The 72,089-nt window shown below is 37.5% G+C and overlaps 3 protein-coding genes across 3 annotated transcripts in view; all 3 read left to right on the top strand.

Moving 5' to 3' along the window:
- LOC139718427 (photoreceptor-specific nuclear receptor-like) overlaps positions 1 to 1,105 on the top strand; it is a 10,382-nt gene extending 9,277 nt beyond the window's left edge. Inside the window, exons 6-7 of the mRNA XM_071629898.1 lie at positions 7 to 163; positions 1,021 to 1,105. Of these exons, the coding sequence (XP_071485999.1) occupies positions 7 to 163; positions 1,021 to 1,105 (242 nt within the window). The remainder of the gene's footprint in view (positions 1 to 6; positions 164 to 1,020) is intronic.
- Positions 1,106 to 12,915: 11,810 nt separating this feature from the next.
- LOC139718402 (superkiller complex protein 2-like) lies at positions 12,916 to 35,955 on the top strand. Its single transcript, XM_071629875.1, has 24 exons — positions 12,916 to 12,979; positions 15,572 to 15,675; positions 16,379 to 16,485; positions 17,151 to 17,268; positions 18,063 to 18,491; positions 18,840 to 18,899; positions 19,146 to 19,265; positions 19,694 to 19,839; positions 20,632 to 20,784; positions 21,389 to 21,473; positions 21,657 to 21,763; positions 22,808 to 22,954; positions 24,098 to 24,191; positions 24,529 to 24,741; positions 26,558 to 26,668; positions 27,116 to 27,346; positions 28,275 to 28,457; positions 30,092 to 30,181; positions 31,252 to 31,655; positions 32,122 to 32,332; positions 33,342 to 33,452; positions 34,195 to 34,413; positions 34,890 to 35,030; positions 35,661 to 35,955. The coding sequence occupies exons 1-24, from the start codon at positions 12,925 to 12,927 to the stop codon at positions 35,859 to 35,861; spliced, it is 3,840 nt and encodes a 1,279-aa protein (XP_071485976.1). The 5' UTR covers positions 12,916 to 12,924; the 3' UTR covers positions 35,862 to 35,955.
- Positions 35,956 to 43,244: 7,289 nt separating this feature from the next.
- Positions 43,245 to 69,823, top strand: LOC139718401 (whirlin-like). Its single transcript, XM_071629874.1, has 14 exons — positions 43,245 to 44,353; positions 55,045 to 55,260; positions 57,087 to 57,212; positions 59,104 to 59,388; positions 60,569 to 60,784; positions 62,521 to 62,616; positions 64,086 to 64,235; positions 64,405 to 64,494; positions 65,114 to 65,427; positions 65,998 to 66,268; positions 66,941 to 67,012; positions 67,729 to 68,316; positions 68,927 to 69,097; positions 69,632 to 69,823. Exons 1-14 carry the CDS (start codon positions 43,457 to 43,459, stop codon positions 69,821 to 69,823), a joined length of 3,684 nt encoding a protein of 1,227 aa, XP_071485975.1. The 5' UTR covers positions 43,245 to 43,456.
- Positions 69,824 to 72,089: the final 2,266 nt, after the last annotated feature.

Genomic DNA, 72,089 nt, shown 5'->3' with positions numbered 1-72,089 from the left:
TCACAGAGTCCCAAGGACTTCGGGAGGGTGCTGCTGTCGAGAGGATACAGGATGACACCCAGATGACCCTGGCAGAGTACAGCCAGACACGCCATCCTAGCCACAGGACAAGATTTGGACGACTTCTCCTCCTCCTACCATCCGTTCGCAGCATCCAGTCAAAGTATGATTCATGAGCAGCAATACCACTAGATGCCAATAAAACCGTGAATATTCATCTCCAGTACCAGTTTGAATGTTATACCCAATGTCTGTCAATATCATTACAATTCATATTTGTCGATGGCGTTACTTCATCGCAAGAGAGATGACGTTGTCATTATTACTACCCCGGCATTGCTACATGTATATTATAATAGTTCTCCATTCAGGCACCTGTGATGGCGAGGCACGTTGTGCGTAAAACCTCTTGTGACCCCTTGTCCATTAAGTTAGTATCCTATGCAATGGGCATGGTTCGAAATTGTGACCTTCTGTTTCTAGAGTCCATATAAATGAGAGAGTCCAATACATAGCCAGTACCGCCTCTACCTTACTATCACCCATGACCCATCACCTAGTATCGCCAAAGGCCCCTCCGAGTTCTTGCATCACGACGTCATCCATATAAACCTCTTCCCACTACAACAAGCACGCAACCGCTATATCACATAAACTCAGCCGTTATCCTGCCACAACCGCTGCCACCTCACACTTAAATCACTGTTACCATTTAATCCACAATCAACTTCAGCAAACTACCACAAGCACGATCGTTCCACACGGTCCTTTGTAAATATAACCATCACCATCACTTTCTCCATCCCTACATCATATTTTTTCCGTCATTGTCGTTACAATGGACATTAAATCTAATGGATTTAGGAGCAAATACAATATGTTTTTAATTATACAAAATGCATACCTTTCTTTGACCATTCAGAAGAGATGAATAAGCCACGCCTATTGGTAACTTGATTATTTGTAATATGCGTGTATCTATCTATATAAAAAAAAAATGTCTTTTTTTTTTTCATCCAGAACCATGGAGATACTCTACTTCCGGAACACCATTGGCAGCATACCAATACAGCGGCTTCTCTGTGACATGTTCAAGTCGTGCTAGCCTTTTCGTTTCAGTGTTTGCGTGTCATGGTATTTGGAACATAATCCGGCCACGACCGCCTCCGCGTAGGGCCAAAGCACATTATTGGTTAACCCCAGTAAGTGCCACACGTCCCCCTGCGATTGGTGCCCAACAACAGTTTGTATGTGAACTGGAAGTTGTGTCCTACAATCATTATTCTTGCAGCCAGAGTAGACAAGCTGGTAGGATACAATCGATCGCTTACCTCCTCCGCATGCAGTGAGGAAAAGTACCAGCAACTTGCCTCTGCTACATCTGTTGTGTTCTGAACTGCCAGTAACCTGGCGTGAAATTACAACCTTTGTCAAATATAGCGAAAACAGTGAGAAGCAATGTGCTACAAGTCTCTGCCAAACTTCGTATAATATGGTTTGTGCAATAACTTCGAGATCAATTGTATTTTAACCTGACCTGTGAATGTCACGTAGCGACGTGCTTTAGGATGACTGATCATCGCGTGTTGTTAACGATCGTAAACCATTTTTTTTTTTTTTTTGCGCTTTCTAAGATTCAATTAGATATCTAACGTCCCCGCGGAAGTATTTTCCCCAAGAAGCTATATTTTCCTGAGGGTAAGACATAAATCCCAAGGGCTGACAAGGGCTTCATGACAAGATTATAGACAAGACAATATATCGTATTTCATACATGATCTACATAACTACACATCATTTTCATCGTAGCCCCGTCGGCAGCTAGTCAAGCTCTTGAATCGTATCACTTGACGTGACGTCACTGCCTGCAGTATAACAATTTCGATCCTCGTGGTCACGTAAGTGTATTATGACCAATCACCGACAAGTATGTAGACCATGCATATAATCTCATACCAGTAGTACATGAAATATTTGCCTCGAGTCATTCATCTTCAATTTAGTCGTCCTTTCTCGCGTTGCTGGGGACTTCATATTATGCCCTCCTAACTTAACATTATGAAGATGTAAGCCAATAATTATGTCTGAAAAATATCATAGCGAATTATTCCACAAATATCATAGAATCTTCGTTTGTTTCTCAATACTTGAGACAGGCGGTGTTCATTTTGGGATGGCCTTCTCTTAACCAGCTCGAGGGACTTTGAATGTGGTATTGATTTAGTGAAATAAGCTGCTATTTCGTAGAACAAGCAGTTTCATGTCAATGTGAATATCCTTGAACGTACGTGGCCCAATACAACGCTTTGCAATTGACTTCATTTTTCGTTTAATAGTTTAAATTTACTTAATTTGACTTAGATTTACAACATAAAATCTGACGAACAAAATGATGGCAGTGAAATCGAAATTGGGCTTGCAGTAAGAGAGTTTGGAATATCAACGTTTTAAATCTTTTTACAGAATAATGACATCCGTCGAAGCCAGAGATATGCAATTTAGCTGAGGTGATACTGTTTTCAATTCTCAGATCTTCCATATGTCTTGCGCATGCACAGAGGTGATTACGTAGAAATTGCGTTGCATGTGGTTTCTTTGATAGTATAGCAGCTACAGCCTATCCTTAAAAAATCAGCATTGACTGATTATCAAATCTCAACGCAGGATTCTCTTTTAGATTTCATGCAGAAATCAAGGAGATTTTAACATTTTAGTGAAGAGTTAGAGTAAGTCAGTGAAAGACTTTTGAGGCCATGATCTCATCACTTTGTCCATATTGCATAGATAGTGTGGCTGTTACTGTTTTTATGATAAAACCTTGGCCGTATTTGCTTAATTAATTTTGTAATTTTTTTAAAAAACAAATCTACCACAAAAAAAGAGCAAAACGGCAAATGTTTGACAAAGCCAATTTGAACATGTGGAATCGCTCTTGAAATTTCAGGACTACATACTATATAGTACTCGTGATGCTGCACTGACAACACATCTCGTGACATAAAGTAAACTCGTTTATAAGTTTCAATTGTACTTGGTGGTATAATGTATACGCTAACCTTTGCCCTCTTTCGACCGAGTTTATCAATCCTACACTCTCTTCTTAATTTCATTGCTGATGTTACCATATATACATTTGGGTTGTTTATGAGTCTCTGTCACTCACCGTGTTTGTGCGTATGTATATGTTGGTATGTCAGACTGTGTATTCTTCTTAAATTTTACAATGTGGTGATAATGATAACATGAAGAGCTGAGGGTTGTATTCAATTAGAAGAAGAAATAACGGTGATGAATAAACCATATTTTGATTTACTGTATATATGTTTAATCATGAGTATTTTTCATAGTTGAGCTGAGTTGAGTTCATTTGATTTCACCAAGTTCATTCATTTCAGCCAATGACTGTTTTTTTCTGTGAGTCTGTGTAGTTAAAAATCATAAAATTATATAGTCGACAGTTAAGTTATGAAAGTATTTTTAATGTAGTGTTATCAAAACATAGAAGATTTCTCGGTTTTCATTTCGAGGTACAAGGGTGTAAACGCCAGCGATTTGAGATAATGTCGGGTAAAATGACCCTTGAAAAGTCGCTTGCTTCCTAGTGTCACCAAGAATAACGCAAACAGAAAAGCGAGACAATCTACTTGACCAGCATTGTGTATTGGGAGCAGTGATTAATTTTTTTTTTTCAAGCAATCACATTTGATAGATATGTGTAGGTCAGTTGTATCACAAAACATCCTACTTTATAAAAATTCCGCAGTAAAACCTAAAATATAAGGAGATGTCACCATTGTCACATTTTGTATATTTAACAATAATTAGCTTTGATTATACTAATACACATTTTTACATTGGTTGTTTCTATCCCTTACTCACAATTTAGAACTATTTTTCAGCACTAAAGCTTTGTTTTTGTTTCTTCTATAAATGGTAAATAACGTCTTTAAGGTGTATATATATATATATATATATTGTAATTGCTCCGCGTATTGGCAGTACTAGAAATAGCAATAACAATGTCACAATAGAGGAATGCATTAAATGCCAATTGCCTTGATTTTAATTCAAAATCCGAATTTTCGGGGGCCTCCCCCTTCATCAGGTTGTCAGGGATGACAGTGCGAATCACCGTTTCGCACTATCATCCCTGACGAAGGGGGAGGCCCCCGAAAATTCGGATTTTGAATTAAAATCAATTGCCATTTAATGCAATCCTCTATTGTGACAACACCCAACACCCAACACCTAACACCCAACACCCAACACCCAACACCCAGCATCCTGCACCCAACACCCCACACGTACCCTTCCGTATCCCATTACAAATTGTACCTCCTTTAATTGGTAGAACCAAGGAGTAATGTCTCTCCTTGGTAGAAGCGAGTCGGGAACCAGCTGTCCGCACCGAAGACGACAGAACCAATCTCGATGCCGTGCCAGAATATGGATGCTTATTGTGAACGAATTAGAGAATACAGTACATGTACCCCATTCAAAAAACTTAACTTGCATGATGTGGACATCCGAATCAGATGTTCCATTAAAGAAAAAATACTCAGAATGCCAATGAAATTATCAATTTGTTGTGTAGGAGGCAGCAGCACAGATATATATGGATGGCTCAATAAAAATTAAGATCCTGCCTGGAATTTCGCGTTGTGACATGCAACTGCTGTTCTTTTTACTCTCGGATTCAACGTTGGTCAAATCAGGCCGTCTGCAGATCGCGATTTAATAATTCATTGCATCTAAAAGACAAATTGCTTGTTGTTCTAAAAATTAAGAAATCACGGGGGAGGGGTGTCGGTAGTTCGCACGTGCTGGACCTTACCTTGGAATTAATTGCCTCAAGCTCTCTGTTATTATTTCGAATGCTGACTGTTTTAGCTCTCCGTTATAATTTCGAATGCAGACTGTTTTAAAACTGTCAAGACTCATACAGTGTATGTTTAAAACTGCTTAAAGTAGATCTGTATCTACATTATGTAATTTCCTATTTCTCATTATTGTTGTTCAATACACTTACTTCCATGTAGGCACTACATGTACTCGAATGATTTTTTTATAGATTTTATAGAGTAATTCTAGCATTCTTTCTCACTGCGCTTTGAGCGCATCAGTCATGTAGAATTGTGCTGACACACACTCACACACACACACAAACACACACACGTCTATGTCTGTACACGCAAGGAGCTGGGTACCTCATTGGTACACGACACTGAATAGACTTTCCACTGCCTGCGCATAAATATTTATGAGACAATACCTCGCTTGCCTACGAAAAATAGGCGCGTTCCGCGCACCCCCGCCCCTCCCCCAGTGCTCATTTAAACAAATTGAGATCCTATATCACCCTAGGGATGTTATCTGGCAAGTTTGGTATTGACAAACAAACAAACAAACAAACAAGTCTTGGAGTTTTCAAAAAGAAGCTAATAATATGAAAAATGCCACCTCCTAATTTCCCCCCTCCTTGGGAGCCCCTCATCCACCGTAGCTAACTTGAAACTACATTCATAAATGTATTACTAATATAGCATTGGATAGCTCTGTCACTTCTGGTTCTATGAGAATTAAAGATCTTTTAACAATCCCTTATATTGGGGCCTTTGCACCCTCCCCCCCCCCTCCCATGGTGCCCCTTCGAATATTTAAAAATAATATTCTACTACATTATAAAAATGATACCTGCCACGTTCAGAGAAAATCCATCATAGGGTTTTCACGAAGGAGTTGAAAATGTGAAAGGTTTACCCTAATCCCAGCCCGTGATGCACCATATTAACAAACTTGAAACCACAGTCTTTGATGTCCTCATCTTATAGCGTTCACTGTTACCTCTATCTTTTGATTCTAAAGAAGATTTTGTTTAAAATCCATAATTTTGGGACATTCAGGCTCCATCTCCCCTTTTTTTCGGGGGGGGGGGGGTGGGTGGTGCTTATTTATCAAAAATTGAGATCCTGTCACCTAGGAATGATACCTGTCAAGTTTAGAGAAAATCTGTATAGGGGTTTTCAAGAAAATGAAAATGGTAAAGGTTCCTCTATATCATCTATACGTATAATACACTATACTGTGAAGTATATTTATTCGCACAAATGCCTGAACCGTTTGTACATTTCCCGGCTCCACTACTTGCACATTTCCCTTTGATGAACTTTTATGGATTGACGCACTTCCCGGCCAGATGCATGGCCGGCGGAACCGCCCCCTCCCCCCCCCCCCCCACTTTTTTGCACCATACATAGGAATACATCCAGGGTGTCACCACTTTGCCCCCCCCCCCCCCCCCACACACACACACACTTTTTTTACCCCGGAAGGGGCACTAAAGATAGAATGAAACCTTGAAGTGTGAGCGCGGTAGGCCTGAGGCCTTTGTTTTTGAGCTGACGGCCTTTTTTGTTTGTTCGTTTGTTTGTTTGTTTTTTGTTTTTTTTTGTTTTTGTTTTTGTTTTTGTTTTTTTGCTTGTTAGCCGATGAAACCCGGAAGTGGGCCCTCCACTTTTGAAAACGTGGCGCCGGCGCGGCGGTGAGATGTTTGTGCGTTTCCCTGCTCTTCATCAGCGTCTGTTCAGCCGGAGTACGTTTTACCATGGACCTTACAACGATATTTTGCCAACAAGTCATGCAAATAGCATATGGATTATAGAGCATATTTTGCCCAACATGTGTACATCCTCTGTTCAGACGGAATATTTGTCTTAGAAACGAACCATTTAAGTGCGAACAAATAGTCAATGGCTAATGTAGTGAATTTAAAGACTGTAAATAAATGTGTTTCAGCATCAATGATAGTAATCTGTGTCGTTACTACAATTTGAACAGATCAGGAATCAGACGCTGTCCTCGCACACAGCGTATTCCTTTTAGACGTTCTTTTGTGACAGATTGATAATGACAAAATTATCAAATAAATTTAATGTGTACGTTATGTTGTATTTACATAATTATAACATCTTCCGGCAAATGGATTCATCTTGATACGCAATAACCAATACTCTTGTATTTGCTAACTCGGAAATTGGTTCATGATGCTTATCCTCGCTCCCTGTAGATTTACATGGTTTTATTTATTTATTTATTTATTTATTTGTTTGTTTGTTCATTCATTCATTTATTCATTTACTTATTTATTTATTTATTTATTTATTTATTTATTTATATATTTATCTATCTATCTATCTATCTATCTATCTATCTATTTATCCGTCTATTTATCTATTTGTTCATTCATTTATCATTTTCTTTTTCTTTTTGATGAAGAAACCAGTCGGAGAAAGTTAGGGTCGATCGAACATCTCTTGATTCTCGCACTGAGATAATTCGCATGCCCCCATGGATGTGTTTTGTTATGCCAGGGTATTTTAATTTTCGTTTCTTTGGGAATTTATCGCTGGAAAAGGTGAGTGTTTGATTATTATAATGAATGGATGATGCAGTGATTTCAGGGCATTCTACATTAAAAGAATGTGGATAGCTATGTTTCAGGAATTGATTGATTTGTCAAGTGGTGGGTCTTGCAGGCCCGTAGCCAGGATTTTTCAAGGGGGGTGCGGTCACTAAAAAAACGGACCTTCGGTACCAATACCAATGATGACACACACACACACACACACACACACACACACACACAATTATATATATATATATATATATATATATATATATATTCTTTGGACGACCGAACTACAAAAGTTGTATAAGAATTTGCGCGCAAAGCGCGCCGCAAATTGTGAATTTTGATTGTTTTAATGACGTTTTAAAGTCTCGAGGAAATTTGTATTTTTGTCAGTTGTATGCAATCGCGTTACGGTATTTCATCTAGGAAATAGTAAAAACTCATTTTGCCAGGAAGTTTCAAAGTTTAATTGTGTTCGAGACTCTGCGCGCGTAGCGCGCTGCAAAATTGAGAATAGTGATTTTCCTGGTGTTGTTTTAACTTTTATTTCTTCTATTGTATACCCGCGTTAGCAGGCCTAAAGCCAGGATTTTTAAAGGAAAGGGGGATTGCGTTAATTAACAAAACGGTCCTTTGATACTGTCCCTGGAGGGGTAGCGACAATTAAAAGGTGGACACCATGCTCATTCATGGACTTTCAAAATGGCCCCTAAACGAGTAATGATCATATGATTTTTTCGGGCCTTAAAAACAAGTATTTATGTTTCCTGCACCCTAAAGAAGTACTTCATCATGATTGAACAATATACCATTTTCCCAAATTTCGGCCTTTTTGATACCCTTTGATTATATACGCTCGTACATCACACTTTCCATCTAATCCGTGAGAAAAAACGACCCCTTCGATATTACGCGTTTTCTTTAGCGAGTATGGTCACGGTGTCCACCTTTCAGTTGGAGTTTTCCATCCCATTGGATGCTGTTTGGAAGATGAAACATTCACTTTACTATACAGTTTATCAGCCGTTGGTATGCGAGTTTGTCAAAAACGAAAATAAATAAGAAAATTTTTAAAACAAAATGAATTGTAAATGTGAACCATTTATATTTTGCCTCCTTGTGGTAGGATATTTCCAGCATTTCCGAACTTTCAAATAATCATTTTAGATTTAATGATATTAAAGGTAGTAGATCCGATTCGCAAACATCTCCAATATCAGTCAAATGTCATAATTATTAACCATCATGCTAAGAAGGTTTTCTTTGTGAAATTTGGAGGTCAGTGAAATTCAAAAATTAAACATCCGTTAGCCATTGGAAGAAGTTGAGTGCAAATTCAGACCTCAGGCTTAGTGCTCAGATGTTTTCCTATTTGATTTGATCTGTCTTACTGTGCACACTAAGATACATACTGGAATGGTTATTTCTTATTTATCAAATTATAGTAGCATATTTGGTTACTAGCTGTCTCTAGGCATTTTCGAATTTGGGCTGCAAAGATATCCACTACCTTTAAGTTAGAAGAGAGATAAGTAAATAATGATAAAATAAACAAACAAAAAAGAATGAGTTTCTGTTGTAATACTATCTGACAAACTTTTTACTTTACCATTTTACTTCGTAGCTCAGCACTTTCCATTCTTTACCCATTACATTTAAATGAAATACAACTAAAATGAGTTTGCGTGCCTGCATAATACTCTTTGGAAATTATAAGTGAAAATGTTCTTAGGTTTTGGCTCACTTTAAAATGAGAACCAATAGAACTGTCACAACATGAGAAAATGTATAAGTAATAATCAACACTACATTTCCGAATTTGGCCTGCAAAGAAATCCGCTACCTGTAAGTTAGAAAAGAGATTAGTAAATAATGATAAAATAAACAACATATATATATATATATATATATATATATATATATATATATATATATATAAGTGTGTGGTCCGCGTGTTGGTTCCGATACAGATGAGAATGTCAAGTCACACTTTTTCCAAGTTTTGGCAGATAAATGAACATAAACCCAGCCAACGATGTATTCAGTGAGAGTTTTCAATGCAGTCTTTCATTCATTAGCAAGAACTTGGAAGAATACAATTGGACATTGTTCTTTTCAAGAGCATTGTACTTAGCAATGCATGAAACCAGTGATGCAAATGAGGTATCGTTGGAAAAAGAGTTGTTCTTTATGATTAATATACTTATAAATCTCTATCATTTATGACTTATGGATACTTACTCTCTAAAAATGGATTACCTTTATTTTGATACGCACTGTATGTTGTTCTTCAATTTTTACTAGGTACCATTTTCAAAGTTTTAACCCCTGGGCCCAAGGTGACCTTGAGTAAAAAGTGGTATAACTAACCCGCCCTTCCACTACACTCAACAGCATGCAACACCAGAAATCGCTCCCTTCGCGCACATGAAATGCGCCTTTGTTCATTTTCGCACAGGCGTGACGGTCGGGTGAATTCTTTTGTTGGAACCGTAAGCAAATGCCAGCTGAAGGCGAGTAGGCAAGTGTGTTTAAAAGCATTTAATTAGATTATGCACGGAGATCGTACAGTTACTTGATAGATGATCTTTTCTCGAATGTTGGTACTAGCAAAAGGGCTAGAAAAAGCAGCTATTATAATTCGTTAGGCATGCATAATGGCCCAATGAGTGTTACAAGAGAACTGGAGTAAGACAGGCCTTTCATTTTGTTTTGTCTCTCCTGGTCGTTCGTAAGAAATGCTAATTCATTGCCACCTTTTCACAATTTGATTGGAGCATGCATTCATAATGGAAAATAGTTGACATAATAATCTATCCCCAGGCATTATCATGCCAACATGTACTTATATATACATGTACTATATCTTTGTGAGACGTAGATATAAAATGTCTCAGGTTTTCGATTATAGTAATTTCGAGGACATTTCTTTAATCTTTATCAAATATGTAAACTTGAGGCTATTAGATTTTCATCCACTTACCTCTGTTCCTGTGAAAAAATGCAAGTGTCAACCTCAATGTCATCCACGAATCGCACGTACTCGGGCGGCCAGTGGAAAAAAAAAAAAAAAACACCGGTCACACGCGCCAAGGGCCATGGCATGCAGTGCCAATAGCTCGCACAAATTGATACATAACATTTGTGTTTGTGTGCATGGGGACGATCCGATGGTTCATACAACAAAAGGGTTTCGTACAATTATTTTTAACATTGTTAAACGTACTCTTCCACATTTACGTAGCATATAATGTGTCTTTATATTTATTTGGATTGTTATCTTGAGAATTGCTAAAAAAGTGGACCTTTCAGAATTTTTTTTTTTTTTTTTTGGGGGGGGGGTGCGTACGCACCCGACGCACCCCCCCCCCCCCCCGGCTACGGGCCTGTCTTGCATTATTTTCATTTTAAACGGGAAGAAAATGAAAGAAAGTAATTGATTTCAGGAAAGTTTATGATTATGTACCATTTTTAATTCACGACATCCCCGCACACATAGATCGATAAGAATGCCTCGACCTCTTTATTCAGGACAGCCCAACACACCCTTCGTGCGGTTATTAGTAGGCCTATACAATTTGAACAGATTGGTATATGTATCTTCATTATTCAGTCTGTCCTCGCAAACAGCGTGCTTGTTTTAGATGTCTATTTCGTTTGTTTGTTTGTTTGTTTGTTTGTTTGTTTTTGTCCCGGATGTCATTCATATTTAGGCCTACATAGTAATGATCTCCGATCCCCCCTCCCAAAAAAAAGAAGATAATAATAATACTAATAATAATAATAATAATAATCAATGTGTATCTGGGGGTCAGATATCAGTCAATAGTGCATTTTTTTTTATTTTTTGTGATGGGGGTATTCACTTATATCCACTTATCTTTATATTTCAGGAAATAATGTTAATGAATACAGTAGGCCTAAATGAGCAGGGAAATTGTACCCAAGAATAACATGTTATAGTCATTGACGAGTTCATTGTTTCTTTATTTCGGATAACATAACGTTGTAAGAGGTATATAGATAATGTATTATACATCAATAATTTATGTTTCAGTTTATGTTGCAGTTTTTGTAATGTCTTTGAATTACCTTAATTACCTATAGGTACTTTGCAGGGGCCGCGGAACGTTTTTCAGTGTGGGGGGCTGCGGGACCGGGGGGAAGGGGGTTGGCAAGGTCAAGACCCCCCCCCCCCCCCCCCCCCCCCCCCCCCGCTTAGACGGGAAGAATTTAAAGGGAGGAATCTTTGGGAATTGAAATTCATGAGTGTTGTGATTTTTTTCCGATTTTTTTTTTCGATTTTTTTTTTTTTTTTGACGAACCAAAAGTGTGGGGGGGGGGGGCTGCAGCCCCCCCAGCCCCCACCCCCCCGCTTCCGCGGCCCCTGCTTTGGGTGCATTTTTATGCATTTTACGTAGTCTCTATGCGTTGGGGTATCCAATGTACGAAGAATTTCCATGGTGGACAATAACATATAAAATCAATCATGTTGTTGGAATCTTATTATGTATACAACCTGCAAACACGGTGGTCAGTGCGAAGCATACACTCCAACGCCCGCACTTCACAGTAGGAATCAAATCATTAGAAATGTTTAGGCCTCTTCTGATCAGGGCCCCGTCTTATAAAGCCTTCAAATCGATCACAAGTCCCCAAATCAATCGCAACTTGCATTGCAGCACACACAAAACTTGTGATTGATTTCTATCACAAGTCTTTATAAGACAGGCCCCAGGTTTTCAGGAAATGTGCTCCTTGAGCTGCTTTGTGTAGCTAGGCACCTTTATCTTGCGTCGTCGCGTCCCTCACTTGCGTCGTCGCGCCTGCCTTTGTGGTGACACGTTTAATGTAAAACCTCGAATAATAACTCGCTGCATAGCAAAGAGCGTACAGTTGTACGCCACTGTTGCCAGATGGTGATTTTGGGAACCAAAAAGAGTGAAATTTGGTGATTTTTGAAGTTGTTTGGTGACAAAATTTTAGCCTGGTAACCAAATCAAAATTTGGTGATTTTTGGTAACTTTTTGGTGATTTTTAGACCCATGAAAAATAATCACACTAATTGAAAACGAAAATGCATTTTGCCCAAAGTTTTCCCCTTATTTCCTGCAGAAACATAACATGTGCCCCCCCCCCCTCTTTTTTTTTTTTTGGTCACAGCGACACACACAAACACTCATAGTCAAATATCCATACACATCGTACACATTTTGCACTTAGTGTGTGTGACTACGGTGCGCCGAAAATTGCACCGAGACTGGCGCAGTGTTTGATAAAGGTTTATTGATATAATTTTGTCTTGAAATTGAAGCTTTACCTACGCTTTTCCAAATTTGGTGATTTTTGATGGCTTTTGGTGATTTTTTACAAGCCTTTTGGTGATTTTGCTCTGTTGGGACCTGGCAACGCTGTAATGTACGCTCTTTGATACTAGTAGTCCGCCGTGCGACGCGAACACTTGCGTGTACAGCGGCGGCGACGGTGCACCTGAAGCAACAAGTCTAAAAGATATGAATTCGGATGATCTTGCAGCCCTCGAAGGGAGCGTCTCAAAATTAGAGGAAGGCAAGTAATGCACCAATAATGTAATTTGACTACCTGGACAGTCTAGATAGTTTATAAAGTACCTGGCACATCTTTGATTTTGTTTAGCCCCAGGTGCTAGTTTTTGTGTAAGTAAAAGCTTTACATCAATCTTGCGGCAGTTGCGCTATTGACCGATTCTGTGACGCGCTATGTGTATTTTTGGCATGGGCAGCGCCATACTGGGTGTATCATCCGACCCCCCCTCCGCACTCCCCCACCCCTCTCCCTACATTAGCACGCGCGCAGAATGAAAAACTGCTTTAGCCAATGGGCGTCTCGTACTGAGTGCGCGAATGCTTGCTAGTGCGCGAACCTTTGTTACAAGTGCGTGATAAACATGTTGCCTGGGGGTGGGGGAGAGCAGGGGGGGGGGGGGTCGGCTGATACACACCGATACACCCACTATGGCTGCGCCCTGTGCCGTAAAATGTCTGCTGCCCTCAACGAACCCGAATTGGTCAATACCTATAATAGAACTATGTTAGAACCTAGCCGCTAACCTGGCCTGGCAAAGCAAAGAGTTGACCGAAAGATCGGTCTGTATCTGGTCGTCGGGGATATGTTCCGCGGAGATTGTGTCTGGCTTCATGGATCCCTTTAGGAGCGTGATAACGTCAAAAAAATAAAAGACTTCTCCGGACACAAGGGCGGATCCAGGAATTCCGTAAAGAGGGGGCATGTTTACAAAATTAAGGGGGGGCGCATGCGCCCCTCCCCCCATTTTTTTTCTTTTTATTTCTTTTGTTTCTACAAAAAAATAAAGGGGAGGGGGCATGCGCCGGTTGGGGTCCTCCCTGGATCTGCCACTCGGACAGACGGATGTTTCTGTCTAAGCAAAAAGGTAATTTACAGACACGGATGTGATACAGAACCTGTCCATCCCTAACCCCGGCGCGGGGTGCTATGATGGTAAATTTACGTGTTAGGGTCGCTGGTGTGGTTAGTCCGATCAGGGAGGTGGTCCCACCTCCCTGGTCTGTCCCATGTATGGTATAGTGAATGGAGGAAGTCTAATGGTAAAATACATTGTAGGTCTGTGTTGGTCCTCCAGTTCAATCTGAGGTTTGCAAACAATTTCCTTTCATAAACTGATATTCAAGATAAGGGGAGAAGGCCAAATCGTGATATCGGTCCCCTCTTGTTCTGCGTGTGCGTCTTCACTATGTGCAAAGTCTATAGAGGTTGAAAGCAGTCACCTGCTATGACGAAACGAATGGCGGTGAATGGAGTGGTGTACTATTTCACGATAATGCCGTGGAGAAACTATATTTGGTGGTGGTTGAGGCAGCTTTTTGCACTGATGTTAGCTAGAGTCTGTAGTGTAGAGATAGGCCTACATGCAGTCCAAAAACAGAGTAGCTAACAACAGTATAGGCCCTAACTAACGGCACTAAGTTATCAGGGAAAATGCATGGTTACTTCTAGACAGAAAATCGGTCTGTCCGGAGGAGTCCCTGACTACCAGATACAGACTGATCTTTTGGTCAAGGTTATGTTACTTCATTCAGGTAGTGCCAATCTATAGGGCAGTCTGTTACAGCATGCAGGTCTAGATCCTACAGGACGACCTACGATCACTCTATTTGTATTTTCAGTAGCACATTACTCCAACCAGTAGGGCCTATTGTAATTACCATTGGAATTACCATTTTATTACTATAGTCATCAATAAAAGGTAGTATTATGGTTTTAGCAGTAGTAACACTAACAGTAGTAGTTATTGTTGCAGTAGTACATGTACGTACTAATTGTTATCATGTTCATCATCATCATCTTCATATTTAGTGTTGGTGGTAGTGGTATGAGTAATATTTTAAATTGTAGGATTGGGTTGATTTCTTTTCAGGGTCAGTTGAAACTAGAAGTACTGATAACAAGACCAAATTAAAATGGTACCACATATTAACTTCGAGTGATATGCTCTTTAGTGATTAAGTGTAGGCCTTTCTGTGATAATGAAAATAAAAGAAAAGAAAATGGCATTGAAATGAAGCTTCCTCTTTCATAATTCTAAATTAGCAGAAAAAAATGGTTCTGAGACCATTAACCTTCAGTTGAAAAATGAATAACAGCCTTAAATTGTTTCTAATTACTTGCATGTCATATTGAACTGAAAGGCAATGATGAGTTTTGTTAATATCAGGGGCACCCTGTCAAAAAAGAAAATTCAATCATTTGTTTGGTATCATGTACACAGCCATCATGCTCCTTTTCTAATTTACACAAAACTTACATTCTTCTGTTACGTGTAGCAATCAGAATTGGCTTGCACTGGCATTCTTCATTTACAAAATCATCCTGTCAATGAACTTCCATAGCTTTGCAGTGCAATGACTGAATTTTCAATACAAACATGCACTATCTAAAAGGCCCAAACTTTCTTTCAATGAATCACAAAAAAAAACCCATAAATTTTCCTATTAATTTGTTATAGTTTCAATCATGATGTAGGATTATCTTGGTAAAGTTTAAATTAACATAGGAGAATTTATGACCATGAATTTGATTCCCTCTTCTTCTTCTTCTGCATATGTGTCAAGTTATATAATGATTTATTTGAAATGTTCTTAGATGAAGATGTTCCCTTTTCGGTTGTTGAGCTGGGAAACAGTGGGCAGTCTGCTGCATACCCCAGCAGTGAGAGGCGACAGGATGCTTGGCCGCATGTGTCCACAGTAAGTCTGAGGGCATCACTGTTTGATGTAGGTGACCGTATGAAGCAATGTTGTGAACATAGGCAGTGTAAATCCATTATTTACCTGGGATGTGATTTCATGCAACAAAATCTTGATACTAGATTGACAGGCTGGCCTGGTGTTTTTCTTTTTGTGTTTGTTTGTGTATATGGGTGTATGTGTGTTTGTATGCAGACATCACCTGGAGTTATCTTGCTACCTTGAGTAATTTTGCATTCTGTTCAATTCTGGAAACATCTGTGCTCTTTTAAAGCATTTTAACACCTTGCATTAAGACCTTGTATTAAGAAGTCATTAAGAACAGTCAGCATTAACATTGTACAAACCTGCCCCCCCCCCCCCCAAAAAAAAGATAATAATAATAAATAAATAAATAAATAAATAAATAAAAAAATAAAAAATGAATGGAAATGAGGTAGAAAATATACTTCATTGAAACACACTAAGTGTGGAGGGTAACAAGATAATTTGATTGCATCTATTGTTTACGGGAATTGGAGTAATTTTTACACCAAACACTATCATGTAGACTTGTAATTTCCCTGCCATGGCAGAAATCCAGTAGATTTGGTGTTCAGAATGATTGTATATGTATAAATGCTTTAAAGCAAATGACACTGCAATAACATTCTGTAATCAGTCAGGCATCTTGTACCATATGATTTTTTTTTCTTCCTTCCAGCTCCCATTTGGATTACCACCAATCTTCCAAGACCTGCCAGAAAGGGTCAATGCCTTTCTCAACTGTCCAGAGAAGCTATCTATCCACGATGTGTACTCTGCTCAAAGGTTAAAAAATCATCTTTTACTCAAAGGGATTTTTTTGAAAAGCTTTGGTATAATCAGAAATTCCCAACCCTTAGTCTAAATGTTCACTGCATTTTGATGCAGGCGGAATGCTTCCTCTATTAAACATCTTTCTCCTAGTTACAGAATTCATGGATCTGCCCCACTGTCTAGCACCTTGAAAAAGGAAAATAATAATATATTACTTATATTGCTCCAAATCCACTCTGTAGAGTGCTCAAGACATATATGCTGTTATTACTTGGTCATGGGATAGGCGTACATTATTTCAACAAGCACTGACAGTGCTTACTTCAGTACTCTGTATTGTAATATGTCCAGTAGTACTTTTAGTAGTAATTCTTATGACAGATGACACATTCATTTTACAGTGGAAAAAACAATTCAGGTTAACTACTGCTTGAGATAATCATTTCATTTTTGCTGATGAAACAACAGTCATTATCACTTCCAAGTTTTTCATCGTCAGTCTTACTTTATTTCATAAAATCTTTTCATTCACCTCCTTAAAAAACAACAACAACATAAAAACCATACCACAATGATTTTGACTTCATGTGTGCTAAAATCATGCCCATGTTTGAAGTATTATCCTATTTGCATGACTTCTGCAGAATTTTTACTGCTGAATTGCTTATTTCCTGCAGGAAACTGCCCAGAAAATCAACTCCAGCCAACCTGTACAATGTAAGTCTGTGTCCATTGCAGACAACACTGCAGGTGGAGAGGAACGCAGTGACAGGAGAACTGCTCGGTTACAAGGAGGTGAGCCCTGGCGATGTGAAGAAAAACTTGCCTTCCGAGCAATATTCCACACAAAACAGTAGAAGAATGCCTCCAAGTAGTATGTTCTTTGAGGGCAAATTCAATGTCGGTTCCTTCATGCCGCAATGTCTAAATTTATAAATGAACTATCATTAACGTCAGAGATGATCACGGATAACCAGTACAGCTATTGGTAACAGAGTAATTTTACAACTTATTTTTTGTTGTGTGTAATTGACGACAGATAAAAATTTCCCCACCATTAATTACATGAAAATAACTGTATATGAATGCTCAATACATACATTGTACTTGTGGGTCTGATTGTATGTCAAAAGGATTCCACAAACATGAATACTGAAAATGTACTGTCTATGGGGTCCCAATTAGTTGCCAACAATTTCTTTTACTTCAAATTGATGAAAGTCTTGCATCACGTTGTTATTATTGCAATTGTGGGCAAATTGCCCAACATTGATGTAAATAAGCACTGAATCGATCAGTGTTTTAGTTAGTGTTTCAGTGTTTTGTCAGTAAGTTGCAATATCTTTGACGGTAATTATAGTATGTCATTGAAAATGAGATATGTGACATAATTTTGCCTTTTCACTGTTCAGTAGCAATTGCTGTTGATGAAAATAGCACTGCAGTTCATAATCACACAATGAGGAAAAGTCATCAGATTTCAAACTCTCCCTGTGTTATGTTGTGGTAATTCATGTGAGGAAAAACTTTGGAACATATTTCAGTTTCGGCATTATGTAAAATTTATCAAATTTAATACATTCGTCAAGGTTCCCGTTGAAGACACCAGTGCCACGGCAAAAAACAGCCTATCCCTGACCAGGCAACCTGGCCCGTTGTCCGAGGCCGTCCGGGGAAGCACCACTAACTTTCCCTTCATGCCTGGTGGCCTCGATGAGGAATCCTTTCTTGATGATGAAGCAGTGCTGCTGACCGAGAAACTCCAGGGGGAAGACGACATCGACTTTGAGAACGACCTTCTGACCGCTCCCCCAGACTGGGAGTTTGGAATGGTCTTTGAGAAGCGGGCCAGGGAGGAGGAAGAGGATGTGAAGCAGGACCAGCCAGTGGCAGAGTTCAAGCCCTCAGCTGGCACTGTTGGACTCAATGACATCTTCGAGGCTGATGATCAGTTTGCTTTTCTGGATAAAAAGACTAGGGAAGACACAACAGCCAGTGATAATGTCATCAAACCAAAGGTGAGTGGAAAAGGTGTTTACTAGTCTTACACTCATTGACAATGAAGAGCATGACACATGTCACACTTGTTTCACTGGAAGCATACATATAGTCCTCATAACCCAGACAATCATACCTCATGAAGTTAAGTAGTCATTCATATTTGTACAACAGCATTCCAAGTGTGAATGTGACATGGTTTGGTGAGTGCTAGACCCACTGGTCTCTTATTTCTTTCAAGATGTTGTCAAAGTAGACTTTGATGTGTGGTGATAGCATGCTTTCATGTATTATTAGACTCACAATATAGTGGATATTGCCAATACATTTGAAATTGTCTGATTCATATTTTTCTTCACGCATCTCAGGTGGACAAGGAAGAACCAACCATGAAGAAGGATGAGGAGTTTGAGCAAATTGTTCCAGAGGTAGATGGACAAATCTATTACCCTTATTCAGATTTGTTTTATTTTTAAACAGTTTACCAAATTTTCTTTCACATAATTGCACCTTTGCATCTGATATTTATACTCTATCCTTGTTTTATTATAAATATTATGTTAGCACTGGGAAATGAAACATATTTTGTTTATCCTCAAAGGTGGTTGTAGGATATTGAAGTATTTAATGTTCTTATGTATTCTCCCCCTACATTTCCTCCACCAAACACCAAGACCAAGGAAAAACAGGAGGCCATAGAGGATCCCAAGAAGAAAAAGGCCTGGGCTATCAAAGTTGATGTGAGCTCACCAGTGGAAGACTTCTACAAGAAAATTCCTGTCATGGCACACAAGGTGAAGGTTTACTTGTTAATACCTTATTGTGAGATACATCCAGCCACAATGGCAACATGACTTGTCTATTCGACTGGTCAATTGTTTGTCAAAAACAATAACTTATCATTCCTGCCATGTCAACAAAATGTTACTGAGTGTATACCTTGTGTACTGATATTCCTTTAGAATAACTTGTCATTATTACATCATTAATTGTCATTGTACAGTCACAAAATTTTCTTTTGATTGAGTACACAATATGCAGGTTGAATCATCTGTGAGAAAATACCCAAATATTGCATTGAGTGATACTTTATAAAAGAAAGGGGAAAAAAATCAGTTGAAAACATGAATAAATGACAGTCCTGTATTGGCCTGTACCCCTTCCATGCCTTGCATCTGTACTATTCCGAAACCATAAATATCTTCTTCTTCTTTTTTTTCAGTATCCATTTGAGCTGGACATCTTCCAGAAGCAGGCTATTCTGAGGTTGGAAAATCACCAGAGTGTCTTTGTTGCTGCTCACACATCTGCTGGAAAGACTGTGGTGGCAGAATATGCGATTGCATTATCTATCAAACACTTCACAAGGTTTGTTGCCACTCGCAAAGTTTATCATATTACCAGTTTGCCCTTCTTAAAAGTTTATTATAGCATGTTGGTGTACAGTTATGAAAGATGGACTAGAGGAACTTTCTTTCATGCTGACAATTATAATAGGGTAGAGATGAAAGGCACTACCAATCAGTAAATTTCTATTCCATGTTACATGGTCATCATCAACTAGAATGATTAGGGACTGTGTCCAAATATTAAAATACAATTAATGTCAAATATCATGTACAATTAATGTCAAAAGCTGCTGTGCTATTGGAAACAGTACATTGGATGTCAATTGCAAATGCTGCTTATAGCTCCCTCATGATATAGCTTTGATAACAGTTGCCTTCCATCACTTAGCTGAGACTCAGGAAATTGAAAGTAATATGATTTTGCTTAACAACCTGTTGGTGCATATTATGCTAACCTAGTATTGGAAGGTATGATTCAATATTGAAATATTTATCAAGTTATCATATGTACATGTATCTCATAGATTTTGCCTCTTGTTCTTGAGCAGCTGAAAAAATATATATGCATGAAAGGAAATAAAACTCAAAATTTAAGAAATCTCCAGCCAGATTAAACTGAATGATACTGGCACAATGTTCTATGTACATATGAGTATTGAACTTATGATGGCAAGGCTTTTGAAGAGGGGTTAATTGCTAGCAAAAGAAGTGGGACATTGATGCACAGCTCTCTAGGAAACAATTCAATACTGTGATTTTGACTGACCCTAACCTCCAGCGCCATCAATTAATTTCATTGTTTGTATTGCAGGAGTGTGTATACTTCACCAATCAAGGCTCTATCTAATCAGAAGTTCAGAGACTTCAGAACCACATTCGGTGATGAGTCTGTTGGCCTCCTAACAGGAGATGTGCAGATAAGAACAGAGGCCCCCTGCCTCATTATGACAACTGAAATTCTAAGGTAAGGTTTCTGCTTTTCTCAAACCTATTCCATGTTATGTATTTTAAACTTAAATTTTAATCCAAGAATGATAAATTAATGTACTTTTTAAATGTCTAGTAATAGCAACAGACAGGTGATAACAATTCCTCTAGGAAGATACCTTCAGTTCTTTCATTAGGCACTCATTTTCACATGTGTTCCCTACTACACGTATTAAGTACGAGGTGTTAGGAGTGATGCTTTGAGTAGTGCCACCAAGCTCACAGATGGGAACATTGCATTTATGGCAAAACATGATTAGTCGTAGACAATGCACACAAATATATTCTGTTGATATGAATTGCTGAGTCTATCAAGAAATACACAAAGCTAAGTTGCTTGGCCATGTCCCATCGGGCAACAGATAGGGAAGTTTGGCGTGAGCTCATCAATATCACAGCAGCGCATATTTGTGCCAGTTGAAATGAGTGAGTGACCGAGGCGCTGTCATCCAACTAACAGTATGTCACATGTTTGTTGCATGTCATTGCCAAGACATCATACCAGGAATATCAGCATTGACTGGATACTCTTTAACACCATCTGTTTTGCCCATTAAATCTTATTCATTTGTACTATATAGGTCCATGCTCTACAATGGCTCAGAGATAATTCGTGATTTGGAGTGGGTCATCTTTGATGAGGTTCACTACATCAATGACTCAGAGGTAGGTGAAATGTATGAGATGCTATCCAAATATCCTCAGAATCACTGCATTAGAATCACTACTACTGTAGGTGGTTACTTAACCTAGATAAATTGGTTGATGAACCAGTCATGTTGTAGATGCAGATGAATTTCCTTACTGGTACCAAGTGCTCTAAAAGTGTTGAAAACTGTCTCATTTCAGCGAGGGGTGGTGTGGGAAGAGGTGCTCATAATGCTTCCGGACCATGTCAACATCATCCTCCTTAGCGCCACAGTGCCAAACACCATGGAATTTGCAGACTGGGTCGGGTGAGCAGTCACATTGTAATGTCAGCAGTATCTAAATTTAGTATAAGTACAACAGTATCTAATATAGGGATTTGTCCAGGGTGACTGTTTTGGGTTAGTTAGGTTTCCATATTTTAGTGTCTTTCATAATTCTGCTTCTTATGTACAACAGTACATCAGTCATGGGATTTATTGTATTACTTGTGTGTGAGAGTGTTGGGGGGGGGGGGGGAATGCACTCTACAAGCAATGCTTTTTAGCATTCCTCCCCATTTCCAGCATTGCCGTATAACTACGATATTCTGTAAACTTATATTTTATTATGTACTGTGATGTAATTTGTGTGTTCATTTGCTGTAAAATATTTATATGGTTCTGTTGGAAATGGAAAAAATGAATGAATGAATGAAGGAAGGAAGGAAGGAATAGTAATAGTGTAGTCAATGACACAACATTTGCTCCTGCGACAAAAGCTCTAGTCTTATTTCTCCAAGGAGTTAGGGTTAGGGTTTTGGTTGTGATAGAGATTTAGGTTTAGTTTGATGTGAGGATTAGGATTAGGGTTAGAGTTATGTTTGTGGGTTTGTGTGTTTTTTGTTTGTTATATACATTGCAAAGATAGGATTCCTTGTGTCCTCAAAATGAAGCTGTCGGTTACTCTTATATAGTTCAGATGTAAACTGTGGTTTAATAGGGTAATGGTACATATATTCCAACTCTTAGAAGTTCCTGTTATGTTAATTACATATTGCTAACCTTCTGCCTAACAATGAAAACCATGTCTTGATGATGATGTTGTTGATGGTTTTGGTTCTGTTCTTTTTTTTTTTTTTTTTTTTTTTTTTTGGGGGGGGGGAGGTTTGTTTGTTTGTTTGTCTGTTTGTTTTTTTTAGATCTAATAGTACATTGTACTTTGTCTTATGAATGTTAACACAGGTGAAGATAGAATGCTTCATTGATAATCTACTTGTGTGTGGAGTAATTGTCATACATGTTAATCATGTTAAATGTACGTGACCTTGATATTTTGGCATAATGATTTAATAATGATCTGGTTGTTTATAGGAGGATCAAGAGAAAAAGCATCTATGTGATCAGCACACTGAAGAGACCAGTTCCCCTGGAGCATTTCCTCTTCACTGGGAACAGTACTAAGACCAGTGATGAGCTCTTCCTCCTGGTGGACGCTGCTTCCTCTTTCCTCCAGCCAGGGTAGGATGCTAATCACAGTGTTAACCCTTTGAGGATGAGCTAATTTTTGCTGTTACACACATTTGCCATAGATACCTGCCTGAGTAAAATTAGGACCAGTGTTGAAAGGGTTAAGTATGAACATCATCCATAACTCTACTGAGTGCTGACATAGAATATGAATCATACACAACCATGCTTTAAATAAGCGGAGCTCAACTTCATAGACTGATGGACTAAGAATGGGATATTTCATTATCTTGTTTCATAATCCACTTTCCTCATCTTAACAAGACAAAGTGTACATGGAGATGTATTTGATATTTGGATGTTAGGATTTTCCTATTGCATGGCAGCAGACTTTCCTTTAAAGTAGTAAGTTTAGTGTGATTGATTATGGTATAGAAGAATATTGTACCAGCATTTTGTTATTTTATTTTTTTGTCTGTCACAGATATTTTTCAAGATAGCAAAAAAAAATGCTTCTCCTTCAGTCATGTCTTTGTCATGATCATATTTTTCATGAGAAATGGACTTTCTTTGACGTGGTATTGAGATATGTTTTGGCAAATCTAATTTGCCGTGCCTTTTTAAGGAGCTAAGTCAAATGCTCTTTCAACATTCAAGAGAATGGCTCTTTGCGAAACATAGATTTTTCTTATATCATCTATAGAGGGTAGCCCAAGCAACTACATGTGTAACTCAGACTTTCAATGTGTACAACTTTTGAATGCATTGACCAATTTTCCTAAAAGGTTTCACTGCATGTTTTTCTAATCTTTCTGCATTTGTATGATCCATATATATATAATATGAAGAGTTTGTTTGCAAAAACCGATAAGTCCATATTTGTCAAATGGAGATATTTGCGATTAAAGGTCAAGAAAAATAAAGAGAATAATAAGAAAATTTTTGCTTCTTTTGACCATAACTTCAAAAATATACCTTTATATGTAGTGACCAATATATCATTTGAAAGGTATTATTTTGTACTTTATGACAAAGACCATACTTCAAAATCTTCAGAAATGGACTTATCGGTTTTTGCAAACAAACTCTTCATATATATATTATATGATACACAAAACACCCCATTCAAGTTATATGTAAGTATATATGCTGTGGCAAGCATATCAGTAGTACAATGTTACCTACTGTTTCTAGGTACAAGAAAGCAGTGCAGGCAAAGAAGGACAGAGAAAAGAAGAGCAGTGCAGCTTTTGGTGCCAAGGGGTCAAGACAAGGTCACTCTAAAGGGGTCAGTTTTCACGGATCCAGCATATTTTGATAAGAACCAGTGAGAGATGAGAAAAAGTATGGCGCAGCATGATTATACACAGCAAATATTAATCATATATTTTTTGGTGTGCAATTGTACAAATTTTTTTTTTTTGTTGGAAGATTAGTGATGTGAGATAATCTTTTCACCTTCTCTAATGATTCCATTGGTAGTTAAAGTTTGTATCAAATAGATAATAATATTAGTACTGCCTGGTTTTGTACCACTTCAACTGCTAATACTAATATTTGATTCAAATTCAACAGTATACAAGAGAAGATTCTGCTTTAATATTTTCATCTTCTTTCCTCTTCAGGACAAGAATGTCTACATGTCTGTGGTGGAGATGCTGAGAAAGAAGGAGCAGCTTCCTGTCGTCTGCTTCACGTTCTCCAAGAAGCGCTGCAACGAGAACGCCGCCCAGCTGTCCAGCCTGGACCTAACGACGGGCAAGGAGAAGAGTGAGATCACTGTCTTCATCAAGAAGTCTGTGGACAGACTGAAAGGGTCGGATAAGAAACTCCCACAGGTACAGGTTGCATACACCTTTATCCTTTACTTATTTCAAATCCTGTGATCTAATTGATCAATAATCCACTAAATATTTCCCGTATTTCATGAATGAGGTCATTGCCCCGCTGTATTTTGTGTTTTGCATTGGTGCGCATATGATTGATCTTGTGCAGACCACAAACCTGGCTCACAGGCAGTGATGTCAACATCACCTGTGGAGAGAAATCAATGAGAAGAACTATAAAGATAAGTGATAAAAAGCGAATGCAATGGCAGCCCAGGCTCTAGGTCGAGATCTGCAAAATAAAAGATCAAATTATTACTGCCTGCTTGTTCTCACAAAATACTGAAAATATATATGTGACCCGCTACAACAAACTGGTCCTAAAGTCGCGCACGGTCGAAGCCGTGAAAATCGAGTTTGAAGTCAGAGCATCAAAATCGGTCAAAACTTACGATTTTTTGAATTTGACATATCATTAGAGTATGAAATGTCTTCTATCATCTGTCGAAATTTTGAAGCAAAATGATGAAAGGAAAGACCATAAAAACAGCGTTTTTCTGGGCCATGTTTTTTGGCGTTTCAACGAAGCAGAAACTGATTCGAACATTTGGATTGAGCGCCACACATAGGCTCCGCCCCTAACAACGACCAGCGTGATCTCATTGGTCAGTTTGCCGCTTGCCGCTAACCGAAGTGTGAAGCTCGCACACTGCCCAGTTGACTGGTGCATGCTATGCCCAGCCGGCCCAGTGGCTTCTCCTGGCATCCTGGTCACTGATTGGTCGGTGAGGAGACCGCCGACGCTGTGTTTGAATGAGCATTTTGGGGGTTGCCTAGGGCTTACCTTCTATTGTCTGGAGGTGAATACTGCCTTGCGTGTCCCGTGATCGTGATTGCGTCGCAAGGAGAACTTTTAGGGCGCTTTTCTCGAAACACTGATTTCCCAGACGTCTTGACATGCTCTCTTTTAAACATCGATATCTCAGCAGCCGATTATCTTTATAAGATGTGTTATATATCAATTTAAAGCAGAAAGATTAGGGGATTGTGTCATGCAATTTTCAAATAATCGACTTCGCCCGACTTTAGGATCATTTTGTTGTAGCGGGTCACATATGGTCTGGTACCACCCAGGGGGTAACTGCCGATTTATCAATGTCAGGAGATTTAGAGAGCATTGATGCTCAATCGCTCTGTGTATGTTTGTATGCAATAATTCATGTAGAGGCAGGATTTAACTGTAAAGATTACTCACTTTTAAGACAAATGTAATTTTCCCATGGTTCATCATATTCATGAAACAATTAGTGTACTGCAATATGGCATAATTTATTGTAATCTGTATAGATAAAATGCTGTTGTAGAGAAGCAATGGTCTCTCTAATACTGTCTGTTCATGTTCGACAATCCCCAAGCAAATGAAGCATTCTCTAGGCTAAGAAGTGGAGGTATACTTGAAGAAGATTTTTACACATTTATATCACATTTCCAAGTATAATCCAATCATAAAAGTTCATCCCAAACTGTTTTTTTCTGAACCACAGTGAAGTATAGAATGCAAATGTTTGGATTGTATTTTGGATCCAATTTAATGTAGCAAGTGTAATTTCATGTAGTATTTCAGTGTATATTTAGAATTCTGCCTGATAATTCTGCATAGCTCCGTTACTCTTCCATGATGTGTGCAGTCTTGTTGGATGTTTTTGTGCTTGCATTCACTGTAAAAAGTCCAACAACATTGTATCTTGATGTCCTGAGGAAAGAGGATATGGGAGGACAACAAGGCATAGCTTTGATCACAAGACACTGTATCTTCATTGCCTGACAGGTGGTGCATCTCACAGAGCTCTTGAAACGTGGACTCGCCGTTCACCACAGTGGCATTCTACCCATCCTCAAAGAAGTCGTAGAAATGCTGTTCCAGAGAGGTCTTGTCAAGGTCAGTGACAAAGGGTCAGTGACACTTTCTAGGCAGTCAAGAAATTACAGTTTAATTTTTATTTTTTTCTTGTGATCGTATTTCAGTATCCTTTGTTGAGAACTAGAATTATGAGATAATAAATAGATTGAATTGTAGGAATGTAACGTCACTGGGGCGAAAAGACTTCGCATCTGAAATTTTGGTGAAAATTGCTTTTTTAGATTAATGGTTAGATAATCAGATAAGTGATGTCCTGTCCAAATCCTAGTTGTCTTACCCCCAAAAATGATGCCACCATGGCATGTCAAAGGAAAGACTCTCCCATTTGATATAGTGCTTTGGCTGTTATGTTCTTTTGCTCTCCTGAACATTTGACATTTTGCAGATGCGAGGTCTTGTCGCGACAATAAACGGTATGCTAATGAAAGTGCCTTCTCTTCTTTAAATATTGTCTATGTGACGCAGCTCCTCTTTGCCACGGAGACCTTTGCTATGGGAGTCAACATGCCAGCACGTACCGTCCTCTTTGATTCCATCAAGAAGCATGATGGCACCAGCCTGCGCCACCTCCTCCCAGGGGAGTACATCCAGATGGCTGGCAGGGCGGGGCGCAGAGGACTGGACAGTACCGGGATGGTCATCCTACTCTGCAAGGGGGACGTTCCCGAGATGTCCGATCTGCACTACATGATGAAGGTAGGGCTCCGGATCTCCTTCCTTGGTCAGTCTTGTCACCAAGGACTTAAAACAAAGACTCTAACCCCAAGCATTTCTCAAATGGGAGATACTCCCACCTTGACCCCTTAGCAAAGTGAAGACACTGATTTGCGCGAACATGAGAAAAATATTATACATATCCGCATGCACATACCACATGCTGAAAGTGAGATGTCCCTTGCAGCCGGGGTCCAGGTACATTAAGTGGGCCTTGGAGGCTCTAGGATCATAGATACTCTGGTGCTGTCTTAGCCTTATTTTTGAACATGTATGACAAAACTTCAGTTGAGTGGAAGAAAGCTATGTTTTAGGGGATACGCACACAGCTACAATTTGTAGAGCAGGAGAAATTGAAACTCATGCAGGAGAGCAGGACATTTTGAGAAAATGGCCTCAAAGCGCGAGATCTCCTTCCCGAAGCAACTTCAAGTGCTAGAGAGTATTATGATGCCAAGCTTCATCTGTCAGTATCATGATGTCAAATTGAATTTGTCACTATGTTGTATAAAGTATCTTTGAGTCCAACAGTGAAGTTGCTGTTCATAAGTTCAACTAATTATTACTTTTTTGACTGTGTTCATTCACAATTTTGATTTGTATGTCATTTCATTTTCATATTTGTGCTTATATATTTGAGAAAAAACATGCAGAAATATTATAAAGAAGCAATGGAGCTTCAGGAAAACAATAATGGGTGCATGACATGTAGATAAATCAAAGTTGTCATAAGTCAGCGAATGTTTGTGCTGTAAGGTTATTGTGTCAGAACATAAACCGACATTCTTGAGTATGTTTTGTTGTTTTGATTGGCTTATTTGATATAAGCAGTGTACATGTGCAACAGAAAATGTATTTTACCACCACTGTATGCACCAGCTTGAGGATGTTTGTCTTGTGCCTGTGACAGGGTCGTCCCACCAAGCTGGAGTCCCAGTTCCGCCTGACCTACGGGATGATCCTGAACCTGCTGCGAGTGGAGGAGCTGAGGGTGGAGGACATGATGAGGAGGAGCTTCTCTGAGTTTGCCACCAGGAAGGACACGGCCAAGTACCGCCAGCAGTGCAGAGATCTCAGCCAGCAGGCAAAGCAGGTGTGCAGCTGTTTGACCCCCTTTCTGTGACTTTTCACATGGGCTCATCATCTTTTGTCATTATCTTTTGTAGATTGCTGCTTCTTTCATTTGCTGAAATAAAAGAGAGGAGTGAATGTGATCCTACTTGATCTTAGGTGGAATTACTCATAAACAAGTCTCTCCCATTCATTAGTAGGCCTTACTCATCTCCTTTTTCCTATCAAATACATTTGGAAAATATGAAGTGGAAAATTGAAGGTAAACCATTGAATTTAAAATCCATGTGCTTGTAGTATAAGAACAATGTTTGAGTTATCAACACCCTGGGCAAGAATATTGCACGAGGCGTGAGATAAGCCAGGTCAAAAGGTTAAAATGATGCTGAACAAGTAGAATTGTATAATAGGAAATGTAAAATATTGTTCAAGTCAATAATAGTTGAAATAGTTGAATTCTTAACTTGAAAGCACATGAGGTCAACATATGTACAAAAAGTTCCTTTCAGAAAGTAAGCTTTGTTGATGAAATCCACTGGTCCAGTGATATGAAAGTGCTGGACAGTATTCTTGCCAATTTTGGTGGTCAACGAAGATGAGGATTGAATATTCATGTTGGACTGAATCAGTTCTTGGGATAGTGTCAAGTGTCTTTCGCCGTCAGCATCAGCAGCACCTTCGATCTGGTTTTGGATTTGCTGTAGATCTAACACAGCCCAAAAGACCATTTCATGTGACACAACATCCCCTGGTACTGGACCCGGTTCTGGCTCTGCTTTCTTGTTTTTGTTCTCACACTCTACAAAGCCCTTTGCTTTATAGGTGCTTATTTCTGTCTTCCTGAGTGCAGTGGTCTTTGCGTAGTGCTTTAGTGAAGATTTGGGCTTATGTCCAGTCACGGTCATGATTTCCCTGCTTTAGAAACCAGTGTCGATCAGAGAAGTTGGTTGTTGCTCTCAAGCTGTGGTTAGTATTCTTGGTGATACATCCAGCTCCTGTGATTTTGTTCATCTTAGTTCCGATTGTATTGATTCCAAGGGGAAAGTTGTCATACCACGGACCCAATTCTGCCTGCTTAGATTTGGGCCTTTGTCAAGATGCGGTACAGGATGGGTTGAATGATTCTTTGTACTTGATCAGACTATTGACTGGGCATCGAGGAGAACTTTTGAGTTCATACATCCAACCTCCAAACTCTTCATTTCACCCTCTCTCCTCAATTCTGTGAAAGTGTGGCACTGCTCAAAATAGCAATTACGTAGTTCATCTGTGTCCAAGATGTAGTCATCAGGAACTCTCTTCCTCTTTGTCCAGAGTAGACTATGACATTGATAAACACTTTGTTCTGTCGCCCCAAGTGGTGTTTTAATATCCAATTGTCCACTTTCAACTATTTTTTGTCATGTCTTCCATGATTCCCCGTCATTGCATGAATATGCCGATATGTGATCACAGGTTTTATTTCATTTTGTAGTTGTTATTGTAGGTGAGACACTTATGGGACATGAACTATCTCACACCGTGACATGCATTATTTCATGCCGAAGCACACAATTCCAATATATACAGGATTCACACAGGGAGAAAAACTCTTCATTTTCACCGAAATGCATGCATGCAAATCTTACCATGGACTGTATCTGTATCCTCCCTTAGGCACGGGATGTGGATTGCTATATGTGCACAGACTTGGAGAAGTACTACAGGACATGCAAGCTCCTCCATGAGCTGAGGCAAGAAACCCAGGTATGTTTCCAGTTGTTCCGTTAATAGGTTCAAATCACCTACATGTATTGTTTTGTAGCACTAGGGTCACCAGGGATCAATGCTCTAATTACTCTTTACAAAAATATTCTGTCACACTGATAGGTCAGTTTTTTACACAAGGTACCCTGTAATATTGCTGCAAGGTCATACATTGATTTAAGTGGTTATACATTGTACAGTGATCCAATCAATTAAGAGAGCAATGGATGAGAACAACCATTTCCACTAGTGCTTTTTATGAGTCTCCTTTTTAAAGGTATGTCAAAAATACATTCCATGGTTTAATTCTGATTGGTCAGAGATTCTTGTATTGAGGGATTGGGGTCATTGACTTGTTTTGGTCCTATAAGAGAGGGACTGATGTTGTTTATGGTAAACTTTGATCAGGGTGGAGGGGGTTAGGATGAGGTTCTGGGTAGAGAGTTGTGTATACTGATGGCACTGATGCCATCTCTGGAGAGGTAGACATACTGTGGCTTGAGAGTGAGGGGCTTGATATAGGGTTTTCTGAAAAGGAAAATGTCTGTCTTTTCATCTGCAAATGGATGTTATCAGAGACTCCAACCCTAAGCACCTTCTGATCTGGAGATTCTCCCGCCTGAATCCCCTAGCAAACGGGAGACTCCAACTTGATGTGTGCTTCGCGCACATCAAGAGCACGAAGTTCCTTGCGGTCTAGGGTTCTAGACGCTCTCTCGTGCTATCTAAGGCTTATTTTTCAACATACACATCTGTACAGTGAAATTAAGTAAGAAATCATTTCAAGCAGGAGAAATTAAGTCTCAAGCGGGAGGACGGGAGATTCTGCAAAAATGGGCTCTTGGCTGGAGATCTCCCGTCGAAAGCGGGAGAGTTGGAGTCTCTGTGTTATACTGTCTTTTGACTTGTGCCACATGGTAGTCCAGATATAAAGCAGTGAGCTTTAATAATTTCATTGTCTTTGACCCATGAGACATTCCTCTGAACTGTCTTTTCACCGTTTTCAGTTGACATATCATGTTGTGATATGTGTATACTGTATGTTTTTGACATCTCTTGTCTACTCATAGAGGATAGTGTTGTCACGCCCTGCTGGAGTAAAGGCCCTTTGCCCAGGTCGAATCCTGATAGTCAAAAGCAAGAGCCATGGTAACGTCCTGGGTGCTGTGCTGAGTACCTCTGGGGCGTCGAAAGAGAGAAAAGTGAAGACGCTCATTTTGTGCAATCCCTCGGACAGTGCAAAGCCAGAGGCAAATCAGAAAACTGCATCTGGCGGTGAAAGTAGCAAGGGAGACGTAGAGCTTCATGTACCGCCACTTTTGAAGGAGGACCTCTGGAGGCCGGAGGGCCAGTGCAGTCATGTTGTGGAGGACCTTGTAGCAGACAATATAGCAGGAGTCACCACACACACCATCAGGCTTGAAAACAACAAGATCATTGATAATTTCGACAAGAGACGGATACCAAGATTTAGGTGGGTGTCACTGTTCAACATTTTTTTTTGAAGTATACGATTGCAAATAGATTTCACTGTTATTTCTAAGTTCAGCAAGACATTGAAGCAGATGGGAGGAGGTAGATTGTGTGTGTGTGACAAAATTTTGAAGGATTTTGTGATCATTGATGGAATTCATGAGCATATTATCTTTACTTCAAATGCACAGAAAAGAAATTTTGTTGAAAAATAAATGATACATCAATGATAAAAGGAAAGCTCAACAACAATCATAATAATTCCATGACAGATTCTGATATAGATTCAAATCCAGAAGTCCAGCACAAAGTGTAGAGTGCTCTTTATGGTTTTAATCAAGCACTTGAGTTTCATCCATTTTTTTGAAACCATGTGTGAATTTATTAAGGTGCAAAATGAGAAATTTATATGAGGACAAATAAAGAAAGAAGATCATGGACAACTTATTCTCTGTTTTCGTCTGCAGCAATGACCCTCCAAGTCAGTCAGCTACCCTAGCCACCCAGGAGCTGCTGAGACTGACTGAAGCCAACCCTGACGGTATCCCTACTCTTGATCCTGTTCGCGATCTCAGTATCCGGGACCTGGAACTGGTCGACAAGTTTACAGAGAGAAACCATGTGGAGAAGACCTTAGACACATTCAATTGTATCCGCTGTTTCAACTTCCAGCAGCATGTAAGTGCATTGCTTAACAAGTTTATTTTAGAGTATCAGGTCAGAAAATAATGATACAACCCCGAAATGTAAAAAGTCTTCATATGATCAAAGCATTCATGATAAACATTGTATGATTGTGTGTACAATGACAATTCTTTTTTCGGGGTTTGTACAATGACAATTTGATGAAGAAACAAACCAAACCAAAAAGCCATGAGCTTGACGCATATTTGATTAGGGGAAAAAAAAAAGATTTCATGAGTTACGTTAACAAAAGATATGTATTACTCTCACTTCCTCTATTCATTGATAATCCCTTTCATAACACACTGTCATATGCAGTGCCATCAGTTTGTTACCCATGAGCATTTCAAGATCCCAAGCTAGTTTTTGTATGAACATCAGCACTTGCTATTTGACAAGAATCCATTGAATATTGTGCAGCTGCTATTACATTGTGGTAGAGTTACTGGAGAGGAAATATGATGTCTTTTTCAGACTTTTTTTTTTTAACATTTTTTTACGGCATGTAAAGCCTGGGAAATGTCAAATATTCAGCAAACTTAGCTTGGATTCATCATAGCTTTTGAAAAGTGAAACACAACTTGACTGTGTCAGTTTGACATGATTAGAAGGAATAATAAAAGTTATGTCAGAAAGTGTGTGTAGACTTATGTGTTGGCAGGGGGAAATTACTTTATGTGGGAGGCTTTGGAAAACTGTATGTTTGGCACTGAAATGTAAAGAAACAATTACCCTCCTTTTATAGAGATCACAAATGTAACACTCACTGATAGATTGAGCTACCAGTATGTGACTTGTCTGTCTAAGGAAGAGAAACAACAAGCATGGGGGAGAAGTCACCCTCTGAAGGAATTCCATTGAGTGTGTGTCTGCTGCTTGTTTGTATTTGTTTGTGCATGTGATTGCATGCAAATGAATTGGCAAACTTTAACAGCACGGTTGTTGAAAATGTGTAACACATACAATGCACTAATATTCGTAATGTCTGTTCTCTCTCTACTAGTATGCCCAAACATGCCACAAGATGAAGATTATGGAGGACTTGGCCCATTACAAGTTCCTTCTCTCTGACAGAAGCCTACAACTTTTGCCTGAATACCACCAGAGAATAAAGGCATGTTCCTTGCAGTGTAGAATTCATAAAAATTAAATCATATTTACAGTCTGCAGTGGAAAGTGTGAAGTGCAGATAGGAGTAAGCTGATTGTTATGCAAACTGTTGACTTACCACAGAATCATGACAACCATTTGTATTCATGTGGTGGTCATTAAGATGATGTAAGTTCAGTCATCACAGCAGGAATATAAAGGGGTGATGTTTGAGGTCCTGGAGGGTACATTCATTGCAGACTAGGAGACAAAAGATATCTGTTGGAATATTGATCCTAGTTGGCATGTGCAGATGTTATTGAAGTGCTCACTAGATGGGGCTGCATTACTTTTGTGGGCTTAAGCACTTTATGCTGAGGATTAACCAAGTGTTATCATTAAACCTTTGTGTGAAAATCAGTATGTTGAAACACCAAGAAAGAGCAAGATATACATGTAGGACCTATTTCTGTTATTTGGAAATCAATTATTTTGAAGTTTGAGACCGTGTTTTATCTATGTTATAAATATCACTCCCTGCAACAATCTGGAGGTATGGATAGACGGAGCAAAGTAGAAGTTTTTTCAAGAAAAAGTAACTTCAACATACATCTTTGCAAATATTCAGTGCACTAACTGGCATAGTCTGGTCGTCAGGACTTTATAGTTTTATGTACATTCTTTGTCCTGTATTAATCATGGATTACAAGGTGCTTTCACTGAATTACGTCAACATGATAATACAATGTGTGTTTTTCCTCCGACAGGTTTTACAACAACTTGGCCACATTGACATGAGCAAGATAATCCAGCTAAAGGGTCGAGTAGCCTGTGCAGTCAGTAACCATGAACTCCTCATCACCGAGCTTGTCTTCCAAAATGTTCTCTCTGCCTACGAGCCGGGAGAGATTGCTGCCCTCCTATCCTGTATGGTCTTTCAGGAGAAGAGGTGCAGCGAACCAGAACTGACCAAGAAACTGGAGGAGGTAAGTGGGACTTTAGGCAATGGCGCAGATGAAGGAAATGTTGCCGCTATACCCTATTGTTCTTATTATTTCCAGATTCAAGTACCTCTGATTGTAACCAGTTCACAAACAAATTAAGAAAATGAACAAAGTAAATGCAGTTCCATTGGGATATGGACCCGAGGCCTCCAGATTACCAGACTGGTGCTCTTACGTGTATACTGACTGAATTTAGCATAGAATTACTTGCATGTGTTGAATGAATTGATGGATGGTAGTAGGGGCTGGGAGGGAAAAATAAGAGGAAACTAAGAATGCTTCATAATTTGCTGTGATACTCTGACAATTATTATCAAAACGTGGGGGCCTATAAAACAGTTTCTCTGAATGTTATACAGGGAAATGTAATCACCTCCTTACTTCCACATAATATTTAACTTGATTTGTGAGTCTGACTCCTTTCTGGTCTGTCACTGCTCTCTTCTGATGGCTATTAGGGGGTCAAGCAGATACAGACTGTAGCAATGACCATTGGTGAACTCCAGTACCAATGCGGGGTGAAGATACCAGCTGAAGACTTCGTTGAACAGTACCGCTTCGGCCTCACTCAGGTGGTCTTTGAGTGGGCAAGGGGTATGGTAAGTGACCACTTGATTGTTGTAACTTTTGACCTTCTTGCATAAAACAGTCTACTCCATATACCAGGATTGACATTGTTGCAAGAAGGTAATGTGTGCTCATAACCTTGGCAATTCATATGCAGGAGTTTGTATTCGTCATAAATGTACAGTATATTCATCTTGACAATGACCATTTTTTTTATTCTTAAAAATCAAATTGCTTCAAAGCTTGGAATAGTCTTGGAGGCAAATTTCCATTAGTATTTTAATTTTGGTGCATAGGGAAAGATATATTTCAAAAGTCACCTTGTCTTGAGTGAATCATCAAGGTGAGTTTAACCCGTTGAATACGAGTCCTGAGTATGCTTGGACAAGTGTCTATGGGAAATGCATGTTATAGCAAAATTAGCCTGTCCTCAACAGGTTAAGCTAGTCTTGTGGACTTCTTTGTCCTGAATAAGAAGCCTAGATGAGATTAGAGAAATCATATACTTATTGTCTCATCCTGAAGAATGTGCCATATCAAGTTTGGACAAGTCACCTTGGTGATTTTGTAGAAGTCACCTTCTCACCTTGTTGTAATTTTTTTCTGCAGAAATGTCATTTCATGAGATAGATAAACTGATAATTCATTTGCCACCTCCCTAGCCATTCCGTGACATCACTGACCTGACCGATGTGTCTGAGGGTATCATTGTGAGAACGATACAGCGGCTGGAAGAAGTGTGTCGGGACGTCCGCAATGCAGCGAAAATCGTTGGTGACCCCATACTCACCAGTAAGATGGAGGATGCATCACAGATGATCAAGAGAGACATTGTTTTTGCAGCCAGCTTATATACGCAATGAGAGTCTGGGACTGTTGGATATTTTCCAATATGAACTGCTCATGGACATGTGGAATGATGAGTGTGTAAAGTGTGCTTGTTAAAGACCTGGTATCTTGGAGAATCATAAACTGATCTTCATTCGTTGCCCACCAGGGTACATTTGAAAACCATGAATGGCGCCCATCAGCCACGTGTCAGCTTATATGTGCATTGAAGTGTACACTCATTGGTAACAGTAGACTCCAGTCAAGATTCTGTGGCTATGTGTGTGTACCTACATAGAGATCAGTGATAGAATGGTACGTGATTAATTACTGGAGTTCTCAAATATATCCAAGCTGGGCCAGCCTTCGCACTCCATGGTATCCCCACGCTACTGAAAGGAGAAAAAAAAAAACATTTTGGCTGAGTTGCAGGAAAATGAGCAATGAGTTGCAAGTCTGTAGAAATCAGTGCATTCTTGCCATTAAATCAATTAGAACCATCCATTTCTAAAATTTCACAATTATGAAACAGATTGTTATCAATATCACTTTCCTTGTAACAACTGACTGAAAACATCTTTGCCAGCTAGATATTCTTTTTAATTTCCCAAATGTCTGAAATTTCTAAAGTTTGGTGATTGAAAAAAAACAATTACTGTTTATGTAAAAATGAGTGTCAGAAACTAATTTCCTTACAATCCAGTCAAATTTACCTACTTTACAATTCTTTAAGCATCTCATGGACTGGGATCAATTGTGCCAATATTTCATCCAATCTAAACTTGGACGGAGAATATGACTGGAAATTGATGTATACACCTGTACCATGGGATACCATGATCACAGGTGTGTGTGTGTGTGTGTGTTTGTGTGTGTGTGTGACCACTTCTGTATGAAAGTCAGTGTATCATACTGTAGAGTGGTCTCTATGATTCTTAGTTTGAAATAAAGTCTAACCATTTGTAATTGCTCATATGAAGAAAATAACAAATGACGTTGAAACATCATTTTACAGCTGATCATCTCTCTGTGATAAGGGTATACTTGGGGTGTGCATGACTTCAAATTTCACTTAACCAAATGGTTAGACCTCCAGCAAGATTTTTTTTTAGTGTTAGTCATTTAGATAATTTACAAGGATATGGAGAGAAAATTAGAGGCAGTAGAGTTTTGGTTCCTTAGACAGACACTGCATATATCATGGACTACAAGAGTAACCAGTGAGACTCACAAACAGAAGAAGTCAAATTAGATCTATAGGACATATTAATAAAGGATTTGAAAAAGAGAGAGATAGCTTTCATGAAGACGAATAAAACAGGAAAAGTGGTGTCCACAGTTTGGCAGCAAACAACCAGATCAGCAACACAAGCTTTTTTGGAACTCCAGAAATTGGACAAGATTTGAGGAGCATTGACTGCTGATGTGTGTAACAGACATTATAGTGCTAGTGGATGGTGGTCGTGGGTTGAATATAGCCTTCCTATCTTGATACTTGGATGAAGTATGGTGCGCCCCCTAATGTAAAAAGGGGAAGAAACATACCATGTGGTGTGCAACCCACTTCCAGAGTTTATTTGTAATACCATCTAGTAGTGTATCTTGTCTATAATTCAGCCATGAGCTCTTCTAATATTCTCCATCAAGTTTTAGTGTGCATCGTGGCAAAACTCTGTAAGTGCACCAGAAAGACGACATTAGTCAGCAATAGATTGCTCAGTTTCATTGGGTTCGGTGATCACTTTTAGTATCCCTAAGACATGAGGTTATCAGCTATCTTGCAAAACAGCATACTGTAAACCCAGAAATGTTCATGTGCATTGTAATTTTGCAAATTTCACGAGAGCCAAGATTTGTGAAATTAAAATGCGTGCAAAAGTTCTTGCCTACACTATATGCATTGAATGCTAGTGACAATACGGGAAAATGTCATGACATGAAAATATCTTGCTTTACAGCACATGGAAAAGACACCCAACATGAAAACAAATTGATAATCATAGGTGGAATCTTATGCTTTTATGTAGGACTAACTTGTCAGTTCTCCAAAGTACATTTAGCTTTTCATATGTGATATACAGTGTAGTTCTTTCTCAACATTGGACTGAGTAGTTGTCCGTTTTTTCCTACCTTTTCCCAACAATGGTGTCTTTACTTATGAGTATTTGGGGGACTCCAATTTTGTTGTTGTTGTTTTTTTTTTTCACGATGTAAATTTGTGTTTTGTCATCAACATTGTGCCATGTGTCATTCAGTTTCATACAAATGAAGGCTTGAGCAGCAGCTCTCCATTTGTTTCCTTATTTTTATGTCTCTTCCTGGAAGTGTCACTGGAGGCATTATGTTTTTGGGTTGTCCATCCGTCGGTCCCTCTGCCTGTCTTTCAGGCCTTCCATCCGTTCTTCTGTCCATAATCAATTTTGTGGACAGTATAACTTAAGCACTGTTTGAGGTATCCAAATGAAACTTGGCATATGTACATGTATGTATGTGTTGATGAAGGAGCACCTATCCACTTGTGGGTGCACATGCTCAAGGTCAAAGTTCAAGGTCAAATTCTCCAATATTACTTCTGTTTATTTTGTCCCATATCTCTATAATGCCCTAAGATATTTTCATTAAATATAGTGTATGTATTTTGATACATACAGTTAATGATTCTGTAGAGAAAGTACCGGTATTAGGCCATGGGGTTGTACGTCAAAGATCAAAGGTCAAGTGAAACTTTGAATTTCATATTTTTTTTCCCTATCTCAGAAGTGGCTCAAGATATCTCCATGAAACTTAGTACAGGTACATGTTTTTTCTGGAACTGATTCTCTTGGAAAGTTTTGGGTCATGAGATTAAAGGTCAAGGGCCAAAGGTCAGGTTAGAATGCTGAAATTGCACTACCATTTTTTTCTCCAGCAGTTGAATGTACCTGAGTAATGACTCAATGTATACGCTTAATTACATTTGGTATATTGTACATGCGTTATTGCGCAATGATTCTGTTAGAAATGGTTTTGGTCATGGGTTGAAAGGTCAAGACAAAATCCTACAATTTCACTTTTATTTTTGGTCCATATTGTGAAAAAGCCTGAATGCATTGTCACGGACATTGGTTTATTACCAGATACTGATTATTTGCTAATCGTGTGAAACCATTGTCTCTCATTTGCAAGATGCACTGTAGACATATTGGGAGAATAATGCGCTGTAGATGATGCATACCAGTTGCCATAGCAACATTTCTATTCTATTTTATTTTGTATGTATATGGTTTAGGTAGAGGGAAGTGTACTGAAAGTCAAAGACAATACACTGGTCTGTATATGATACAGATGTATCACACATGATCATGTTTTATGTTTTCTACATTATGTGTTTGCAGTACGCTAACTATGAAAAAAAAAATGTCAGGATTGATATATACAAAAATATACAGTGCAAACAAAGTTTGAAAATGACATCTATTCCTAGTGCAAATAAATTATGAATTACACCTCTATTCCATGTAAAGTCAGAAAATTGTGCTGATAAAAATCAGAGTTATGTGCTGTATCTACATATCGTTACTGGGGCGACAAGACCTCATATCTACAAAATGTCAAATGTTCAGGAGAGCCAGAAAAAAAATGGCGGCCAAAGCACTATAGTGAATGGGATAGCCTTTCCTTTGACGTGCCATGGTGGCTTCATTTTTGGAGTAAGACAGTTGGGATTTGGACAGGACATCACTTAACCCATTATTTGACTATTAATCCAAAAAAGTCATTTTCACCAAAATTGCAGATACAAGGTCTTGTCACCCCAGCGACGATATGTAACTGGGTGCTGCATGGTATTAAAAATACAAAGATTATCAAGAGTCAGTCATGTCATCGAATGCATCTTCCATCCAAGTGTTAATTGTTTTGTAGTTATGCAATCACTGTCAAGTACAGTGTTTGATTTTGATTTTTTGATTTTCAGTCTTACTGAAAGTGTGGTGAAACAGATTGTAGATTACATAGCATTTGAGATGCAAAGAGAGAAAGAGAGAGGGAGGGAGAGAGAGGTAGGAGGAAAGAAGAGAGGCAACAACAGACAGAGGATACGTCATTCTGTTTTATCAGAGCAGTACATTGCTGAAGTACATGTAGTTTCTGCAAGGTATTCTGACAGTGAATGTAATTGTGTGGCAAAAAAAAAAAGTGCAATAACAACAATAATAATAACAATAAGGTCTTATTTACCAAGGGTAGCCTCTTCAGTGTTACCACTGCTATACCAGAGGGAGCTGCTATTGTTATTACCCTAGCGTTGCCAGGTACCAGTGTACCCATTTATACACCTGGGTCGAGAGGGACATAGTGGGTAAAAACATCTTGTCCAAGGACGTAAGCACTGGGTGGGATTCGAACTCGGGTTCTCCGATCGGGAGTCGAGAGTCTTATCCGCTCTGCCACAGTGCCCCCGCAAAAACAAACTGGGCTCAGACATTTTTCATCTTCAAGTAGAGCCTTTGCAAATATATAGACACTTGAAAAGGCATAATTCAAAACACAAAGCATCTACTTTATTTTCTGATTAATAGAATTAGACATGAAATGTATCACATGGTATATACAGAAAACGATTACTATATACAAACATTGTGGCAATTGATTAACTGATTGTGAAATGTGATAACTGCTTCCACACACACACACCCATGTGCTGTGCTTTTTAGCGCCATGGACATTAAGTTTCGAAACTCCACTTTATTGCTGTCAAAGAGAAAAATCACCTCAAAGAGGCATTTATTTATCTGAATAAGTGCAATCAGGGAATTATTTGTCTTCTCATTTACATTATGGGATTAAAGATCTGTTGTACAATATTTCCTTTCAAAAGAGTAGGGGAGAAACATGTAGATTATAATGCAACAAAAAATCCCTGAGGATAATTTCCAAAGAAGTCATTTGACAGACTTTAAGGGGCATCTTGAAAGTTTGTTGTTTGTTGTAACTTCATTATTCATGCACACAAGATTTCTCAATTGTTTTTGTGCAGACATTAGCATTATTTAATTCAGAAGCAAAGTTCAAGACATGCCATTATTAAACCTTTTTAAGAATGAAAGTGATGATGATAATAATAGAAACATGACATACTAGCAATAGTGATAATAGTAATTGTATAATAATGGTAGTAATAATAATAATAATGAAAAATAGCATTTGCACTGACCAACTGTAAACTAGTAAGATGTAAAGAGTAGACAGAAGAAACCACTTAGTCATACACTTGCAGATAAAAAAAGATACAGTGTACATTAATATTGCATAATGGTATTTAAAAAAGAAAATAAAAGAGAGATTCTGCACTTTCCGAGTCACCTGACCAATAGTGTCTAATTCAGATTTTCAAAGAACATGTTATAGTTGTAGATGGCCCTTGATTTTTCAATATTAACCCATTGAGGACGGTTTGATGTTGCTACAACAAGCATTTCCCATAGACACCTGCCCGAGTATACTCGGGACTCGTCCTCAATGGGCTAAGTGCAGGTGTCCAATTGTACACATCTAGGGGTTGTACTATAATCACTATAAAATCAGCAAAACATTTTGTTTTTTACAATTTTTGATATGCAACAACTACTTAATAATGCAGGATTTTTAGGTATATTTTCATCTCTATTTTAATTCTTTAAAAAAGTGTGGGGAAAATCCAGTTTCAAGCCCAGAGAGAAATAAACACTGATATGAAAGAAAAAGGAGTGAAGGATATTAAACACACATAAAAATGCTTTGCTGGATAGATAACAGCCCCCCTTGTATTATATATATATATATATATATATATATATATATATATATGCAGAGTTTGTTCGCAAAAACCGATAAGTCCATATTTGCCAAATGGAGATATCGGCGATTAAAGGGATAGTACAGTATTGGTGGAGATGAGAATTGGACTTTTAAAATTTTTGCGAGATACTAAGAAAACACTTATGATATAGCACAGAGCATACCATTTTAAGAGGAATTCAAAGTTTATTTTATGGAAATCGGGTTTGGAATAACTGGAACATCCAAAAACAAAGTAAAACAAAGCGATCGTTACAAAGTGTGGGTCCCACACTTTATTAGAATCACTCTTTTTTGGATATCTCGGCCATTTCAAAACCAATTTTTATCAAATAAATGTTGAATTCATCATAGAATTACATGCTCTTTCATATTTCATAAGAGATTTCTCATTATCTCACCTAAAAATGTTAGAAACCTGAAATTAGGTCTCAACCAGAACTGTACGATCCCTTTAAAGGTCAAGAAAAATAAAGAGAATAATAAGAAAATTTTTGCTTCTTTTGACCATGACTTCAAAAATGTACCTTTATATGTAGTGACCAATATATCATTTAAAAGGTATCATTTTGTACTTTATGACAGAGACCATATGTTCTAATTATAAGAAGGAAGAGTCTCAAGTACGCCATGGATCCAACGAGAAGTTTTTTATTACAAAATTTTTGGTCTGCCTCAGACCTTTGTCAGTGTAAAGACAATGATAGACAATGATGATGTATATATATATATATATATATATATATATATACATATATATATATATATGTGTGTATGTATGTATGTGTGTATATATATATATGTATATATATATATATATATATATGTATGTATATATATATATATATATATATATATATATATATATATATATATATATAATCTCTTTATCTATTTATATATGTCGATAAAAGCTGAGTGCTGAGATATGGCATCTACTTAAGTTTTTGAAAATACATGTGTACTGTATTGTCACTCTACTTCTCTAGACTGAAGAAAGTCGATCCCAAGAATAAGTGATTGTTGGCTATATCCGCCAAGCACAACACGGATAGCCCTCGCGAACGTCATTTCGTCACGCTGAGGTGGTGGGCTTTGTTCTTTGAAAACAGTACAAAGGAACCGAGCTGCATGATGATCCGACACTGGCCGTGTGTGGTGGTCTGATCCAAATATTATCACTCGGCGTTCGCTTGTTTTGATTTCAGGAGACAAACTCGATTACAATATATCCCATACAGTCACAGAAAGTACAGCTCTTTTATCGTTTTTGGAACAAAAAAGATCCCCACATTCATCGGTGGTAATACACCTATGCATCAAACCGCGGGCCAGACAACAACGACTAGCGCTCATACATTCTACACCCGTTGTCATGGACGCGAAGTGCATTCGACCAATCAATGAGCGGTAAATAATGGCTTCCAGCAATGCTGGTCCTTGGCATAGCTATCTGTGCACATGTCGTGCATGTCTGTGTGTGCGTCATACCTCTTGCCGAGAGAAGTATACAATACTACGAAAGTGTAATAGACAACTTACCGAAATGCCTTTAACTATCGGACGTTACGTTGTACAGGTGAAGTTGAGGATCCGTTTATATCGTCGTTGAAAGTCGTGGAACTTCTCAACCTTTTGTTTCTTCACGGTCACAAGAAACTTCATACGGAGTATATGAGGAATAATCATGTGCGATGGTGAGAATTAGGTGCAATAATTTCTGATAACAACAAGGAAAATTTGGAGCGAATTCGGCCGTCGGGCCACTTGTTTGTGACAGTAGCACGAAGCCGCTGTGTCGGTAGAGGACACTATGTCGCTCCGCCACCCGCCGGCTCCCCCGCGGGCCCGATCTCGTATTTCTAGCGGTGGCCATGGTTCGGGATCTCGCACGATGTCAGCCAACGTACGCCGACTTCACGAATCGTTGACGACTTTGTTAGCTGAAAATGACAAATCGCACTTTGTCCATGCCCTGAACGAGTACAACTCAAAGAGGAACGTGTACACCCTCGTGCAGAATCTCAAATCCATCTTGAACACACCTGAGAAGAAACAACTTTATGTCCTCCTTGGAAAAGTTATTCCATCTTCAGACCAGAGCCTGTTCTGGCAGAATGTTGAGTCATTTTGTACTATCCCAGGGTCAGGTCCCAGTAGACCAGTCAGTTCTATGAGCAATACCAGTACCAACAATATTAGTTCTAATCGGGGCATGCATTCGAGACCCGAGTCAAGACTCTATGAGCAGAATGGCAGAAATAGAGCAAATACCTCATTACTCCAGCCCAACAGCCTTCATCTGCCAAACTCGCAACATCCCCAGCCGCAAGGTTTCCAGCAAAATCAGAGCTACTATGAACAGCAACCTCAACATCAACTCCATCAAGAACAGCAGAGACCCTCTCTTCAGCAAATTCATCAAGGCGGAGAGGAACTACATGGAAAGACTGTCAGGAAGACGTCAGGTGCCCAGTGGTCAAATGACCAGACCAGAGACTTGAAGAGAGTTGTACTGAGGAAATCAGAGCTTAACGGAGGAGGGCTGGGGTTTAGCATCAGGGGCGGGGCGGAGCACTCGGTGGGGATCTACGTTTCACTGGTAGAACCTCGAAGCCTAGCAGAGAAGAGAGGACTTCACAAGGGAGATCAGATTGTTCAGGTCAATGACCTCCCATTTGAGAAGATATCACATGCAGATGCAGTGAAGGTAAGAATATTTAAGATATGTGAAAAAAATGAATAGTACACTGAGTTGTAATCTTTTTCAAAGAACATTTTGTGCTAAAGCTTTTTTTTGTCCACACATTTTTTTTTTGTTCTGTGAACTAAATTCTCATTTCCGTCAATATTTCACAAAATATTTTCAAAAATGTATCAGATCACTTGCATGAATTTGAACTTCTGATCACAATATTCAACATCGACACTCAATACAGTAACTTTCATGATAATTCATTGCTCAATCTACAAAACCCTTAGTCTTAGAGGCAGCTTCCTCACCAAGTGGCCAAAGTGATGGGAAAAACATCTCACCTGACCACAACCAAAACAATTTCAGCTGAATGTCTTACCAGGCTCACTCTACTTGGATTCTACTGTATAAACTCTTACAAGTATAGATCTTCCTCTCACTCTCTGACTGGAGAAACTCCTCTTTTTTTCTATAGTCTATCTGTAGCTTCCTTCTTGACTTACAGTGCATACATGTACCGAATGTACTATTGTGGAATCATCATAAGTCTGTGACTATATCAACTAAGTATAACTGTACACTCGGAAAAAAAAACCTTCTATTTTATCACTAATCAGACAACTGTGCATCCTTGGGCAGTTCTGACTGGAGGAAATCAAGCAAAGAAAGAGAAGAAGATATCATACATGTTAGCACCCTGTACCATCCATATTTTATTGTCATAGGTGATAATGCTGAATATTGAATTTGATGGCAATCCCCCCCCCACACACACACATACACTGTACAAACACACCTTATACTTTCTTTGACTGCATGTGCAATGTACAATTAATTGTAAGTTTCACTACCCGAACATGTTCATCTCTGTGTGCCATTGATATACATGTATACATTGCAGGCAGCAGTCACTAAATAATAATAACAATAATGATAATGATAATAATAATAATAATAATAATAATATTAATGGTAATAATAATAATGATAATGATAAAAATAATAATGATAATAATAATAATAAAAATAATAATGATAATAATAATAATAATAATAACAATAACGATCATAATAAATAATAATAATAGTAATTACATTTATAATGCACCTTTGATCATTACTGATATTCTTGGCGCATGAGCGCCTGTAAGATTCAACATATACAAGCTGTATGTTGTGTACACATGAACAGCTACTAGTGTAATACACTGTACATTTGTAGTACAGTGTACATCCCTTCAAATGCAATCCGTATCCAATATTACATAGAAATTAACCAAATATGTGTATTGTTAATGAGTGAATTTTTTTCACTTTTGAAACAGATGAATATATTCCATGAACTTTTTTGCAGTTCTATTATACTTTCTTATTTTTTTTTCTACATATGTACTCTGGTCTTGTCAGGCTTATTGTAACTACAGCATCTGTATATAGTTCTTTCTACATGTACCAAGGTATGCTGCCAGAAGAAGGAAATGTTGATATCTTGTTATGATATGTCTGTACATGGTCTCTTCAAATTAGTCAACAGCTTTGTTCAAATATTGTTTCTTGCCCATGACCTAATAATGATGCAATCATACCATTTTTCCCCCATCCTAGAAATAATATGATGCCACAAATGATACTTGCTTGCTTACTTACTTGCTTAATTCGAGTGGTGTTCTCGATCCACAGTGGCACTCCAAGTTTGTCTGTCCAGCATTGCAGTTTTTATCTCGTTGATACTTGAAGTTCATGAGATATATGAAGGGTTTGTTTTCAAAAACCGATAAGTTCATATTTGCCAAATGGAGATATTTGCGATGAAAGGTCAAGAAAAATAAAGAGAATAATAAGAAAATTTTTGCTTCTTTTGACCATAACTTCAAAAATGTACCTTTATATACAGTGACCAATATATCATTTAAAAGGTACTATTTGTACTTTATGATACCAGAGACCGTACTTCAAAATCTTCAAAAATGGACTTATCGGTTTTTGCGAACAAACTTTTCATATGATACAAAGACTCTGCTATGATGCAGATTTCTGTGCAATTTTTGATAGTGATCAATGGTCTCCTAATATTGAAATCAATGACCCAAAAAAAAGGTTGTGCAAGTGGTTATAATGATATGTACATTGTATACTGGATGAGTGTAAGAAGGAATATTGACCTTGTAAGAGCATAGTATCTTTTAACCAGTGCTTGCATGTTTCATGGAGACTTGTTCATGTACAGTATTAATCTACAGATATCATAATGTGAATAAAATTGTACCTAAATGTATCCAAATAACTTTATCTCATTTACACTTTGCATATATTCCATGGATGTTAAGAAATTTGGCATGTTCATACCAACTTATTGCTCCTTCTTATCAAGAGGTTAAACAGCAGATTTAATGAAGCTAATTGCTTTACATAATCCCAATATAGATTTGTAGACCTCTGATGTTGACTTTACTCTCTTTCTGTGAGTGATTGGTAAACATTCTGACATGCTTCACTGTATTTGCACAGAAATCTGTTAAACTGACAACTTTGTTTGCCCATTTCATTCTTTTGACTCCTTTTAAAGCTCCTTTACTGATGTTTTCATTCAGTTTGTTTGTAATTGTTTGTAAAATATTCATCATAATTCTGTTGAATTCCAGTGAACCAACATCCATGTACATTGTACATGTACACATGTACATTGTAGACCTGCAGACATGTTTTTTTTTGATAACACGAAAGTGAATGATTATAGTTATGATTATAGGAAAGAGTATTAATTGAGCATTAATGATTTTACAATAGACCTCAAAAATTTAGTGTCCACTTGTAAAGTACACTGTAAATTACATCTGACATTCTAATGGCTACGCTACCCATAGAACAAAGAGTACAGTACAGTCATGAAGGTTTATACAAATCGTACATTGTGATTTTTTGAAAGAGGATTCAGCTAGTTTTATTTGACCTAGATGCATCTCATGAACAGATCTGAGTTAAAGACACTGATCTTTCGTGACAGTATCTACAATGTACTGGGAAAAATCATTTTGATCTCATTTCTTAGGTTTGAATACTTGAAAATGCCCCTACAAGTACTTCGAGATACACCATGTGTTAGGGTGACAGTCAGAGTTGCTGAATCTGTTTGCTTTTCCTTGATAGTAGCAACCTTTACTACAAGCCACAATGTCTACAGGTGCTTCCAAATTAAAGCATATACAGTTTTGGTTGAGATGGGGACTCGGGTTTTAACTTTTTATGAGATAATTAGAAACCACTTAAATATGAAATATCAAAGAGCATACAATTTTAAGAGCAATTACAGTAAGTCTTTACTTGCTGAAAATCTTTTTTTGAAATGTCTGAGATATCCAAAAACAAAATAGTCCTAATAAAAGGTTGGTCCCACCTTTTATTAGGACCACTTTGTTTTGCCTTGTTTTTTTGATATATCAGCCATTTCAAAATAGATTTTCATCAAGTCAAGTTTGAATTCCTCTTAGAATTGTATGCTCATTAATATTGCACATAAGTGGTTTCTAATTATCTCGCAAAAAGTTAAAACCTGAATCCCGGCCCCTCTTAACCAGAACCATACCATCCCTTTAAATGCTGCCATAATGTCTAATTTATAGTATGTATATACCAGACTACGTAAAGATTAGGTGTCATTGATCATAATATTGCCACAGTGATACTTTATATGATTATCTTCTGCTGATTGATTTGATAATCAGAAACATTTTTGCAAATTTACTAATACATGCACTGCTATGTATGCATGTGACAGTGATGTTAGGAAATGCAGATTAGATGAAGCGTAATACCTCATACTGAAACATGCAAGCCCACTGTTTTTGCGTATTGACGTACAGTATGTAAATATCATGATTTTGGTTTTAGTGGAGTATATAATATAGCAACCACAGCTTCCTTTACAAATAAAAAAGCTAAGTTGTTACAGCTCTAAAATCACTAGCTGCAATGGACATCACTTTATAGAATGTATTCCTTTTGATGTCCTGTATAAAAAGACAGCTAGTGAAAATTGTAAGTAGGTCAAGTTGATGTTTTGTGAAGCTGTGACATCATCACCTCCACAAATTTGCACAGAGTGTGGAAACTCTATTTTTTCATGAAAATTGATCTGAAACTCTGAAATTTCAAAACTTTATATGTTTTACTATGTGCATGTCTGATTTTACTCAAACTTGTACCTTTCTGTTGGGTTGATTTTACTCTCCAGGGAATGAGAGTCATTTTCATTTATAACATGAAGTGTACAGTTTACTCAATTTTTGTTTTAAACATCATGCATGTGTATGAAGATGCTCAGATTGTACTACAAATCAAGGCATGGTGTGCTTATGCCATTTATGTACTATGTGCTTCCACTGGTGGTCATTGAGAACCTCTAATCAGGAGTACCCCATAGCAAAGACCATGTTTGGAGACAAATTTAAAAAAAAATGGTAGGCGTATGCCTGTACTTACTGAACATGTATTTATTGCACGTTTCAAATAAAACACCTTACTGTACTTGTAATCGCAGGACACCTGCCTTTGAAAGACCTACAGCTGTAGGTGTCACATGATCGGATGTATTATGTATGTCTCACATGAAACCTGATCATACACACTGAAGGTGGCAAAGCTCTGATTTCTCAGCACACAAAGGATGAAAAGTGCACGAACGCAACATGAAACATGTTGAGGTCACCACTGATGTTTTCAAGTCAGCTGAATACCAAGACTAGAGGAATTCTGTGAAAAATCAGAACAATACTACCTTTGTTGGCACAGTTGATACTGTAGAATATAATATATATATTTTTTTTAATTCAGTGATGAATCTCAATTTAAACATTCTAAATTTCTGTTTTGTTGAGTGGCACACATTGTACACTATTACTTGATGATGTGTTGTAATCATTGATAATCATCATGAACATCATAATACTTTAATAGTGTTATTAAGTTGTGATGTGAGCTACAAATTTATGACTGTCTCTGACAGATACATGATATTGTATAGCAGTATAGCATTATAGCAAAGATTCTATTCTGGGTCCAAGGTTGAATACATATTGCACATGCAGTGCGCGCAGTCTTGTTTTCCTCTAGGCATTTGGGTAGTGATGCTGCAGGCAAATTAATGAAAGTGGCACTATGACAGGATGCATTCTGAACAGAACAGACACAATACTCAGCGCCTACCCTACATCAGCTGCACATTGTGTAAACTCAATAGATGATGGGACACAAGCCTGGGATGCTGTGTGGTTGCTGTGGCAACGTATGACTCATGAAATGTACAGTATTACACACATGTAGCTGTGTGTATTCACCTTTTAAATTGCCATAGCAATCCTTTTAGTTTTATCAGATTTTGATTGTGCTCTCATTGTCCATCAATACACAAATTATGTATCAATTCATCAACAAATATGACAAAGATACAACCTTATAGACATTACATATATACACATAGGTACAGTACCACATGTTTTACTAGATGTTGGTACACAGGGAATTCACAGTTTTCATTATAAAATGACCAGTGCAATCAGATGCTGTATACATGTACAATAAATGTACATGTATTATTTTCAGTGGTTGCTTTTGCTAACACTTAAAACTACTCTCTAAAAAAATCGAGTGAAAATGTTCACTCTTTTAGGAGTGAATACCAAAAAAAGAGTGAATTTAGAGTGAAATTGGAGTGAATTTGAGTGAAAATGTTCATTTTCACTCGTTTTGGAGTGACGTCAGGGATCACTCAATCTTCGAGTGATCCCTGAGGTCACTCCAAAATGAGTGAAAATGAACATTTTCACTCGAAATTCACTCCAATTTCACTCGAAATTCACTCTTTTTTGTAGTCACTCTCAAGAGTGAATATTTTCACTCGATTTTCTTTAGAGAGTACCTTAAAATTATACAATTTATTTGATTAAGAATTGTCCTGAGAGATTAATTTTAAAAGGGATGGTATAGTTTTAGTTGAGATGGGGATTCCGCACTCTTTAACTTTTTTGCCGAGTAATTACAAAACCACTCATGAAATATGAAAGAGCATACAATTCTAAAAGAAATTCAAAGTTTATTTCATGACATTTGGTTTAAAATGACTGAGATATCCAAAAGCAGATGTGCTTTATTTTGTAGAATTTAGTTCACACATTTATCATTAGGTGAGGAAGATATATTCAGCAGAAAGACAATTTTTTTTTGTCTCTTTTGCAGTATCAGTGTAAATCAATTACCTGCCATTCGTAATGTAGTCATCCATTCAAGTAGGCAACTTTTGCTCCATGTATAAAATACTTCAAGTATATTTTTGTATTAAATGGATAACAGGGCTTTGATTCTTGTATTTATAAGCATGTGTGTAGGCATATGGGCCATTCTCAGATTAAGTGTTCAATTCCATGTGAGTAAAACCGAAAAATCAACCACAAAGTAATACATTCAAAGATGTGTTTTCGGAAACTTCAAAACCGGTCAAATACGAAACAAAAAGTGGAACATTCTAAATGATGGCCATTCATTGAGTAAAAATGAATTGAAATAGAGCATCATATATGATTTTTGATCACCAATCAGATACGTTACCGCAAATTTACATGTTGTAATGGACTCCTAACTCTTAATTAGATTGATTGTTTTGATCCAATTTCTGTTCAGGAAAAGACATCTGTCCCCCCTAAAGATATTGGGGTTTTTCAAGAGGTAAAGATGTTGTCATCCCTTGCTAATTGGTAGAAATTATTTCTGTGTGGTAGGTTGAAATATGCTTTTTGCTGAAATGAAATATAACCTTAAGATTCACTTTGTATATTTAGCAAATTTCGCTTACAAATAAAGTTTCGAATCCCACAAATCATGCAAAGGGAACGATTCGATCTGGAATTTCCACAGGGAACAAATATGAATTGCTTTCCTGGGGAAATAACTATTGAAAAACATCGAATCACCTTTGGTAACGTATCTGGTAAAATATAAATGATAATTTTAGTTGTGTATGAATTAATAAATATCACCTGTTTAATTATTTACCTCATGAATTGATGTAAAAATGAACGATGTAAGCCCAAATTAACCATTTTAAACATTGTACGTAATATTTAAACTATGAAATGTAGTGGAAAAGAGCCCTAAATGTGAAAGCTAAGTTCTTCATTCACAGAATATTCTCATCTTACGTCTGAATGTATTTATCCATCTGACTATAAATATTCATTAAGTTTTGATGGATAATGCAAACAAAGTTTAAAAAATATATTTTTGCAGGCACTTAGAAGGAAGTAGGTACAGTTTCTAAGAACTCGATATGCTAAACAGTTGTTTGACGTATGGTAACGTATTTGGCTCATCCCTTTTAATGAAAATGAATAAATAATTGTTCAACTTATCAATGAATCTTGAGTAGTTCTTCATATGTTGAAAAACACTAGAATAAATATGCAACAGAACACTAAAACTTTTCTCGGAAGCATTTCATAAACTACTTTTTACTCTCTCAAAGTTTGGTAACGTATCTGGCGTGCCGTAAATTAATCTGTCGGTGAAGTTACAGAGCAATTTCTACTGAATATTCTTCATTTGAACATAACTTTAATTTTTTATGGAAGCGTCATGGAAGCGTCATTCTATGCAGAATTGTTTCATGAACACTTTGTTTTACATAACATTATTTGTCACCGTGGGTGCCCTGAATTATACGTAACGTATCTGCTAAATCTGAAAAGCAAAAAACTGATATGCTGAATCTTAGCTTGGTCTTGTAAAATAAACGTTCAAAGTTGTTGCATAGAATATGAAAGTGGCTGGGTTTTATAGAATAGAACTTTGGAGTTTATGAGCACACAACGATTTGTTTGTAAAAACATTTACAATTTCTTTTCAGTATTTTGATTATGTGGTAACGTATCTGTTGAAAAACTTGGTATTAAGTTGTGAGACACTGACGCAGAAAGAAAAACCATGTGGAAGTGTTGCTCTTTTTCACCTCTCTGTCCTTTTGGTGTAAGAATATAATCCTGAGGTCCAACAAAACGAAGCATGTAATTTGTAGGGATGAATTTTGACCAGATTTGATCCCCAGAAAGCACAAGACCAATGCGCAAAATTCGGTCACGTATCTGGGGTAACGTATCTGTGGTAACGTATATGGTCGATCATATTATTATGAGAGCGATATCTACCAAATATTTCTCACTTGTAATAAACTTTAATGTTGAATCGATGCGTCATTCCGAGGAGTAATGTATAATATACAATTTGTCTGACATTGCAATATCTGTCGCAGTGGGTGGCGTGAAAAGTATGTAACGTATCTGTCTAAATAAAAGTGTAGAAAACCGATATTTCAAACATTGTACCGTATTCTCAATAAAGAGCTGTTGCACAAAAAATCTAAGTACTTGCAATGTATGAAGTATCCTCAGGGTTTCATATACACAGAGTCATTGCATAGTCTTGTTATTTTCGCAATGCTGTAACACTAAAGAAACTGGTAACGTATCTGGCGGTGAACTTGGCGACAGGTTTCAAAAGGCTATAAAAAAAGAAGTCAATAAAAATGTTGGAACTTTTTGAGTATTGTGATTAGCACATATGATATGCTCATCGTCCATGAAAATGATATTTGGAAAGTGTGTTTGTGGACGGAGAGAAGCAATAAAACATAATTCTGAAATAGCCGGCGACACTGCGTTTTGGGGGTCTTAACGAAGTTTAACAGCAAAATTTTATACAAAAAGGCAGACAACCGCATTTGATCGTGTTTATTTTTAACAAATAAAGTCCTCGTGATATATTATAAACATTCAAATAGTATCTAATAGGTTTCAGGGAACCGCAAACTGTCATGGAATGTTGGCGACACCAAAATTCCGTATTTGAACGCTTTTACTGAGAATGGGCCATATGGCATATGTTTGATATTTTGTGCAATTAGTATCTTGTACTTTCAAAATGAATGTAGAACCATGTGCTGTCACAATTGCAGAATAGGTACAATCATGTACAATGTATAGGCCTACTGGTACCTGCATGTAGACTGTGCAAAATTCATTACGTATACAAATGCGTGTGTACTACAATCTTCTAACACTGAATAATGGTTGTTTTTTTTTTCATTCTGTGTTTGATTTTTAAATACTAAAGTCTTCGCAGGCATACTGTATAGCTTTTACAGTTTATTTCATTCTTCAGTTTGAAATTTTGTCATCATTATTCATGTTACAGGAATGGGGTAGATCTGATGCATTTCTGTGTATTAAAAATTCTGCTTGTTGATTACAAGTCATTGTATCATTGCCCAAAAACAAATATACTTCTTTGTCACATGAATCTTGTTTCCTCAAACAAGGTAGACATTGAACCTTCTTGGGTTCCTATGAGTGATTGTAACTGTATGGTAAAAGACAAAAGTGATATTAGAAATGTGCATGGGTTCTCCCTCTGATTTCCCCTTGTAAGCTTTTTGTTTTCCCCTCCCATGGAAAGCCGAACCCATGGGCTTTGCAAATAATAGTGGCTGGTACCCATTGTCATGCAAAAAGGGGTTGAATCCCATTCAGACCACACTGGAGGTATAATAGTGAGAATAATCAATACCTCCCTCAGCCCCTGAGGAGTCAGCTAGGCATTATGAAAAGAGGATGCTCAGTGAAATGGAACTACATCTATTCAGGGCGCATGCACTATGCCTGCACACAAACACTCAGACACACACTCACGCATACACACATCACACATGCAGTTGAAGAAAGAAGGACTTGCTGTGATACAGGGACTGTTTAAAAACAAATTGACCTTGTCTCATGATCTGAGCTGGGATTTGCATTTGTTATGTGATGGCTTGACTTGTTGATCGATTTTCTAGGAAATGTATTCTTTTGTCATTTGTGAGTTTTCTACTTTTTCTTGTTTGTGCAACAAAGTCATGATCTACCAAACGATGCAAATTTATATGAAACTAAAGGATGCTTGAAGCCATATATAAGCAAAATGCATTTGATATCATTGTGTAGATCATCCTTATGTATCAGTCAGAAACTGGGCAGTGTTCGATAAACATGACATGATAGCCATAACCAAAACATTCAAATTCAGATGAGTACAAGCAAGAATTACGGACCTGTCATATTCAACACTTATCCAGATTGTTATATCTTTTGCATCATAGAGAATAGGAACAAGAGCATTTCTCAACTACTGGGTTGGTAAAATACCATTTTCTCTTTTAGATCTTGAACAAAGTAGTGAGACACATACATTGTACAAGTACAATGGTTAACTGATGGCCATTGTATCACAGTCTTTGAAAATCTTTCTACCATCAACCTCATCATGAAAGTACCTCATCATGATTTTCTACTATTTTCAGAGTGGAGCAAGGAGTGGAGTGAGTGGTCATGGTATTCATAATATAAACGCAATGCTTCAAATAAGTTTTCCATTCTGATACATTGCATTGCTATTGTTTACCTTTTACTTTCATTAATACACATTGTCTAAGAATATGAATGATACAGTGTTTACACTGTATATTTTCATGAAAACGTAAGAGTAATTCTCTTACAGTAGGTTGAATCCACAAGAACCATCATGATCACATTTAATGAATTATGAATCCTTAACAAATAAGTAATAATATGTGAATAAAGATTGAAATAGTACATGTTATCTTTTATATATTTTACCTTTAACAGATTCTGAAAAATACTACCAAGCTGGTGCTGTATGTCAAGAGTGTGGGGCGTGTCCCTGGATCGTTCCTCTCACACCAGACTTACACATGGGTAGACCCCAATGGACGGAGTGTTTCTCCTCCTCCGGATATTGACCCTCTGAGGGGGAGGATGCTGAATGATTCCCAGAACAGGAAAAGTAGCCTCAACTTGCTGAAGAGTGGAGATGAGAAAAAGGTATGTATTATACACTTTCTTCACAAACTTTTTGTTTTAGTCTGCTGATTTGGGTTTTAAATAATTGGTTTCTACTGAGGATTTCAAAAATCTCCTGTACGTCGTATCTTGTTCTTCATATTTTTAGTGAATGCTTTCAGGAGAGAGTTGTGTGACATAAATTGAAATGAGTTCATCTTATTTGTCAGTGTTTCATCAGAAGTTACACAGAACATGAACAGATGTTTGTTTTTACCGTCATCAGTGTTTCAATAATGGCTTGGCAATTTTAATATTTATTTGAGAGTGTATTATTCCATGAAATACTGGTAGACTTTTTCGCCTTTCAAGATCTCTGATATTAGCTGTTACATGGCCTGCTTGACACTGGGTGATTCATGTTATGATACAAATTCCATACATTAACTTCTTGGAATTTTTTGATATGTGTCCAAGAAAATTGTCTGCACACACTCTCTATGAACTCAAGGGGAATGCTACTTTTATGAAGGGAAGAAAAGTATCTTCTTTTGTTGTTTTTGTTGTGGTTTGCCAATCTTTTTACCTGGATTGACACAGTGACATTACTAAATGCTAAGTGCTAAATGTTAATTACTAATTATTACAAAATGATTTCATGACATGATGTTCCTATTGACTTCAGATTGTCCTTTCTGCTCAGCATTACACTGGTATGAACATTGCATTTGTACCATTGCTGGAATTTGTAATTTAATGTCTTTTCCTTTGATTGAGAATCAGTGCGGTTCAGTAATGTGGATGGAGATGTCTTGTTAGCTTTAAGTGTGAGTCAAGCTGTACAGAACTGATTAAAATCAATATTTGCCATGTTTTCACAGGTGCAACAGCTGCTACTGCAAAGCTTCTGTTTGTAATACGGCATCACGTCTTGTAGAACCCCAGTTTGAGTCATACATGATATAATAAAATGCACTTAAAGCTGAAAAGACTTGCATAATTTGTAATTATCAAATCATTTGAAGAAAACTGGCTACAGATGTAGATTACTCTTTTTTAATCTTGATGCAGCATTTGCTATTGATGATATACTCAAATTAAGTATCACTCTGTGTGAGTGTTTGTTTGTTTGTTTTTTCTACTGGCATTGTATTGTATTACTTTTGTGAAAACTATTAATCTGTTAGATTTAGCTATGAAAAAATGAGCTTCTAGACCATTGGTCACATGTAGACTTTCTTGTACTACATGGTACTTTTTCATGATAGTAATATTCCATGGCAAATGAGAATCCCATATGTTTAGGCTTACTGTATTAGGTTTCTTCATTTGACAGTGGTTTATTGAGAGCAGCCTTGTGAGTTGTTTGTTCAGTAAATACAAGAGCAAACATTAAAACATTACTTCATAAATATTGCAATGTTTTACAAAGGAGATGCATACCGAGGATTATTTCTTGCATTGTCTAGCTATGGATACCTGACCAGTTGTCACTGGGAAAGATGTGTGATGTACACGTATAGTATTTGTTTTGTTCAGAGTCATCAATTGCTGTATCTTGATACATCATTGCCATTTAATATGGATGTGGTGTTTTTGTTCCAATGAATTAATAAATTATATTATTTTGTTATTGTCAGTATGCATTTACTGTAGATGTCACATGGAATTACTTACAAGGCATGAAATTTATGCCATGAATCAAGGATATATAGTGAGACCTGCACACAGAAGGGACTCTGTGATATAAGTTGTTGATGTGACATTCAGTGAAGACTGCAATATTAAAAGTTAATGTTAATACATATCAAAATGCTTCTACATGTATTTGATTGTGTCTTAAACCAGTGGATCCCTTTATCTTGCAGGTGAATGTGGTGGTGAATGAAGGAGAGAGCCTGGGCCTAATGATACGTGGAGGGAAAGAGTTTGGTCTTGGTATCTACATCACTGGCATTGATACCTACTCAGTGGCAGATGATTGTGGCCTGAAGGTAAGCTTCTTAGCACTGTAAATGCCTTTGTTGGCTGCCATCCAAAGGACAACAGCATAACATGTTTTCACACATTAATGTGCCATAGAATTTTGTTGTTATCAGCCATTTTGTGTTTGTGTGTAGTTGATTTCATTCACATTTCAAAACTATGGTTAGCTATTAGTTCTCCCCATGGATGCTTTCTTTCAGCTTTCTTTCCTATTTTATTTTTTGTCGAGCCCACCGGAGGTGTGGGGAGACTAAGGGATCGCCTGCAGCGTATGTCCGTCCATCTTCCGTCCGTCTGTCGTCTGTCCGTAACGCTACAAAAACTTGAATAACTCTCTATAACACTGAGGATTTCAATTTCAATCAAACTTGGAGGGAAGAGTGGTTATGCAAAGTTCCACATTTTACCAAACATGAAGGGCACCTCAAGGTCAAAGGTCACAGGCAGAGGTCAATGAACTTTAGGGCCAAATGTTAAGTTTTTAAGGCGCGTTTCGTTTATGGCTCGTAACTTTTGATGTATCTGTCTATTTGTGACCAAACTTAGATGGTAGATGTCCCTTGGGGAGGTGAAGGTCATCACAAGGTCAAAGGTTACATACAGGGGTCAACAAACTTTTAGGGCCCAATGTTAAGTTTTTATGGCGCGTTTTGATTATGGCTCATAACTTCTGATCCCTTTGTCTGTTTGTGACCAAACTTGGATGGTAGATGTCCCTTGGAGAGGTGAAGGTCATCACAAGGTCAAAGGTCACATACAGGGGTCAACAAACTTTTAGGGCCCAATGTTAAGTTTTTATGGAGCGTTTTGATTATGGCTCATAACTTTTGATCCCTTTGTCCGTTTGTGACCAAACTTGGATGGTAGATGTCCCTTGGGGAATTAAAGGTCATGACGAGGTCAAAGGTCACAGAAAGGGGTCAACAAATTTTTAGGGCCCATCGTTAAGTTTTTATGGCGCATTTCGATTATGGCTAAGAACTTTTGATCCCTTTGTCCGTTTGTGACCAAACTTGGATGGTAAATGTCCCTTGGGGAGTTGAAGGCCACCACAAGGTCAAAGAGCATACATAATTGTAGGCGGGTCAATGAACTTCTGGGAGTTAGAAAAGTATTAATTTCTTGTACGCGAATGGGCGAGACACAATTTGGCACTTGCCTTGTCTTTTGATCTAATTTTCACCAAACATAAAGAATACACATACATTTCACAAAAGACATAATCAGGGATTATGTCTTTTGTCTTATTATATTTTTTCATTTCTATCTCATCATCAAGTACATTTTAATTCACTCATAGTAGTGGCAGATTTAATTCGTTCAAAAATTGGCACTTTGAAAGGTATATAGAGATGAAACAATGGATTAGTTTCTCCCAAAAAGAGATATTTGTCCTGTTTATATATTCCTCTTATGTAAACATTCAAGGATAGAAGGATAATGATATACACTGTAGCGTATTTCATAACCATGGCAAGTATCAATCTGCTGCAGATAGTAGACCTACAAAGAATTTGATATTTGTTTCCAAAATTGTGCATTGCTACTGTACTGAGAGGGCAAGAGAGATATGATTGTCTAAGTGAAGTACAACAAATGCTTGTCAAGACCATTAACACTGCTGAGAATAGCATCATATGCTCTCTCATTTTTAAGATGTGATGCTTATACAATTCAGACATGTATGCAAATATGATACGTACAGTTGTAGATAAAAGTCATCTTGTTAAGCTTCTTCCAAATTCTATTCATTAGCAATCCACTCAGTATTAACCAGTAAAAGTTTTTCAAAGCTATCTAGGCCAGTGTGCATCAAGATTAAAAAACAAAATAAAATAGATGACATCTAGAAAGAACAGATATTTTTGTTTAAATGCATGAGTTCTCCTATACTGACAGGTTGGTGATCAAATCATGGACGTCAATGGACGCAACTTCCTGGACATCGAGCACCAAGAGGCGGTTGACATCCTAAAATCCTCCAAGCTAATGATGATGACTATCAAGGATGTTGGGAAGTTGCCCTATGCCAGGACCACCATTGACAGGACCCAGTGGTTAACAGGTGATGAGGTGGACAAGGGTTCCCCCACCCTCTCTAGGCAAGGTGTCAGACGGGGCAGTGGGGGCGGGGTGATTGATGAGACAGACTCCCTCTACAGTGAGCTACCAGAGAGGCCTGAGGTGAGTTGGTTTGACTTCAGTTCTAAACACAGAAACATCAGTATTTTGTAATCACTTGAGCTAAAGGAATAGGATTCAAACTCCCAAAATCTCCCAACTAAACATCCTTAAAGGAAAAGTTCACCTTCATATACATGTGGATAGAGTGAAGGCAACAATATTAGCAGAACACATCAGTGAAAGTTTGGGGAAAATCTGACAATCCGTTCAAAAGTTATGAATTTTTTAAGTATCTGTGCAATCACTGCTGGAGGAGAAGACTACTACAGTGTGTGATGTCACATGCGTACAACAATATAAGGAAAATAAAAAGAGAATTTCACAAAACTTGACTTTTTGAATAAAGTGCACATTTCTTCGACTTGTTACTGACTTATGTTAGGGGTAATATCATTCCCCCTGACTTCTGAAAGACAGAAGTCAAGTGTTCTTTTATTATGTGAGAAAAGTGAGAATATCTTGAATTTTCTTTATACTTTCTTTATATGATTGTACTCATATGACATCACAAGCTATAGTAGTCTTCTCATCCAGCCGTGACTTAGTAGAAACTTCAAAAATTAATAACTCCGATTTTCCTCAAACTGTCATTGTTGTGTTCTACTAATATTGCTGCATTAACTCAACCCACATGTCTATGAAGGTGAATTTGTCCTTTAAGCATGAGATCATCATGCATCTGCTCCTGAAGAGTGCCAGAGACATTTTAATCTAGTAGCAGCTTATCAAATATAACCATCAGATTCTAGCAAGGAATCCTGCATTTTCAAAGAGTGATTTTAAGAGTGAAGAGAAGATATAAAAAATGTGTTTATATTTCAACAAAATATACACTTGTTTCCAAACAACCAGAAAAAATTGTGTATACTGAAAAAGATACACACAAATAAATAAAAACAGGAAGCGTATTGCCATTCGGTTCGTAGCATACATGTATATTGGTTAACATTAAAGCTGTGTACTTTTTAAAAGTTATTTATAGTACTTGGTATGGAATGTTCACATCCTGCTTTAGAGTTTATATATCTGGATTGCATTCAAATTTGTGTAAAAATACTTGGAGCTGTACACTAATGCATGTGTACAGAAAAATCAATTAAAATATGTGTTCAAGGTTTAATTTGTGAATGATACTTTCATGAGCAAGATGCTGTTATTTCTTGTTTCCTGCACCAAACAGTCTGCTTTCAGCCGTGGCATTGGTTCCCAAATGATGTACAGCAAGAGCATGGCAGGGGTGCAGAACTGGAGCATGCTGGAGGACCAGTCCCGTACCCTTCTCAATGACAATGAGCGTGGTACCATGATGTATTATCTGGAGGAGTATCAGCACAGTACCATCACTGTTGATGCCCTGGTGATGGCGCTCTTTGAGCTCTTCGACACTCATGCAAAGGTATGGTGTGTGACCTAGATTAAACCCCAATATATTGATAAGAATAGTTAGTTGGGATGAAGATTCTCATTTTTGCAACTCTAAAACTACTTTGCCAAGTATGTGATATGCCCCTGCTTGCATTCATCATCTGCATGCAGTAAGTTCTTTTGCAAAGAAAGTAAGAGGTTCATGTGTCCAGCAGCATATCCATGAGACTTACAAATTCCATGAAGGGTTTGAGAAGGTTAAATGTGAAGTTTCATACAAAATGTTTTTGCTTACAGTTCTTTTTTTTTTCAGGTGAAATATTTTGAGATGAAATATGTGAATATTACTGCAGAAAATACAACTTTCTGTCATGATTCGAAGAAGAGCTTTACATTATCTGAACAGATATGAATAATTTGTAATTTATAAATTATGGTTAAGCACAATTTACCATTTGCATATGAAACAAAAACCCAGCATTACTGCTTCAAAATAGTTCTTAAATGTGAGTTAGGGATAGAAACAACCAATGTAAAAATTTGAACCAGTATCATTGATGTTAAGTATTATTAAGTATTGTTAAATACACAAATTATTCACATTTTGTTATAACAAGTTATAATAAAAACAAGTTATGATAAAAATATTTCCAGACTAAACCGTCTACAGTTACAGGTTAATGAGAAAAATAGTGATACAAATGTATCTCCTTATATTTAAAGGGTGTGTACAGTTCTGGTTGAGGTGAGGATTTAGCTTTTAACATTTTGCAAAATATTCAGGAATCACTCTATGAGATATCAAAGAGCATGCAATTCCATGGGGTATCAAAAGTTTATTTGATGAAAATTGGTTTTGATATCCAAAAACAAGGTGAAACAAAGAGATCCTAATAAAGTTGTGGCATGTCGCCTTTTATTATTATCATTTTTTTTTTTTGGATATCTCAGCCATTTGAAAACCGATTTTCATCAAATAAATGTTGAATCATTCTTAAAATTACATTCTCTTTCATATTTCATAAGAGGTTTCTCATTATCTCACTTAGGAATGTGCAAAACATGAATCCCCCTCAACCAGTACTGTACAGTCCCTTTAAGGCTTTATTGCAAAAGTTTTATATGGTAGGATGTTTTATGATACAACTGACCTACACATATGCATCAAAAGAGATATCTTGAACATTTTTTTTTAAATCACTGCTCCCAAAGGTAAACAGGATCTTTAAAGTTTCAATTGAAAAGATATCACTTCGTATTTTTGATCCATTAGATTATGGTCAGAAGCAACATATGGTTGAACATTTCTCCCATGCTTATAATAATCTCTTCATTACTGTGATATTTTAAGACTGAATTCCAATACCCACAAATAATTTTTTAGTACTTTGAGGACATATTTACCTTGATCAATGCGTTAGATCCTGTAAATTTACTCAATTGCCCTGAACCAATTCACCCAGAAATATCCTTGTACTGTGCTGTCACAAATGCAGGGACATCTTGCAATTTACTTAAGAGCTTTTGATACTGTGTTGACAGTGCATATGAATTTGCTTGATTCTTCAGCATGTATTGAATTTCTTTCAATAAGAATTTTCTATTATCCTAATGTTTCCGTTAGAATGGAGATTTGTTTATAAACATGACACAGGTTTTGTTTCCATTTAGATGGATATGAAGCAATATAAATATTTGTCCTGTATCTCATGACAACATGGGATAGTATATGGCAGTCATGTGACCAGAACCTGTCTTTTCTTTCAGTTTTCATTGTTGTCAGAGATCCGTGCCTTCATCCACCCAAGGGATATTGACAGATTTGACAGCCTGGTGCTAAAGAAGGAGGTGGAAGCAATGAAGGTAAGGTCCAAAGGAAAACTTCAGCAGGAAAAATGCAGGTTCACTAAGGGTTTATGAATATCAACTTCACATTGATTCATAAGTCTAAGATGGCATTTTGAATGTGAAATGCAGTTACTTACCTTTGTTTGGTGATCTCAACCTTTATTTAGCTCAATCAGTCACTTTCCCTCTCCTCTTACCAAGGATGTTCTGCTCATAAAATACCTTAAAGTCAGTGAAGTTCAGTTATCTTTCCAAATGTACTGATTAGTTGATTAGTGTGTTGTAAATTTTCAGCACCATGAGTTAAAGTCTGTGAAGAATTGATCTGCAAAGATGACAGAGAGTCAATTTTCAGCCAAATGTTCTTTAGGAAAAAACAACTTTTTGCTCTATATTTTCCAAGGGGTCAATACTCTCTAAATGCAGTATAAGACAAAACACAGTTTTCAACTTAACAGGCAGATCTGCATTGAAAGAGGGAACTGTGGTTTATGTGAAACAAGATCAATCCCAATGTGGAAAAACTTACCAAGCAGTTGTTTTAAAAACAAAATAATACAAGTGCAAAAACACACACTATTTGGTTTATGTATAAGAAAATTAATACAGTGATGGCTGAACCAGACTGTGGATGAGTAGCTGTCAGAAGACATTATTATGACATTACCATAGCAATGGTTCAACACATTAGAAAGGCAAATTAGTAGGCTGAGGTCATTGTTGGTTCAGCTGTTCTAAGCACATGACATTTCCCAAAGGAGAGGAATATTTATTGATCGCACACATACAACTTTAGGCAGCAAATGTTTATAGATGCTGACATGATGCTGTGTGCATACATGCCTTAGATGATGTCTTTAACACACGTATGTCGAGAGTCCAGGAATCTGATTAATTTTTTAGCTCCTTTGATTAGCACAGATTTAATGAAGATAAGCATGGCATGTAAAGAGGTACATGTATATACCACTCACATCTTTGCTTGTTAAACAGGATAAGTGGTATTCTCAAATTGTATGTGGATGTAAAAGAAGAGAAAAATGGGAAGAGATGTGTAGTGTAAAACTGAAAACTGTAATTAAACTTGCATATCACAGGTATGGAACTCATAGAGATGAGCATATCAGACACAGTGAAAAACTACACTTCTTTTAGTAGTGAAAATGATGAGCAGTTGTATTTCATCCACTATATGTCTTCTATATGTGCAAGTTCTGATTTACAAAAGAAAAGAATATAAATGAAGATTCATATGGATTGAATTAACTGGTAATTCTTATTTTGAACTGTCGTAACAACTTACATCACAGGCTCAATGTTTTGTGATGATATTAAAAGTATAACATATTAATTGGGGAACAAGATCTTTAGAGGCATGACAGCAACAAAATGGAGGTATATTACTAGTAATTGACAGTCAGGAAAAAAAAAAACATATTGACCACTCAACAAGCTGTTCCATTTTGTATTTCTGTGTAACACAGGCAAGGCAGCGGGGTTACTTTATGAATGAAAGAGAAACCTCCTTCACAGACACCATGTCAAACAGCAGTCGGTATAACTCATCCAGCTCCATTGACTCACGACCTTTGACCCCGCCACAAGTGCCGAAACAGCTTCCACCAAATATCAGGGTAAGTGCTGATTTTGTGTTTGCTTAATAAGACAAACAAGGAAATATGCACTCCCAAAATGCCTTACTCACACTCCTCTCTGTTTAATGAAATTATTAAATTTATTGTATAGAGATGAGTGCTGTCCTCTGAATTTTCCCTCATGATTTGTGTTTCCAATCTACATCAGGTAATCAACGAACCAGAAGACAGGTACCAAGGAATTGACACAAGACAGATCAACGATGACACAAATGGGCTTCCAGACTTTGCACTACCTGTGAGTGTGATGAATTTTAAGCCAGTATCTCACTTAGCGCCTATATCGTGACCTAGCAAGATTAATGCATATATATGTAATATCGTATTTCATCAGTGTCTATTTTATGCATGCAGAGGCAACACTTTACAGTAAACAGGACTGACAGAGAAAAATCCTACTTTATGTTCTCAACTTCTGAAGGATGATTGTTTCTTAGTGAATGATATATGTGTTATCTCATACTGAAATCAGATTTCCCCATTGTTTATGGGAACTAAGGGTGTGATGTCTTTTAATGCTACAGATTCAGTATCTTTCAAATGACATATTAACTTCATGTTAGGCCTACTGTAGCACTCGTGCCCAATTTGACTGAAATCAAGGAAACCTGAAAGAAATTATAACATGTTGGATTGCTTTCGAGATATATTCTTAGATGGGGGAGGGCAACTAATGTCTTTCAGTTCAATGTATCTTGAAAGAATAACAATTGTCAATAAATAATGTTGTGCCCATAATCAGTGTGAAGTATTAATTCCTAGACAAATTATATCAGTTCTCAGAGAATGTAACATAATGTGGTAGTTGATGTCTTTTGTTAGAGGTGATGATTATAACATTTCTTGTCTATATGCAGGATTATGCTATTGGCTCACCAATCAACAATAACAGTGGCAGCACACCCAACCAGAACCAACATCGCTCCTCTCCCTCACCCTCCACCTTCAAACCCAAGTCCCTCTTCAACTCATTGGACTCACCCAACATCCAGAAGGTCACAGTAGATGTGCACTACAACAGCCACCTGCCAGAGGAACCTTCCACTAGTGGTCGGGGGGTGGGCCTGCCTCTTGAACCTATGTACATCAGCACCAAAAGCCCCAGTGAGGATAGTGGAGTTGACCTGACACTGACCAATGGATATACCAATGGAAATATCAATTTTGACAAGTAAGTACAACCCTCATGCTCTTACAGTATATTTGAGTTTAACTCATTGAAATTAACCAATTCATTACAACAACATCTATAGGAATCAACTCTGTATTTCATCTACCATGGGATATAAGTAGATATATATGTTTCAAGAAGTAAATTATGATTAGTATTTTGTCCGTATTAAAGATTATCTTCAAATATATGTATCTCTGGATGATTGCAATGAGTAACAATAAATCAACATCTAAAAACTGGGATATTTCCCTCTTTCCCAAACACCAAGATGATTACCAGAGTCAGGATATGACTCCCCCCCCCCCCAAAAAAAAAAAAAAGAAGAAAATAATAATTCCAGAATCAAATATATACACTATGAGCAAACCTTGCATGTACATCAATATGATAATCAGTGGGGTTTTTTTTTGATATTTGCAGCATTATGATAGTTAAAGTGAAAGATTTTTTTAGTCTGCCACATCAATTTTTTTAAATATGCACTATATCAAACCAAATGTTGATGGATTAATGTGTTACATTTTTGTTGGAATTGACAGTGCTTACGTTTTCATCCTTTATTTCTAGATTAAAGACTTTGACATCTTCACCAAACTCTATGGCCAGTGATACAGACATTAGTCCTCGGTCATCTGAAGTGAGCCCTCGCTTGCCAGACTGCAATACGCAGCTATCCTCAGACAGGGGCACAGACATTGGGATGAAGTCATCCAAGGAGTCAACGTCGGCTTCGATGTCAACGACGCACTCAGGTGGAGAGCCCCGTCCAGCTCGGTCCCACAGCAGGCAGCGACGGATGAGCCTCGATAGCGTGTCAACTGAAGGATCAAATTCAGTGGTGAGTTTGTCACTCTTGATCATTGAATTTGAGTGAATCAGGGAGGAAGTGATCTTATCAGAATTACAATACAGTTCATTGCATCATGTTGTAGACGAGAATGAAAGAAATGTTGATAATTCTTTAACAATAATGTACACAAACTTTAAGTGATTATGGAATCGCAGTTTTATTTTGTTTTACTTTGAAAATGAGTCATGTTCACTGTAGCATAAAGTAAATTAAAATGACTGTTTTTATGGCCTTGCATGTGAATGTCCATTGAAAATGTGTCTTTCAGAAAAGAAGAAAAAAAGGAAGTAACTCCTTTACAGTAAATGATTTTAGAGATTTATTGATTTAGCCATACAAACCTAGGGGGAGCAACAGTCACTAAATTTGTGACAAAAATGCCTTTATCGATTGCATTATATTGAAACCATTGCCTCATCTAATGCATCATTTTCTCATGTAATTATACTGATATCACTGTTTCTTTTTTTAAATTTGCAAAGCTTCAGAGTTCCATGACCTTATTTTTAATATCCTGTCTTTTAATTTGAATGACATTTTTCATCATGTTTAATTTAGTTTACTCTTCATATAAACTAATATACTTTGTATTTCCTTGTCAATGCATAATCAGCAGAGACCATTAGAGTTTTCTTGATATTTTTCCCTTAAAAAATATAGGTTGGAGAGTTGATCAGCCGACAAAACAGTGGGACTGATGGAATTCCCAGGCGAATTAGTGACCCTACTCATGTAAGTCAGCATTTAGAGTAACAGTAGTTCATGAAGAGTGCAGTATTATGTATTCATTTGTGGTAATCATTGGTGGATATCATGACATTTCTGTCTTACAGTCAAGAGTCAAAATTATGATAAGTACCACCATAAGAAAATTAATGATGAGAAGTAAGTGCCCATGCTTACCACTAAGCCTGTGAAATGTTTTTTAAATGGATTTTGGGTGATGTGTCCAGCTCACTTGCTTTTCTGTACTGAAAGCATGCCTGCTTATTTCATGGTATTCAAAGAGATACTTATGGTGAACAAAGTGAATACTTACATGTATATCCTTCAGTAACAGTATTTAAGCAGCAAAAAAAAGACAACTACAACAAACTGTCCATCTAATTTTATGCACTCTGAGCAATTACTGTTCACAAAAAGTGACATCTTTTAGATTTTAGATTTTACAAGGTTTTTGTGTGACTCTGGAGAAAAAAAAATAGCAAGATACTCTTGAAACTTTGTTTCAGCCTCACCATTTCCTAGGGCCCACTCTAGAAAAGTTAAGATGTATGACCAAAAAAAAAAAGAGAGAAATGATGAACAAAGGAGTGTCCAAGTTAATGTTGATATTGTTTTTCACTCACTTAGTAAATATGGAATATTTTGATTTTTTATATCATTTAGAAGTCATGCGTGCATTAATTTGACAATTTTTTTTTGTCATTTTATTCAATGACATGCAGCATACACCAAAGGATCAAAAGAGAAGTGTGAACCAGACAAAGAAGGCCAGTGAAACACTGTATGAGTTGAGAAAGAGCAATCCAACATCACCGGTATCGTCATCATCGTCCTCATCATCACCTGCATCCAATCATCGTTTGCCATCATCTACACAAAAGTCAAAACCCGGCAGTCATCTGTCCCGACACCAGCGCCCCGTCTTGCCACCCCCTCCACCACCCCCTGCTACCACAAGAGAAACCTCTCAATCCCTTAAACAGCCAAACCCCATGACTCCACCTGTCCTTGATACCACTCCTTCACAGGAAGAGATGCCCCCACCACCAACAGAGTTCCTTGAAGACACCCTTCATGCCATCACTTTACCCTCACCACTCCCCTCCCCTCCTCCAGACCAGTACCTAGGAGATGCCCCTCCTCTTCCTTCTACCACACCTCCACCACCACCACCCGAGTTTCAGACAGATGATGATGATGATGACGACAACAATCTTGTCCTCCCGGACCCCTCCTCCTATTCCCTCTCTGAGGGCCGGACAGGAAGTATGTCTCATGAGAGATTGCCAGTCAACACCCAAAAAACACAGGTTAGATTATGAAGAGTTCTACCACTCAAGTTATGACATACCTGTTAACGATATACCAGTATGACAGTGTCTTTCCTTACTGTGAAATAACCCAGGATCCCAGGCTAGCTTAACTCCAGCCAAAGCACACTGAGTCAGTGACTACACAATCTCAGACATGCCATCAAAATGTTGATGAACTGACAGTCACTCACTCTCTACCCTCAAGCTCATCCCCACCAGAGATTCATATCAATTATATCCCATATTACTGGTTCCTATGTTCACTGCATTGTTTCTGTCAAATATTTTGTCATACTGTGTTCTATTTTAGCCACTGGCGTACTCCTTGTGAACAGTACTCTGTGATATTGTGTAGTAAAAATTCATTTATTTCTAAACAATGTTTTTCTTTGTTGTTTTATATCATGTATATGCAGTATAAAAAAAATGTAAATGTAAATATTTCTTTACCAGGGAGATTTTGAATGCTCAAATAGTTCAGTATTTGAAGAAGAGATTTGAACTGATGTTAATTCAGAGGTGAAGATCAAGTATTGTTCACACAGATTTAGACATGTCAATGCATCATATCATTTGACTCTCTCTTTCTCACTTTCTGTCTGTACAGGTCAAGACAACATCAGTGAAATCTGATGAAGCACTTGTCGTGGATACAAGAGAGGACCGACCTCCCCACCATGAGATCATTGTGGTGAGAAAGAGTAAGCCCAACCTGGGGATTGCTGTTGAGGGTGGCTCAGGGACAAGACAACCACTGCCAAAGATCATCAAAGTTCAGGTAAGAAACAAAGGAAGAGATATGTATGTGTATCTTGAGAGAGTATGACAGAGGGAGTAGGAAGAGATTCGAGTTGAAATTCATGGTATTCTTTTGATTGAATTATGTGGACTTGAACCTATCGCTGACACAGAATACTGTGCATTAAATCTGAGAAGAATGATTCATTTGTCTTGTTTTTCTTCCATGTAATTCTATGTAAACAATAAACTCCCTGAATGTTCTGTTATGCTGTTATTATTAAACCAGCAATACTAGCTGGCTATTTTTTTTTTTCACATGGATGAAGAGGAGCATTTTAGATCAAACATCTTCTCCAATGATGTTGTATGTGCTGGCAAGGTTTCAAAATTAGGGTCTCCTGTTATCACAGTCTACTGCCTATCTGCCACACCAGTGTTCTTCCACAATATCCATATTTGGGAAATGGAATCAAGAGACAATTGCTCATCATACTGATTGTCTCATAACTGAGTATATTTTTCACAGGAGAACTATATTTATGGACCTCATGTCTATGTCTTTGTGTTTCAGTATGGAGGCTCAGCCTACCACAGCAGCAATCTGAAGGTGGGTCATGTCATTCTAAGGGTCAACGGGAAGCCACTGCATGACCTCTCCCACTCACAAGCTACCAGGGTCATTGCTGAGGGTTTCAAACAGAAGAGTTCGGACTCCATGGAGTTTATGGTTGTAGATTCCAACAAGTTCAAGCTGGTGTACTAGAAGGCCAAGCAAGGCCCAACAATGGACGTATTTCACAAACACAAGAATCTTTACAAATGCAAGATCATATTAAATGTTCCATGTGCTAATTAGTTAATGACAAAGAAGTTTATGAATGCTACCATGCAGGCTGAGCTCTGTTCTGATAAAGCAACTTGCAGGCAAGTGTGTTTTAAAATTCATCAGAGTATGATACATGTATATTAGAATGTACAGATTTATTAATTCATTGTATATTTAATTGTTTTGTTGACTGAAGTGATATGTTTTTCTCATGATATGTGTTCTTTCTGTTTGAGAACAGTGTACAATTTCTGAGTATTGCTGTGTTGAGTGTAACTCTGAAGAGAATTTTGTCATTTATGAAATGCCTCTACCATCAATTTTCTTTAGAAACATAAATTATTGAAATTGTGAAGGTGAGATTTCAGGCAGAATGAGATCTTGAAATACCATACCTTACCATATCTTACCATATCTAATAATATTTACCATGAAATAAGTGATAAAATTGACTATATAGTGTAGGCATTGTGGGTTAATTCTAGCTTTTGCTGTGAGAGTTGAGAGTTAGAAACTGGCAAAGAGAAGACAGATAGAATGCACAGATGGTCATCCAGTGTGTGAAGCACAGTGAGTCTATCAGTCTAACTCCGCAGTTTGAAAAAGTATCTTGGGCTGAATCAAAAGAAACAAGCAATATTGCTTGATGGGAAAGACCACAACACCTGGTGATAATTACATCATTGGAACACATTACTACTGAGTGAAGACGGGCAGCTGAAAGACTGGCCTTGAACTTTCCTTTAACATTGTATACAAGGAAAATAATTCATGACAAACCTTGTACATGTGTCTTACATTTTGTGTGATGCACAGGATGAAGTAATAGATTATGGAATGTGACCAACAGAACAATTACAGGTCAACTATAGGGCCTATGTCAAAAAGAAAAAAAAAAGAAATAAGTTTTGATCACTGATTTGTTGATCAAACTTGTAATCATTATGGAAAATGACATTCTAACTGGCAAGCCATCTCAATTATTTATGTACCTCTATGCTACTATATAGAGATTTAAAAAGAAATATTAGTTATCACTTTATACAATCTAAAATTAAGCACTCTTACAATCTAGTTCATATGCAAGGCCAGGATATCGGAGGCCAGGGAGTTTTCGTAATAATGGCTGCTAGATTAAGTTACACCTTGAATGTTGAATCATGATGGTATTGCTTCAAATTGTTTAGTATTATGAAATTTCAATGATTGTACTCCACATTCGTGATTTATAGCACAAGTTTTCTTGTGTAAAGGAAACTTTGCTGAAGTTTAAACTCTGTCACCAATACTATATCTTTGATATTTTGAATATTGATATGTACTGAATTTGCGAAGTGAGACTGATAAAATTTCACAAATTATGTAATGTGCATCTGTCTATCAGTATACCAATAGATTATAACTTACACATTGTTGTGGAACAATGTAAATAATTTATATGTTGTCATGTATTGATAAAATGTATATACTGTTGAGAATGTGCTGGCATATGCTCAATCTGTCAAAAAAAGTCTTTTTATGTGAGATTTGTAAAGTGCATTACATTGGCTTGATAAGATACCTTCCATGTACATGGCTACAATGTATCACCTTGTCTTTTCGAAGTACTTCATCTTTCCAGTTTTCATAGTTTGATACACCTTGATATACCGTGTGACACCTTGCTTGTTTCTTCCTGTCCAGCTGTGCAGAGTTTTGTATGTTTCTCTAAGGCTGATATGAAATAGAAGACACCTTTCTTTATTCAGATAGGCCTATATTTTTGCTGCAACCAATCTTATGATTGATTTCTGACAAGTACTTGACTCCATGGTCTTAGGAATATGCTTTTGTGATTTTTACGCCATGTTTGTAGATACTTGTAAGATCGTTTCTTGCATTGCTATGTATAGTCTAGACTCTTTGGCATCTGATATTAATTAAATATTTTATAATCTGCACAGACGTTGTTGCTATTGAATAAATATGTGCTATGTAAATACCTTATGTATACTGAATTGAGTGAGTGTATAGTATGGATTGGTGCATCTTTTGTTTAATACTCTGTAGTTGTGGTATGATATCTTGAAAGTTCATGTGATATAAGATGGGTATTACAAAGTCTTTGAATAATAATTTTCTTCTGCCAACCATCCGATTATCCACCATTTCATGTAAAGAAAAACAAATCAGAATTGCAATGGGTTATTGCCTGTTGAGCTAA

This window comes from Diadema antillarum, unplaced genomic scaffold, assembly GCF_040938485.1.
Source record: "Diadema antillarum isolate AM-2024a unplaced genomic scaffold, OU_Dant_1.0 scf00000094, whole genome shotgun sequence".
Classification (NCBI taxonomy): domain Eukaryota; kingdom Metazoa; phylum Echinodermata; class Echinoidea; order Diadematoida; family Diadematidae; genus Diadema; species Diadema antillarum.
The sequence above is the reverse complement of the archived record's forward strand: the minus strand, read 5'-3'. Positions and strand labels throughout refer to the sequence as shown.

Bases quoted from the DNA above. Each gene is read 5' to 3' on its own strand.
- LOC139718402 (XM_071629875.1), top strand. From the start codon at position 12,925: ATGAATTCGGATGATCTTGCAGCCCTCGAAGGGAGCGTCTCAAAATTA. The intron at 19,840-20,631 runs GTTTGTTGCCAC...TTTGTATTGCAG, and splicing joins TCTATCAAACACTTCACAAG to GAGTGTGTATACTTCACCAA. The intron at 35,031-35,660 runs GTAAGTGACCAC...CCACCTCCCTAG, and splicing joins TTGAGTGGGCAAGGGGTATG to CCATTCCGTGACATCACTGA.
- LOC139718401 (XM_071629874.1), top strand. From the start codon at position 43,457: ATGTCGCTCCGCCACCCGCCGGCTCCCCCGCGGGCCCGATCTCGTATT. The intron at 55,261-57,086 runs GTATGTATTATA...TTTATCTTGCAG, and splicing joins AGAGTGGAGATGAGAAAAAG to GTGAATGTGGTGGTGAATGA. The intron at 64,495-65,113 runs GTGAGTGTGATG...GTCTATATGCAG, and splicing joins TTCCAGACTTTGCACTACCT to GATTATGCTATTGGCTCACC.